Genomic DNA, 72089 nt, shown 5'->3' with positions numbered 1-72089 from the left:
TAACATTTAACCCAACCAGGCAGACGTCTGCCGAAATGTTCACCTTCAACTTCATAACTGAAATATTTGCGCGTCTTGTCTTGATAATATCCAGATCGACCCCATACTGGGTGTAAATGTTTTATTCTAAGGGTTCCCTGACTAGTTCAAGTGCCGAGCACGTACTGCTAGACGACGTAATAATGACCAAACGAATCATGAATAGAGAAAATAATAAAAAAAATATTTTGGGAATTTACAGCTCACGAAACAGTGCTTGTGAAATTTCAAAAAAGTCTGGAATTGGTGTACTGCTTACCTAAGAATCAGATCTCGCAGGGTAGAAAGGATTACAAATGTGGTGAGATCTCTTGGGTGCTCCAGGTAAATATTGTTGTATTCTTTTTTTTTTTGCTACGACGTAGCCACGACAGTTCCCGCTTCCTGTCTATGAGTCTCAGGCACTCTCCACGCTTATAAATCTAGCGACATTGCATTGTGGGTATCCATATCTCGGAATAGGATTTATATATATATATATATATATATCGATTCTGGGTATTGCACAGCAGGTACTAGGCGCGTTTCGAACTCGAGCAAACTCGCCCGGCGTTAGTGCGAACGAGGGTGTGTGACGCATGCCAACGGCATATTCAACAGACTTTTGCCTTCCGGCCATGCTTTCAATTCTAAAAATTTTGACGAACGGATGATTTTGGTCGCTTGGAATCAATAGAAAAGTAATTAACTGTCTAACAAGCGTGTCGCGACTATTTATTTTAGAGTTCGCGAAATGTTTTTTTACGGCATAATTGCAAGGAGGTAGAAACTTTGTTCGCTTTTGCTGCGTTTCATCACAAGCTCTATTAAATTGGCTGTTTCATCTTGGGCCTTTGAAAACCTCTGCATTTTGTTGACCTTTGTCATTGGTTCGTTGCAGCTGGGTTGAGAGCGTAGAGCTATGTTATGTAGATGAGCTGGTTAGGCGCTTATTTGTAAATGCGAGTGGACCGCAATTTCTACGCGCAAATGAGGTTTTTACCCCTTTTTCGTGTGTGTGTGCGAATTTTGGTAACACACACTGCCCTGTCGTGAGTTTTTTACTCTGGTCCCGCTATTAAAGGCATCCGCTCGGAACATGAAAACCTGTGGGTGTGACAGTCTGTAGCTTCTCTTCTTACATCCACCGATCACTCGATGGTTCCATTATATTTAGAGACATCGGTCGACAGCCAAGTCTAATCGCGGGCTATGTCAACGGAACCTAGTATAGTCAATGACCGTGCAGTTGCATGTCGATGCGATTACACTGGGATTGAGCGCAGACACTGATTGGATACAAGTTTTGCATCTGCTTTCAGCTGAACTTCGTGCCCAGTCCATGCAATGAAGAACGAATAGCTGAGCTGGCGTTGCAGTAGAGTGATGACGCGTTTTTATTCATTTCAGTTTGTGCAATACAAAACCATCAAGCCAAGAGGACTTGAAGGTTTCGCAATGCATAAATTGAAATATTAATAAATTTATTAATACATATGATAAATATTGGGGAAAGATATAACAAATGAAACAACAAATCCAGCTTAGTAGACACTAATATAATCTTCAATCGTAACTTTGCAAATTGATGTGTCAGTAATTGCGGTGTCGAGGGAGGGTAGTGATTCCATTCAGTGCCGGTCTTTTTTATGAGAGAGTGAAAGAATCATGTTTTTAGTGCGACAATCAGGACCATTTATTTGATATCTGTGGTCTTACCAGTGGAAAAGTATGATGGCTACGAAAGAAGTTCCATTTGCAGTAACTGATTTTAACTGTCAATGCTCCGAAAGCGAGCTAGTCGCAATACTTTTCTGTGTAGGACAAGGCGAGAAAGTTTTCACTTCTACTTTGTTTTATCCTACGATGAGCTCAAGGCAAAATACACACGCCGCCCAGGTCCAATCATGTTCTACACTAAACTATGGAATGCTTAATGTTGATTAGGTGTGGAAAAATACTGCTCCGAGTCAAAAAGTGCTGTATCATTTTTATAGCTTCGTCACTGCAAAATAGCCTGTAAATCGTGGCTTCCTTTGCAATGTAAAATTAATGAGCCTCTCAGTGCAATTGAATTCGAATCACTATCCGCCCATCCCCATCAGTGTTTCGAGACGCGGGATCCGACACGTGCATTGAAGCGAAGTACTGCGCAATTTCTAAGTGGCTTGTGATTGGATCTGGTGGTATGTAACTTTTGCCTTTAGTCCGTCGTAGGTTGAGAAGAAGTCTGGCCTTCATTGATCATACGCTTAATAAACAAGAGTAATTGGGGAAAAGGAATGTTACGCTTCGATTTTGAGTCGATTATAGGTATTGAGTGAAAAGTTCAAGACTTGGATCCCACACTGAAGACGCGAGAGGGCAGACGAAGCTGTTGGCAGGGTGCCATTACTCTAGGTGGTTTTTGCTATCCTCTGAACTTATTCCACCCTAGCGCCCTCCAGACTGGGCAGACGAGCGTGTCGACTCGTAACACCGAACGTTAGGTTTTTGTACTGAACCATGGTTAAAAGCGCTAAAAAAAGACGTACACAAGATAGAAGACAAACACGGGCGCTACTCACAACTGTATTGGGAAGGGAAGATGGAAGTACATATATATATATATATCTGATACACTTATCGTCCCCCAGGCTACTCATGCGTTAGATACCATGGTTCAATGCAATCAACACCAACTAGCCCAACAATAAGTTATTTTACAGTTACGTTTTTTTTTGTATAAAAACTTGAAAAAAAAAAAAACGTGTTCGCCGTCTCCAAGCAACCAGCCCTCCCTTTTTTCGTGTAAATCTTCAATATGTCTATTTTTGTATGTGTGTGCCTTTCTTATTAGCTAATTTGACCCATCGAACGAACAGGCAGAATCAAATCACGTCTTTAACGAGGGAGAGTACCAGGTTTGTCAATTTGCGGAAGAAAATGTTATCGGGAGGAATATAAAACAATAAAATAAAAAAAATGGACCCTGTAGGGCATTCGAGAGATTTTCATCACATTTGAAAGCAACAAAACAAAATGAAAAGTGTCTGCAGTTCTGAGAAAAAAGAAGCAAGCACATGCCGGAAACAGCGTAAGCATTCTGCGTAAAAGTACTGAGAGTTCATTATATGTTAGTCCTAAACAAGGTGATATCCTCATATTTCCTGGTCAGCGATGCGGAACCTCCATTGAATGAAGCGTGGCTTCAGGGGATAACGAAATTCACCTGGTGCCCTCTTAATGATTTCAAGTACTTCGCAAAGCTAAATTAAAAGTAAGATGATTAAGCTTGGATATACTCGGTGGTTTCCCCTTTTTATACCTTCATATTAAAAAAAAAACTCAATTGCATCAAGCTCACACCAATTGAGACTTTGATAGCAATAGTACTCCCCGATTTTTCCAGTCAAAATCATAGCACCGTCCTAATGACATAAATAAAAATTACGAATGAAGCGCAACATCCAAACCATAAAGTATCTTCTCCTTGAGAGCGCGGCTCTTAGGCGGCCGTTTCTGTGTTTTGCGGTGTCGGCGTCGGCGTCGGCGTAACCGCGATGAAGGATAATTGATGGCACCTGACCTCAACACCAGCTCAGGTTCCCCACTCAACTTAGCGAGGAAAATTAGGTCATGTGACTTGGTGTCGCGTAACCTATGAGCAAATTCAGTTCTCCTATAGATTTAGCGGGAAAATCGGTGTCGTGTGACCTCAACACCAATTCATTTCCCCACTAAATTCAGCAGGGAATTGAAGTGCTGTTGAGGTCACGTGGCATATATTTTCCCGCTAAATATAGCGAAGAAACTGAAGTTGTTCATATGTGACGTGACACCAAGTCATGTGACGTCATTTTCCCCGCTAAATTCAGGGGGAAAACTGAATTGCTGTTGAAGTCACGTGGCGTCAATTTTTCAGCTAAATTTAGCGGGGAAACTGTTGGAGGAAGACAGGAGGGAAGGAGGAGGAAGGAAGAGGAAGAGGAGGAGAGAGGAGTAGGAGGAGAGGAGAAGGAGGAAACAAGTGGAGGAGGAGGAGAAAAGGAGGGGAGCAGGAGAGGGAACGAAGGGGGAGGAGGGACATCCCTCCCTTGCGTATTCACCCGTCTTCCTCCTCAAGAGCTGCGCTCTAATTTAGGGTTATAGAGATTTTAAACATCGTTCATTATTTTAAGATGAAAGATTTTGTAGTAAAGCTAGTACGCCCCAAACCGAAACTTACATTTCCGCATGTCGAACCTTGTTATCTGCGGTAGTTCAATTGCAGTTTCATTCTGAGGTATATTCATAATGCAAAAACTGGAGTATAAAAGGAAACACAAAAACTTAGAAACAAATATCGCGGCTAAAGGCAAAGAGGATGTCGCCGAGCAATACAAAAGCTTAAAAGTTGATTGCGGTGTTCTGGCGAACTATATACTCCGCTTGACCTTAATAGCGCGGCCGACACTACAATCAACCGAAGCCGACCAAGCGTCCCCAGAAGTTGAACGCCACGGCGCTTCTTGTCTTTGTATGTCTGCTGTCACTGGCTCAACCAATCACGCACAAAAACCAAACACATTATCGCGGCGTGTGCGCTAGGCGTGATTGGTATGCGCAACGGAAGTTCGTCTGCTCCTTTGGAAGGGGTTGTGGTGACGTCAGAACGCCGAGCTCTGATTGGTTCTGATTGAAGGATAGTGGGTAGACCACAAAGCAAGCAGCCTTGAGGTCTACCCACTATCCTTCACTCAGAGCCAATCGGAGCTCGGCCTTCTGACGCCATCGCAACCCCAGCTCGGGGAGCAGACAAACTTGCGCTCCGCATAGTCCAGAGGCCTTCAAAATTGTTGGCTAAAGGGGTATCCACACGAAGGAGAAATCCGCTCCTTTCCTCCGCGGATCGCGCATCACGTGAGACATACGTCATTCCTTTTTGACGCCTCGCGGCGCCGTTCTCCCGTTCTCCTCCGTGGCGGAGGCGCGGAGGCTTCGTGCTGTCAGCTTGAAAGCTCCGCAGGTGCACGCGGCGGAGCCGGGGACGGAGTTTCCCGGGGTGTTGACGTCACGACATCCGTCCGCGGAGTTCTCCTTCGTGTGGATACCCCTTAAGGGGCCAGATCGGGGATCTGTCAATGTCTCGAGAAGCAGAAAAAAAGTAAGAAAATGTAAATTAGGAAAAACTATATAAATAATCATACAAATAAGCATAAAAATATCATGTTGAAAGTCAGAGTAATCATTAAGAAAAGAAAATGAGGTACATGAATACAGCTACTTTATAAATTCAATATTTTGCTAATTATGACATTGCGCAATAATTGGAACCCAGAAAACTCACCAGGCATAAATTAAAAGTGCATAGAAACTCTGGAACGTTCCAACAGAGCAGCACTAAAACTAATACTAATGAGAATGATGCAACTGATGCGGACAATATGCAATAAATGAGACAAATACAAGTACACCATGCAGAATACACTCTGGAAGGCGAATAAATTTGAACGTACGTAGTTTCACAGATATGAAACGGGGGACTAAGAATCGTTATATTGGCGAAGGGAAACACCTAACACTAAGCAGCTTTCTGTTGTCGTTTTTTTAAAGATTTTTTTTTACTCTTGTTATTGCGGCTGGTCCGCGTTGCGGCGCTGTTCCTCACGCAAGCGCTTATTTTCGCACTGGTATCAGCGGGCCTGCTGGAAGCGGGCCGGGATTGGTTTGAAGAATCGCGGTCAGTCGCAGGCCGGTCGGAAGACCTCCGCGGGCCGGATTTGGCCCTCGGGCAGGGGTTTAGAGACCCTGACTTAGTCGGTGATAACAACCAAACAAAGGCGATCGATGTCCGCCGTGACAATGCATTTTTGCCGATGCTTTATTCGCCTTCCTAGATGGTGGCGTCGGCTGCGGTCGTCCTGAACTGAAACGGAGGATAAACAGAAACTGGGAACATGGAGAGTGCAATCGGACACGTGGAAAGGAAATTACTTTCCGTACTATATACGGCTTGTATTTTCGGTTTTTACCGGTACCGTAGAAATTATGCGTGCACTTTTATGTTAAACATGCAAAATGAAGGAAACCAAGAGTGCTAAGGCATTCAATATTTTTCATTTTGCCCGTGCTTTGCCAAGGTTAGCGGAAGTTTCATGTAAGAAATATACCCGAGGACCATATTGGTCGCGTCTACACAGGGCGTAACAGTAACTAAACGATCTGAAAGAAAAAGTAACAGTTAGACCTTTCGAAGTATCCCTGACACAAACATCCATGATGTTTGTGTCAGGGATACTTTCCCAAGTCTACGTTCCCAATAGCTATCAAGAGTCTCTGACAGTTTAAGAAATTAAAGGAGTCGCGAGATTGAATAGTCTAATTATCTTTTCACAGTAAATGAGGTTGTGGAAGTAGCAGCAGATCGCCAAAGAACGAACCACGAAAGATGAAACGTGAACGTAAGAAACCAAGTCCTACGTTTCCTCGGCTCTGCGACCCTAGTCATTGTGTTCACGGGCGTCGACCTCATGCTTGTGCACTGCCCATCCGCATTGTCTTCAACGTGAGCAGAGTGTTGTACACGTTCCTCAAAAAGAGGAACAAAATCTCGCTCCTCGTTCTTTGTGATTTTTGGAACGCGTTCCCGTTACAAGTTCCATCTGTGAGAAAGGAGCACGTTTCCATTCCAGTTTAAAAAATAGAACGTATCGTTACATATACGTTACTTTTACATTTTGCTAATTAGCATATCTAGTTAGTTCAAACGAAGTCTATTCATATGCATATATATATATATATATATGTGTGTGTATATATATATGCAAATCCCCTCAAATTGTAACGAACGAATTTGAATGCAGGGATGGAAGAATACCAGAAGAAGAAAACAACCGGAAGCAAGGTTCCCCCCCGTTTTGTTGAGATATTCACATTTAGAAATAATAATAATAATAATCTTTATTTCCATTTAAAGAAATGGTGGAGCGAAAGGGAAAAAGCTTCAACAAGAAGCTTGACTGGCCCTCAGCCCCATCGGCAGCCAGTGAACAAACAGTTTTCGTGCAAAAAAAAAACATTATACAGAAAATTATACATTATCAAATGAGATAACAGAAACAAGACACAGAACACTTAAATATGTAAAAATATATTACGCAACTCTTTAGTAGATATGGTTTCTATATTTCCATTTTCCTTTTCAAAGTTGTTTAGAAGTTTTGGAATTAAACACCGAAGCATTTGCTGCCCATAATTTGACCTGCATGTGGGAACCTTCCAATATTCATTATGGCGGGTCAAGTAAACCGTATTATTTTTTTCTAATCTAACTATCTGGTTTAAAAGAACACTTTCCTTTTTAATTTCATTCTTAATGGTGAGTAAAAGTCTATAATCAGATAGCTTATGAATTTTTAATATTTGCAGATTTCTAAACATATTCTCAGTGTGAGAGTCATAAGGCGCGTTGAAGATGGCTCTTAACATTTTTTTTTTAAGCAGATAAATTTTGTTCAGGTTGGATGCCGTTGTTGTGCCCCAGACAAGGTTACAATAACTGAGGAGTGAGTAAAACAAATCATTGTACATAATTAATTTCACGCGAACTGGTAGAAATTGGCTGTGGCGATACGTTAAACCAACAACACGTGACAATTTGGAAATCAAATAATTTACATGGCTATCCCATGACATATTTTCAGAAAAGAAGACACCTAGTGTTTTAAAATTTTCCACGATCTCTATTGGACTTGAGCTAAATACTATAGGCCTTGGCATAAAAATTTGTTTATTTTTTGGACGAAAGAAAATAGCCTTTGTCTTTGCAGTGTTAATACTTAATCCATTTTCCTTTGCCCACGCCGCCAACCTTGACAAAGTAAAATTAACATCATCCGCAAGTTCATCACTATTTAAAGAGGAAATAAATATACTAGTGTCGTCTGCATAAATTACAAATTTAGCAACAGGGTCTATATTCACAATATCGTTTATATACAGGTTAAAAAGAAGGGGCCCTAAAATACTTCCCTGTGGGACCCCTGAAATAATACGCTTTCTATCAGAGGAATGACCACTAATGTTAATATATTGGAAGCGGTGACTCAAGTATGATTTGAGAAGTGCTAACGGCAACCCTCGAATACCATAGTAATTTAGTTTGCAAAGCAGAATGTTATGATCCACGAAGTCAAAGGCTTTTGTAAAATCTACGAACACGCCAACAACCGTTCTTTTTTCTTCAAAATTTTGTAATATATATTCTTTTTGGGATAAGAGGGCTGATTCCGTGGAACGATTTTTTCTGAAACCAAACTGCGAAGATGAGAGTAAATCGTGCTTATTCGCAAATTGTACGAGACGGGACTGTATTACTTTTTCTAGGCCTTTAGAAAATAAGGGAAGAATTGAAATCGGTCGATAATTGCTGAAATTATTTTTATCTCCTTTCTTGTGAGGGACAGATACCTTCGCCAGTTGCATCGCCGTCAATCTCAGCGTTTCACCATATTCGTGTGTTTGCCGGGTAATTCAGACGAGCCAATTGTACTGTGAGCCAGGAAGGAGGAACTGGTTTAATTTTATTATTTTTTATTAAAGAGTGACCGCACATTGCACTAGCGTTTTAGAGCAACCTAACACGTTTGAATACAATGAAATATCTTGTAGGAACTTGCCACCATTTGTATCTCCATGTTGCTGTCTGCAAAACGCGTAAGTGAAGACGAGGGTGGGGCTTTTGGAAGCTCAGTCTTGAAAACTACCAGTCCTTCGTAGAAGTCGACTTCGTTGTTAACTTTGAAGGTGGATGACAAGGGGAGAGGGGAGAAAGATTCATTTTTGTGTACATTTTAAGTGCCCAATGTTCGAGCTACTACGGCGCGTTTGATGTCGTGTAACCTGGACTCCTGTTGTAACTGCAGGTCTATAGTGGAAGTTCAGTGATAGCTTTAGTCGGTCTAAGATTGTAAGTGGATGAGGATACTTAGAAGGAAAGAATGCAGCTGAATTTGAGACGTCTTTCCTTCCGCAACTTTTTTTTCAACTGAAAGGTTTTTTTTTGTCTTTGTTTTTTGTGGCGCAGTCTGGGGCACTGAAAAAAAAAACACTTAATATCCTCCAGTTCGCCTGATCGCGACTGTTACGAAGCGAAGACCCCACAAAATAAACCCTGAAATGATTTTAAGAAAAGTTAACGAGATCCTGCTCTTCGTAAATATATAGTGTGTATACTTTGCAAAGTTTCCCCCCTCAGAAAAAAAAAAAAAAAGCGCTTCTAGAGGAAAGCAAAGGGACGCCGTTTTTTCTTCTGTTCCCGCAAAAAAACATAGCGAGTTCCCGTTCCAGTTCCACCGATGCAAAATTCAACGGCGTTTTTTTTTTCTTTTTTTCCTAAAAGGAACGCATGAACGCCGTTCCTTGGAACACCATTCCGTAGAACAATGCGGGGGCAGTGATATTTCTTTTACTTAAGTTTCAACACTAAATATGTATAACGTGTATGTGTATAACGTGTATATCTACATATATATGTATAGAAAAATAGTAATAGTAATATATTCCTAGTTTGTCGTCTTCAGCCTAGTCGCATTTGCTATTGAAACTCTAATCAAGTAGAGTTGATGGGCTTTACAATTCTGATCCGTCACTCTGTGTTCACATTGCCTCACTTCTCCCACCACGTCTTTAAGTATGTTTTATTTCGTGAGGCGGTAATTATAAAGCAGCTTGGTGAAGTCTGGCAATCACATTGAACTCAAAACCTCGAGGTACGAGAGCAATCACATTGCCTGTAGTTTTTCAGAACATGGAACATCGCGAAAAAAAACAAATTACCGAATGCGTTAAATGACAATATTGTTTATTTGAACATGTACCAAAGTTGACGATGGCAAGACAACATCTGGTACTCGTCAGTGTTGATTAAATTACAAATAAATATACTTAAACTATAGTACAAAGTTAATTACAGGTTATGCACGTCAAGTAACAGAGAAAAAAAAACGCAGTAAGTACACCGGTTGTAATATATTTGAAGTAAATTACTATAAATACAGTGTGCATTGAAAAAAAAAATATAGGTATTTTTAACACAATCTATTACGATGCCCTTTCATTCGAGTATACAGTGTTTCTTTGCCTGTATTCATTGCCCCAGTGGTAATCGGGGGTGCTTCAGTTGTGTTGGGAAATGCCAGCGAATGTTGGATAAAATGAAGGGATTTCAGCTTTGACAAAGCAGTATATTTTTCATACAAATTTAACTACACCAAATTTCGGGAATGTGCATTGAATTTGGGAGGTGGCTTTTTTCGGATAGTACGAGAAAAATATTTTAAATCAAGTACAAATACATATTCTGAATGTGCTTAAAGTAAAGTACAAGGTTTCTAAACCTACCTGAATTAGAATTTGAAGTGAAATGTACCTAAAATACTTCCCAACACTGGTACTCGTATACTACATACTGCTGTATTATACTATACCAGTATAATAGACAAAATACATGGAATGATATATTTGCCTTGTCATGCAGGCTTAGAACGATTGACCGGACAACCTCAAAAGTCTACGTCATTTATGGCTAACGAGTAATGAACCATCAGCCTTTTTAAGCAGAAATTATAAATCGTCGCCGTATCCGGCATGCGCCTGCTTTGTTGTTCTCACTAACGCTTAGATTTTATATTTGGTTTTGATGTTTTGGAATGGGAACACGTGGCACTTTGTTGACGAAGATCAAGACCGAAATAGTTCTATTTTTCCATCATTTTTCTACACTCTCACGTTCTCGAAAAGTGACGCAGCCGCGTGTCCAGCTAACTGACCAGATGATCAACGAGGCTAAAGGCTGGGTGGTCATATTCGATCAGTCAGACAAGACGTATTGTTTGAAAAGTCTGAATAATTAACAATAAGCCATGTTCAATCAAGACGGAAGGTTCAGTCGACACGATCGTTTGACTGAATGTCTAACGAGCCTGAATATCTAAGCACACAAAAGATACAGTAGCTGGCATCTAATCGCGCTGTCTCGGTTGGATCTTCCATCTTGATGAATATTCATGCCGTGTGTTTGGACATTTGGTCTCTATTGACTAATCCGCCTCGCTGGGTATCTATACCCAGTGGATAATTTGTCGCGATTGAACCTTCCGTCTTTTTGCGCACTGAGAGTCATTAATCAATTATTATTGCCTGACTTATTGAAAGAAAACACAAAAGGAGATCGTGCGGTAAACGATGAAAACAGGCAGGTGTGTTCATTTTCGGCAGAGAGGGTAATAGCGGAAGGAACGCAAACAATACATTAGAATAGTCTTCAAAATATTTTCGTACTCTACCTGCCGCGTGGAAGCATTTCAAAGAAGGAAAAGTACATATAAAATAAAGATTACTTGGAATAATGCAGCAGGCACATGCCGGAAGCTGCCAGGAATTGAACGTTCTGCGCAGAAATACTGATACTTCATCACAAGTGACTTGCACACACGTTGTTGTGCCAATGTTGTTCAAAAACATTACTCAGTTTGAAGGGTTACTTCGCAACCTATTGATTAAAAATCATAAAATTTCAATGAGTTTGGATGACAAGACCGCTGGCGTTTGTATCTCCCGAAACAACAATGTGCGTAATTCATGATCCGGAAGCTTCGACCTCAGAACAGAGTTGGGAAGTACTTTAATTACATTGTACTTAAAACTCCTTTAAGTAGGTTTAGAGAACTTGTACTTTACTTGAAGTACATTCTCCGAGTATGTACTTGTACTTTACTTAAAATATTTTTTTCTGGTACTTTCCGAGGAATGTACAACCTCCGACTTCAAAGTACATTCCCCGAATTTGATATTGTTAAACATGTATCGCAAAACGATGCTTTGTCAATTCTGACGAAATATTGACTCTGACGAAATTAAAGTTATATAAAACAAAAATAATAAAAAATGACAAAAAATAATTTTCTGTTTACCTATTTGTATTAGCACTGAATTCTTTAGGTGTAATTGTTCTGATGTTGTATGCGTAATTCAGCATATCGAAGGCACTGCTGTATATATATGAGAGTGCTCAATCAATGTTGTGTTTCCAGTTTACTCTGTGCTGATCTTTGGTTTTAAAGCGCAGCTTCTAGGCGCCCGTTTCCGGGTTGAGCGGCGTCGCCGTCGGCGTCGGCGTAACCGCACGCGTTGCATTATGAAACGTTACAGTTTCGCCGCTAAATTTAGCGGGAAAACTGAATCGGTGTGGAGGTCACGTAACGTCAATTTTCCCGCTAAATTTTGTGGCGAAAGTTAGCCCGCTAAATTTAGCGTGGAATTTTTGCTAAATTTCCCACTAAATTTAGCGGGAAATTTAGCGAAAATTCCTTGCTGAATGTAAGGGGAGGAGGAGGGAAGCGTACGGAGGGGGAGGAGCGGCATACCCTTCCCTCCCCCTCCTCCTCAAGAGCTGCGCTCTAATTTCGCATTACAACGAATTGTAAACATCTTTCATTTTTTTAAATTTCCCCACAGATTTGCTTTGCTTTTTTTTTTCTAGAAGTTTCCAGTATACTAATGTCACCTCTGTTTACCTGTTGGTGGGCTGAAAATCAGTCAAGCTGCTTATATCTTTTCCCAGCGCCTACAATATGTATTTATGCATGCGGTGAATAAAAATTATATTATACTATGTTATACTCTACTCTCACCAGAAACGCGAGAACACGTTTGTTCTGGAAGCGGCTTTTCCGTATCTTTTCGAACTCTCGCTACATCTCGCTCAGTCAGCGCAAGTGAGGAGGTTAAAGATATTAGCAGAGGACAATCAATCATAATGTAACACCGGAGACTGTGATGAAAAAAATTAAGGAACTTTCAAGTCGAAGAAAAAGACAACAGAAGAAAACGTCTCAATGTTTTGTGACATCCTTCCTGTTGTCTTTTCTTTCAGCTTGAAAGTTCCTTTACTTTTCCGCACCACCGTCTCGGGTGTCACATTATGATTAATTATCATCAACTCGCCTGCACACTCACTCTTTTTTAATTAAGGAGAGGACACTGCTCTACGAGAGGATTGCTTGTGGAAGCTACGGGACTGACCTCATGCTCTCTCCTAATTTGTTTAACCCCCTTGGGTGCAACAAGCCAGTGAGTGCAAGCGGCGCCAAATTCAGAAATCTGAATTTGGCGCCATTTCTGAAAATGACTCTGTGGCCACTTGACTTTATCCAAAATTCGTCGCCATTTCCGAGAATAAGTGATGAAACCCCCAATTACCTCTGGGGCAATGCATACGAGTTAAAAAATCACTTTATAGAGAAATGAAAGGGCACCAGGAAAGGTTATGTTAAAAGTACTTGTACTTTACTTTGAAAGTACGTTCTATTTATAGTACTTTACTTCAAGTACATTGCACCCAGTGTACTTACTACTTTACTTAAAGTACATCAATTCTCATTTACTTTGTACTTTATTTAAAATACCTATTAAATGTACTTTGCCCAACACTGCCTTAAAAGCAAAGACATTGCAATGGCCACTAATATCACGTCCGTGCAATTCATGTACCGAGTTCGATCAAGAAAATGAAGCCAGGTTTTTAGGCTCGCATAAATAAACAACGCATTGCACAAAGCTGAAACTGTAAAAATGACGTAAATTAGATCAAAAGATAAAAGGGGAAGATGAAATTTTTCTATGAGCCGACCTCCAATTATGCCTAATTTTGTTTAAAAAAAGAGATGACATTGTAAATGTCTTTGCCATTTATTTCCGTAAACCTAACTTGAGAGCAACAAATCAGATATTTTTCTTTTACTGACATGTTTGTTTCACTGACGAAATAAATTCCTCAGGCGCCCTCACCTAATGCTTTGTATTGACCAAATTAGGTTTAGGTGGGCGTCGACTCCCAAAGAAGAAATAATATTTCCCATTCATGTTTGATTCAGCTGACGTTATGTTCTCGAACTTACGCCTTCTATCCCTACCACCGTCATCGTATTCTGACGGAGTTTCTGTCGTCTGCAAAGGGCACTTTATTTATGAGGGCCTAAAAGGCGGATTTTACTTTCATGATCAAATCCGATATATCATAGTCGCAAGCAACACGGAATCTTGAAGCTAACTACTCTAAGCGCGTGGCTATCTTCGTTTTTCTAAGTAATGCAAAGTGGGGGCTATAAAGAGGAGTCCAAGTGCGGCCTCGTCTATTAAGCAACTCGGGCCAAATTGGTCAGACCACCTGGGCTCCTCGTGAGACCAAAAAGTGGGCTACTTAGTCAGCGCACCTGCGCACAATCGTACCCAATGACTGGCTTGAAAAAGTGCACACGCGCATGCGGTTTCAAATTTTGCGGATACCCTTCCCTTTAGCGCGTAATATTACGAGTCTAAATAAAAAAAATAGAATTACTTTTTTGTGTTGTACTCTTAGAACTATTCTAAAATTACGACAATTCGTGCATTCGTTACTAGATGATTCTCTAACGAGTACTTCTTATCTGTCAAAGTTTCGGTTTAAGAGGCTTCTATTGCCGACCTTAACTGAACTGCAGTTATTTTACAGCATCCCGCATCTTTTGTAGTAATTCTTTGTTTTAACCCCTTAAAAGCTGTAGAAAAAATGGAAGTCGTTAACGATTATCTGTAATGCGAAATTAGAGACCAGCTCTTGAGGAGTAGGTGGAGAGGAGCGTACGGAGGGGAGAGTATGCCCCTCTACCTCGTCCGTACCCTCCCCTCCTCTTGTTCTCCTACTGTCCCCCTCCCCTTCTCCTCTGCTACTCCTCCTCTCTCCTTTCTTCCTCCTCTTCTCTCTTTCTCCTGCTTCCGACCTCCTCCTCTGCACCCTCCTCTCCCCCTCCTCCGCACTTCCATCCTCTCCTCCTGCTCCTACCATTGTCCTCTCATCCTACTCCTCCTTCCCTCCTCTCCCCCTCCCCACCTCCTCCTCCACTCCTCCTCCTCCCCTACTCCCCCTTCCGTCGGCTTCCTCCCCTCCTCCTCTCTTCCTATTCCTCCCCTCCTCCCCTTCCCTCCTCCTCCGTACCCTCCCCTCCTCCTCCTGCGTACCCTCTCATCATCCTTCTTCATACCCTCACCTCCTCCCAAAGGTTAGCTGGATAATTGACGCCACGTGACCTCAACACCAATTCAATTTTCCCGTTAAATTTAGCAGGGAAAATGGCGTCACATGACTTCGTGTTACGTCACCCATGAACAACTTCAGTTTCTCCGCTCGATTTAGCGGGAAAATGGACGTCACGCGACCTCTACGCCAATTTCATTTCCTGCTAATTTTAGCGGGGCGGTTCAACACCACCCAGGTAGAAGGCCTCCGCAGGCGTCATCGCAGCCAGATCGACCGAGGCATGAGATTGGGCACGAGTGCTGTGTCAGTGTTCGGCTGGTGGTCATGTCCAATCAGCGCGTCGAAGGTCGGGCTCGGGACCAATAGCCGAGTTAGCTGATGACGTTTTATAGAGAAAGAGGAGACCATGCGGAGGCCTTCTGTCTAGGTGGCGTTGTGGCGGTTACGACGACGGCGATGGCGACGCCGCTATACGCGTAAACGGGCGCCTAAGATCTGCGCTCTAAGGGCAAAAATTATATCTCGAAACTCTTGCGAGGGAAATACTGCTCTTGGTGATTTCAAACCTAAATACTCTCGCGCTGTTATCACGTCCTTTGTCCAAATAAACCAGGGGCATAGTTGAACGAGGGAAAAGTGCGCGCCATCTCCATACACGAACTTGGCCGCGGGGTAGACTTAGATCGGCGCTCCAAAGTTTAAAAACGTCCAGAGGTTCATCGCAGCGGCAAGCATGCGCGAGGTGCTTGCCTAACTGAACACTCTTAACTTATACGCTCCGTTACGCTTCCAGTCCGACCGCAGCCAATCGATGTTTCCGAGGCTTGGGCATCTCGACAACATATCGCCGATTACGGGCCGCGATTAACCTCTGCCGAGTTCAACCCCTTCATCTGAGAGCTGGGCGCACGCCATGTCACTAAGGTTCCTAATCACCCCAGTTCAAAAGGGCTAGCCGAACGCTTTGTTCAGTCGCTCAAGAAAGCATTAAGAAAGGGGAAGAGCACAGAAAGCTAAGACGAAACTCTTCAGAAGTTCCTGCTGACGTACAGGAACTCGCCCCACTCTACGACAAAAGAGTTCCGGCTAATCTGATGTTGGGTCGAAGCCTGTGATCTTGGCTAGATATTTTTAAACCGATAATAGAAGGGTGGGTTGAGCATAGCCGATTCATGCAGTGCTAGCAGCGTCGCTCCACGCCCGTTTCATCAAGGTAGGTGATGCTGTTGTGGTTCCTAATTACAGGGGGCTGTGAAGATGGGTTCCGGCCAGTCTTCTACGCTGGGAAGGTGCAAATGTCACGTGACCCCGCAATGTGGCATCGACATCAACATCAGCTGCTGGGAAGGGTTCCCAGCGTCAACCAAGAGCAGCAGGCAGAAGACACCTCGTCGGAGCTTACACCGGCTGCCAGCGGTGAACCTCACACGACTGGCTGTCCGCCATTGTCCCTTCCTCGAGCAACGCCTTCTGCGACTCCTGGTAGTCCGCAAGCGGCAACCGTCGCCGCTTCGCCGCCGCCTGCTTCCAGATACCCCACAAGAACCCGAAGACCGCCGGACCGTTGCTCCACGACAAAGCACTGTTTTAAGCGGCAGGAAATGTTAAGAATATCGGCGCTGTCGATCATAGCATATTATTGTCGCATGCGCTCACGTGGTCCCGGTAGCTTCTAGAAAAGCTGGCGCCCTTGCCCCTCGCACCACATTCCGTTATGTAGTGCTCAAATTGCACCATGCAAAAACGTGTATTTCGTTCATAAGCTGTCGGCCAACTTCATACACAACAATTAGAACCTTAACTGTGTCAGAGACGATCTGTATCTTTTTCCTCCTCACGCGACTCGGGCTATTTAACAACTCACCGGCGCGCTCACTCCTTTGTCTGGTATTCCTGGTATAAAGCATTAAACTCGGATATAAATCATTTATGATTTGAACTATGGGAACACACTAGTTTTCAATCATTTACTGGTCTCAGTAAGCAGGCAACAACTCAGTGCACTGTAAATTTAGTATACTGTCGTGGTCGCCAGAGTATGCCTTTGACGCGTAAGCTTCTTGCGAATGTTTCCTTTTATTATTTGAATTAGTTGCTTTTCAAGAATTGTACGTAAAAGAAACATCCACTTGTAATGTTTAAAACAATTAAAAAAATTTAGAATAATATTTTTAGTTTCTGTTTTATCTTCTTCTGGCCAGTCCCAAAGATTTCAATATCGTTGTTAACCAGCATTTTGCCGGGCGTGTGACAGCAGCTCCTTTAGCAGAATACCCTTTAGCGGAAAGGATAGTTAAAGAAAAGGACCTTTGGGCGTCGTCTGACAGGGGTGTAACTCCTGGCTAGCCCATGTGGTAGAACGTTCCATTGAAAATGGAGAGGTCTCTGGTTCGATACCAGGACTAGGCGGATTTTTTCGGTTGTGCACTAGACAGTTTGCTGTTTATGAAATATTGTGTTTTTCCTTTGCCTCCTTGTTCTTCTTCTCCAGTAATTATTATCACCAGTTTTGTCCATCTCGCTTGCACCTTTGCATTAATTGCATTATCATGAGAATCTTAAAATGCAGGCCGTTCGCTTTCTTTGCTGTTAGACAGTTGCAGCTGATAAGCTCCGTTTGCTCTACTGATGTCTATCTCCTGGCTCACTAGGTAGAGTACTCCATTGGAAATGGAGAGATTCGGGGTTCGATACCAGGACCAAGCGGATTTTTTTGGTCACGCACCAGTTACCTAGCTCTGTTTGAATATTTGTGTTTGTCCTTTGTCTCCCCTATTTCCCTTCTCCGGGGATTATGATCACTATTTTTGCTCAGCTCGCTTGTACCTTTGCATTAACTGCAGTACCATCGGAACAATAGGTACTTTGCAGATGACAACCTAAATGACAGGTGTTGAGAGTAATTAAGTGGTGATTATTTTACAGTTTTTCCACGCAATTGATGCAAAATTTTGGGAGTGTCTCAAGGGTAGGACGCTCCTGAGTGATAATCTTATTTGTAAAAGCGCACAAAAAAATATTGCGTACCTGGTGTCAGGTTCGTCCGGGATGGTGAGAGGAAGGCTCGGGAGAGTAAGACAAATGCATGAGTAAAAAAATATATTCAAGTCAGGACAAAAATATTAGAAAAAAGAAGCAACTTTAGGAAAGCAAAAGAAAACAAACAATTCGACCGTTCAAGCACTTCGGTAGGCAGTATAGTCACCCCTGGGGTCGTAGCTCGGGTCGCTGGTGCCCTTGATTGATCATCCCTTGATCGTTGGTGAAGTAGTGCGTGCCGCGATGTCGGGAGCGGGTTGGTTGTCTCGGGTCCTGGTGCCTTGATCCCGGGACGGAGCCAGGTGCGTTGATTTTCAGCTCGTTGAAGCCGGGACAAAGCCGGTTATGTTGACCACACTGACGCCGGGACGGAGCCGGGTAGCGCACCGTTCGACAGCCGACCGTCGCCGCTCTTGGGTCAGCTTCGAATGCCTCTCGCACCCGCGATACCACTCTTCTTTTTCTTCACTTCTCTTTCTTCCTTTTCTTTTCCCAAATCATGACATCTGGGAAACGAGTGGATAATTTCAACGGTAAATCATAACAAGGACACTCAAAATATCGAGACAGCGAAAGCTTGTCCGTATGTTTACTTAGTGGTAGACAATAATTGTTCGATTTATAAAATCAATTAGATTACCGAGAAAATTAAAAATGTGCGTTGTAAAAACAGCTGTCAGGAAATTTGTTCGTAAACACAACTGTGAAGAGTAATTGAAAAACTTAGTTTCCAGTTGTGATATTTGATGTTACAAAAGAAGCTGACATGGCGAGAAACCTCCTGGCATGTACGCATAACCTGTTTTAGAAGCTGCTTTTAGAACATTGCTTTCCACTTACATTTGAGAGTTCATTGAGGGCATTTTCAGGATTGAAACAAAATCTTGGATTGAATACTCAGCGAAAAAGGGAAGGCACCAGAATAAGGTGGCGGCGCTGGAGAGCAAAAAACACTACGAGTGCTTTAAGGAACACAGACGGAATGTTTCGTACATTACATGGTGCACCGTCGTCTAGATAATCCTGATCCCATCCAACTTTAACGTCGGACAGTAGGATTTGTAAGACATTATCTGAAAGACAGAAAACCTTAATTAGTTGTTCTTCACAAGGTGTCGTGCAGTTAGGTTCAGCTGAGGTAAGATTTAGCTTAAAATGTCACCAATAATTTTTTATTAGCATAAGTAAAATATATTTTACCATATATTTGCTATTTTCATTTATGTCAGCAAACTGTTAACCTTGATAGACTAAACAATCGAAGGCGTCAGTCCATTCACTTTTTACACATAAACGCAGCTGGTCCAGTTCATTCTGAGCACTGGAAACAAGAATGAGCTTTATAAGTTAGTCTAAACCATATAGAAGATACAAAACACGCCAACACGTCGCAGGCACACCCCAACTGCAGGATTTTTGGCGCCAAGTTTCGTTTCCACGGCGAAATTTCGACAAAAAATATCAAATTACTGTTCCGTTTTTCTTGGGGACATACGACTGGATTAATCGTAACACTTCACATGCCACAAGAGACTGTATCTATCACTCCGATTTACCTTTGTGCTTAGCTTAAGGCATAAAACGCTCAAGTTTAACGGGGATTGCTGATTGGACATGAGCTTTGGTTTAGTGATCGGCTAAGACCATGAAATGGTCTAGACGTTGTCGAAAATCTTAAAAAAAAACAGTAAAAAAAAAAAAAAAACGACGTTAAAACGTGCGAGTTGGTTGTTTAGAAGACTAACGTTGCTTTTTTTTTTTGTTCTTTCTTGGAAATTTGGCGTGGCAAGTAAAATTCTAATACATCGTTTAAATACCCCACACCAAAGAATTTGTCCTATCAATTATTTAGCAGAAATAATTATTTTATTGGCCTCTAGAAATACACAAAAGACGGTTGGAGGAATGGAAAGAAAATAGAGTTGAGGGCAGCTGAGTACGGTTTCCAGGATAACAACTTTGAGCATAAAACAAGAACAAAAAAAAAGCCATTAAGCTAGAGTTTATATTTTCATTGCGACAAATTTACGGTTTTATGAAAACTTGCAGTTTCTTGTATGTTTCTTAGAAATACGTCAGAAAGTCAATGAAGCAAAGGCATCTGTGTTCTCAGTATGAAGCGGATGTTCTTATTTATATAATGACACAATACACACAAAAAGGGCCACTAACGAAAATAACGCAAACAGTACAAAATATGTGTTAGCGCGTTGTTCAAACCTTTGCTAAAATTTAAAAAAAAAATATTATTTAAAGATTTGATTTGAAACAATTTGTTATTTGTTTTGTGAATTAGAACTCAAACAAAAGTTGCCTGTTGTGTAACTTGCGGTTTAAAAGCTATGCACTGTGTAACTTGTTAGAGTGACACGCTCAGGAACGTGAAAACGATTCCAGTTTATATTGTTTAAACAAATCTAGCAAAGCCACCTCGCTCAGAGTGTTAAAAAATAATCGCGTGCACTCTCACATTTGGATTCTTAGGGCACGCAGAGTTCGCCTCCTTCACAAAAAAAAGATGCCGACTGAAATAAATAGGCGAGATTAATGATGAAGGGTAGCGGTTACGGAAGACAGGATATCTAACAAAACGTAATGCTCTTGGTCTTAGCAAGCGTGCAATAATTTGCAAATTAATTCTGCACAACGGATGTTATTCCCCAGAGGTCATATTTCAGCTCGCTGTTCGCAGTGTATGCTAGGAACAAGCTCGTATGTATTATCGATCAAGATCAACAATTTTGATCTGAAGACTCTCTAGTGCCCCTTACATAAACCCAAGGGTAGCAAGCCCCATGTACCCTAGTATGGCTCTGCACTCTCCGAACCTGGATGCAGTAGCGATGCGTCAACCGAATTATGCTGGTCATTGTCGTTGTCGATCCTCTCGTACGATGAAGTTCGGCGATGCCTGGTGCACTCAGTACACTTGTACACACTCCTTCCGTTTTGCCTTAGTAGTTTGTACTCGTCTTTACCAACGCAGAAAAATTTGCCATAGAAACGCCTCTCGGACTCTCCAGAACAAAAGAGAAATTGCTGCTTGCCTTAAAAACGATCGGAGTGACCAACACACACGTTCCGTGGCATCGCTTCTCGCGCCATGAGGGGAGTGTAGACCACCTACCTTTACATATAGAACATTAGGCTAAATTTGGTGACCTAAGATGAGCCGGACTCAACCTATTAGAGAGGATCACTTCCTAAAGGAGCGCACGGCGCGCCTTTAAACCTACTGCCTTTGCGCCAAAAAGTCACGAAGACCCCAAAATACACGGTCTTTCTGTAATCTATGTGCACTATATGATTGCTTTACATCAGCTGAGGGTGCTAGATACGTTGTTTTTTGCGTCTCCAAAGCTACAAATTTAGTCCTTTCTATAACATTTTATTGTAACATTCATCACTTCCATATTTTAGGTCCCACGTTTTAGGTCACGTATCTATTAAAAAGTGTTTAAGTAAGGGTGTTAGGTTTTGAATAAGTAATTTTTTACTGGGAGTAGATAATTAGGTGCTAATAGCGATCCGCATGTGAACGCGCCAATTAACCAGGATTGTTGAAGAGCTTTGTCGTTTTTTCACAGTTGGTTCACTATTGCAATTCACAAAGACCGCAGAACATATTTCCCGAAGGCGGTGCACCATGACACAGTATGATCGTCGAGAGTTTATGAACAGTGGAGCGGGGTGAATTCCGAGCATATTACTGCTCCCCAGCCGATGAGACCCTAGAATTAAAAAAAAAAGACGGTTTACATCTTTTAGAGCGCAGCTCTTAGGGGCCCGTTTCCGGCTTGAGCGGCGTCGCCGTCGCCGTCGCCGTCGCCGTCGCCGTCGGCGTAACCGCGCGGTGCATCATGGTCACGAGCCCCCCACCCGGGGTCACGTGACCTCGTGGGGGTCACGTGACCCCCTGAAGTCACGTGACTCTCCTGAGGTCACGTGACCCCCCGACGTCACGTGACCCCCCGAGGTCACGTGACCCCCCGAGGTCACGTGACCCCCGCCGATGTCGCGTGACCCCCCCGGCATCGGCATCGTCACCGGCATCCACATCGTCATCGTCATCATCACTGATGACGTCATCGGCATCCACATCGTCATCGTCATCATCACTGATGACGTCACCGGCATCCACATCGTCATCGTCATCATCACTGATGACGTCACCGGCATCCGCATCGTCATCGTCATCGTCACTGATGACGTCACCGGCATCCACATCGTCATCGTCATCATCACTGATGACGTCACCGGCATCCACATCGTCATCGTCATCATCACTGATGACGTCACCGGCATCCACATCGTCATCGTCATTATCACTGATGACGTCACCGGCATCCACATCGTCATCGTCATCATCACTGATGACGTCACCGGCATCCACATCGTCATTGTCATCATCACTGATAACGTCACCGGCATCCACATCGTCATCGTCATCTTCACTGATGACGTCACCGGCATCCGCATCGTCATCATCATCATCACTGATGACGTTACCGACATCCGCATCGTCATCGTCATCATCACTGATGACGTCATCAGTGACGTCACTGATGTCGTCACCGGCATCCGCATCGTCATCGTCATCATCACCGATGACGTCATCAGCGACGTCACTGATGACGTCACCGACATTCGCATCGTCATCGTCATCATCACTGGTGAAGTCATCAGTGACGTCACTAATGACGTCATCGGTACCCGCATCGTCATCGTCACTGATGACGTCATCAGTGACGTCAGTGATGACATCATCGGCATTGGGGGTCACGTGACCCCCAAGGTCACGTGACCCCCCCCCCCTGGTTAGTTTAACCCCCCCCCCCCCAGTGCCCTTCCCTCCTCCTCAAGAGCTGCGCTCTAATTCGGTGTTACAGGGAGTTGTAAGCGGCTTTCACTTTTTTTTTAAACTGCCAGTGACTTCAGATTAAGTTACTCTCTTTCCCATACAGAAATGCTCATAATATTCCTGACACTTTACCGAAGCATCATGGTAGCGAAGGCAGTTTTGTTGATAGGCTTTTGCTTCTCGATATTGGGTACACTACATTTGCATGTACAAATACTTGCGAGTTAGCAGCTGGCGGCCTACTTACGCTATTGTTCGGAAGTGTTTTATGCATGACCATAGTCTTCTGGACACTTTAAGAACGGCGGTGTTGGGCCCATTATAATCAGAATTCCCGCTTCGTGGTTCGTCCTTCGGCGTTCTAATCCACTGACGCCGGGATGTAACTGCCTGCGAAATGTTCGGGACCACCCGAGCCTTGCGTTTCTTAAGCCCTTTTACAACTGGAGAAACTCAGAAAAGGTTTTTAAACGCTCCCGTCATACATTATTACTGTGGAAAAAAAAGCGTAGATTACTACTTGTTTTTGGACAATTGATTACTCGCGTGCTCGTATTTCTCAGCCGATGTCACAACCCGCGGTTGTTTTTGGGTTCCAGTGTTTCACGGACTTGCGCTTCAAACCGGAAAGAAACAGCGCCAAGTCATATTTTTGTGATGAATAAAATATTTTTGTAAAAGCGTCCGGGTACAATGTTGAGTAGTTTTTGCAGGCCCTTTCTCAAAGAAGCAGTAGAATAAAATTGTATTTTTCTAAAATTTGGGGAATTTTACTTAATTTAACAGAACGCTATTAATACAGTCGTTTAGAATATACAGGCATTATTCACGCAGAGTCAAATAAGGGTACACAAAATTCGGTGTACCGCAATTGTTTATACTCGGCTCCCCTTTATTTTAATTTGCGTAAATGACATTGTAAAAGTACATCGTACACCAGATTTAATTTGATCTGCTTATGACACATATTTGTTTCTCGAACAAGCCAGAAGTAGTTGAGCTTGAAACCAAGCGCATGGCTTGAAAATTTATCATCGTAGCTCAGAGTAAACACAATTAATTATTCACGAAAACAGAAAGCATGTTATATTTCGGCCGCAAAATAAATGCATTCAGCAGGAAATTCAAATTCAATTTCAAAGCGAAATCATCGAACATGTTCTATCACATAATTTCCCAGGTGTTCTGTTTCATGAAACTCAAAATTGATCTTTCCATGGGCAGAGAGTAAGAACAAAGTTCTCACGATCTATCGGGATTATCTATAGACTTAGAAACTTACTGCCTTTCTGGGTAAAAAACCAGCTAAAGTATACATTAGTTAATTCACGTCTTCACTATTGTATGCTTGTCTGGGGAACCACAACAAAAAAAGATATACAAACCCTGCACATACTCTAGATAATGTCCTTGCGCTTAGTCTAAAATGCCCCGTAAAAGAGTCCCTCTGCTCCACTCTTTTCAAAGCACCGAACCATAACTAATGAAAATGTTATAAAGAAGGCGTTATCTTTAACTTTTTTAAAGGAGATCAAAATAAAACTAACTGCCTTTTTTAGTAGGTGTCTTTGGAAATATGATCCATACAATTTTCGGCATAAGAGGTACACAAATGAAAAATACGCCTAAACTGTGGCACAGATTGAATTGAATTCAAGTTTATTTGACATTTGAAATGTCGGGGAGGGAGAAGCTGAAGGTTGCCGAAGCTACATGACGAGGCTCCATTCCCCTTTTTGGCGCTACACCAGTCGCAGCAGCAGTGTAGAAGTTATACATATAAAAATCAAGCTGAAAATATTTTCACAGAGACTGTTTTGACATAAATTAAACACAAACAAAGCACCAACTAAACAGAAACCTGACACAAACTAGGATGATTTGCCTTAAATCAATTCATAAATGAATGCATAAAATAGTAATCATCTGAATCTGGAGAGCATGAAGCAGCGGCCCAATATTTAAGCCGAGTGCGTAAAAATGTACTCTTTTATTTCCTTTTTAAAGCCCCGCAAAGAAGAACAGCAATTTATAAAATCTAATACTTCTGAAAATTTGTTTAAATATTCCGGAATCAAAAAGATCAATTTCTGTGACCCGTAATTTGTGCGAATTCTCTCCTGAAGGAATAACTCATGCCGTAAGTTATATGTCGTGATTTTCTTTGGATATATATCTAGGGACGAGGACCCGCCGTTTTTTATCTCTTTATAAATTAATAAGGCTAATTTGAAGTTATATTGTTGCTGAATTGTAAAAATCTTGTGTTTGGAGAAAGAAAGAGCGGTGTGAGCGCAAAAATCTAAATTGTCTATGCATCGAATCGCTTTCTTTTGTAGGACAAGTAACCTGTTAAAATTCGTAGTTGCTGTTGTACCCCAGATAAGTGGACAATAGTTTAGGTGAGAGTATAACAATGCGTAATATAATTGACGTTTTAACCAACATGGAAGAAGCAATCTAAGCCTGCGTAATATGCCAATAGATTGGCAAAGTTTCGAGCAGAGGCGTTCAACATGGCGCGATCAAGTCAAACTTTCATCAAACCAGACGCCAAGAAATTTATGTGAGCTTACGTTTTCAATAATAGTTCCTTCAAATGTGATACTCATGTTATAACTTACCCGTTTATTTTTTTGGTTTAAAAAGAATATATTTTGTTTTACCAGTGTTAAGCTGAAGTTTATTAGACCGCAACCATAGTGATAAATTGTTTAGCCACTCATTAGACAAAAATTCTAGTTCCATCAAGTTCAAATGAGAAAAAAATGCATTTGTATCGTCTACGTACATGATAATGTCGGGTGTTTGTGGCATATTAAGAATGTCATTTATGTAGAGAAGAAATAACAGGGGACCTAAGATAGATCCCTGAGGTACACCATACTCAATAGTTTCAAGCCTGGACTGCACGCCGTTTATTACCGTATACTGTGAGCGTTCCGTTAGATAACTTCGAATTAGCTCCAACGCCGTACCTCTTAAACCGCAGTTTGGCAATTTTTTTAAAAGAATATCATGCTTGATCGAGTCAAAAGCTTTTCTAAAATCTAAGGAAGTTCCGAGTGTAAAGATTTTGTTTTCAATATTGCTGATTATCTTATCTTTTACTTTCAAGAACGCCATTTCGGTTGATCTGTCCTTTTGAAACCTATATTGTTGGTTTACGATCACAGTATTGGCTGTAAGGATGCTGGTAAGTCTTACATTTACAAGTCTCTCTAATATTTTTGAAAACAATGGTAAAACCGATATTGGTCGACAATTATATAGATTATTTGGTGCTCCCCCTTTATGCAACACGCACACCCTAGCAATTTTCATTCTCTCAGTGATAATGGCTTTGCTTAATACGGCGTTAAAAATGTGAGCGAGAGGCGCTGAAATTAAATTAGACACCGCTTTAGCCGGTTCAGCTTTTATTTCATCCTCGCCAGCTGCGGTACTGTTAGCCAAAGGATTGATCATAGTAAATATTTCCTCCTCACATGTAGATATCTTGCATTATCAAATACGCGGACTTCTAAATGACCACTTAGGTATAATGGCCATTATTCGGGGAGGTATATCTGTGCAAGCTGCAAAGAAAAACATAAATGTGCATCTAATGTCACTGCTAAAGTAAAAAAAGCGGGTTTTCTTTAATGCTCAAGTGCTTTTTTTTTTTTTGCGCCGGGGTTATTTGCAGGCTTATAAAATTTGTGTTTGCTGTACAGATGGCTGGTTGACTAATATCTTCCTGATGTCATTTTTCTGTGCTTTGTTGTTGCGTGTCGCCCCATTATTTCGCTTGATTGTGAAAGCTTAAACAAATTAATATGCGTAGCGATCGTTTCTTGTCACGGCGTGGGGGATATTCAGTGTTGTACACGTTCCTCAAAAGAAGGAACGAAAGCTCGTTCCTCGTTCCTTCTGATTTTTGGAACGCGTTCCCGCTACAAGTTCCATCTGTGAGAAAGGAACTCGTTCCCGTTACAGTTAAAAAATGGAACGTATCGTTACATATACGTTGCATTCACATTTTTCTGATTACCATAATTAGTTAAATCAAGCAAACATTTTTTTTAATCTATCCCATTAAATGGCAACATACGAATTTGAATGCAGTGATGGCAGTGCAACCGGAGAAGAAGACACACGACAGCAGGTTTCTTCTTGTTGATATATTCACACTTAAAGATCTCGGCGTTTTACCATATTCCTGTTTGGGACGGGTGAATCAGACGAGCCAGATGTACTGTTACCCCACATTGCACGAGCTTTTTACAGCAACCTCAGACGTTTCAATCTAAAAAAGTACCTTGTTCTAACTTGACAGCGGTTGCTTCTCGATGTTGGCGTCCGCAAGACGCGCAAGTAAAGAATAGGGTATGGCTTTTGAAGGTCAGTCTTGAAAATTGCAAGTCCTTCTTCATGAAGTGTAGATTCGCTGTTGTGTTTGAAGGTTGGGGACAAGGGGAGAAGTCGAGGTTAATTTTTTGTATCATTTAAGTGACCAAATATTCGGGATACGAGGGTGCGTTCGATGTCAGGTAACCTGTCCTTTTGTTGTAACTGGTATGTTTGTGGAAGTTCAGTGATGGCTGTAGGCTGTAATCGGCCTTAGATTTCTGGGTGTATGAGTATTCGTGGAAGAAAAGAAAGTGGCTAAGTTTGAAACCTCTTTCTTTCTGTGTCTTTTCCTTAGACTAAACGCTTTGCGTTTCGTACCCCACTCTCGGGCACTGCAAAAATAATAAATGTCCACTAACTCTCCTGCACGCGACTGTTACCAAGCGAGGACTACACAAAATAAACCCTAAGTAACCAAAAATTGAACGAGACCCTGCTCTTTGTAAAGATATGGTTTTTATACTTTTAAAGTGGGTGGGCAAGAGTGGGCAAGGCGGCAGCCGAACGATGCAGCCACGGCTCAATTTCTTCGCTTTTTTCGTCCAGGTTCTTGCCTCGTGCATCGACCCGGTCTCGTTCGGTGATGTCGGCAGCGCGGATGATTCCTGCTGCGTCAAGTGCGTCGACACGGTTTCTTTCGGAGATGTCGGCAGCGCGGGTGATTCCTGCTGTGTCAAGTGCCACCAACCAGTACCGATGACAACGTTCGACGATGGTGATTCAGCGGTACAAAACGGAAGCATCGCTCGATTTCTCGAACTTTATCCTCTTCGAGACAACATCTTCGAGACAACATCGACACCAACAGGACCAGCGAGCAACGCCCCTCAGGCTTTTTTCGTCAGTGGGCAAGGCGGCAGCCGAACGATGCAGCCACGGCTCAATTTCTTCGCTTTTTTCGTCCAGGTTAGTAGAAAGCTTTCTACTAAAGAATTGAAAAGTGATTGTTTATGTTTGATTGTGCTGCCTTGCCCAGGCGTGTTGTGCGATTGTATAGCGGGTTGTTTTGACTCGTTTTGTTTTCTTATTCTTCTTTTGAGCGGGGATGTTGAAATGAACCCTGGTCCAACTATCAACGAGCAGTTGGCACAAATCATTGAAAGTCAAAAAGAAAACTCGAAAGAACTAAAGTCAATTCAAGGAAAATTAGACTCGCACATATCGGAAACAGATAAAAGATTGACTTCTATAGAGGGAAAGCTGGAGTCATTTTCGCGTACAGTAGAAAGAATGGATGACTGTGAGCATGCAGTGAACAATCTAAATCATCAGGTTGCAACGATAATGAGCAAAATAGATGATCTCGAAAACCGCAGTCGACGGAATAATTTGATTGTATACGGGGTAAATGAACGTGAAACTGAAACGCCAAATTCTCTCCGGGAATTTGTCTTGTCGGGAATATTTGAGGAAAAGCTGGGCATTAAGGTCAGCAGCCTCGAACGTATCCATCGCTTGGGTAAAAAGACACCAAACAAAACTCGCCCTATAATTTTGCGTTTGTTTGACTTTAACGAAAAAATGGAGCTGCTAAGAAACTCAAGGAAATTTAAGGGAACGAAAATTTCAGTCTCGGAAGATTTTTCGCTTAAAATTCAGAACATCCGGAAACAGTTATGGGCTACAGTTGAAGATAAAAGAAAACCCGAAGATAAAGTATATCTTAAGTATGATAAGTTGGTTATTAATCAGGATGTGTATGTGTGGGATGACGTAAATTGTCGAAGATGTAAGCTAACGGGCTCTGGGATTGATGACGTGAACGACGCACAAGATCATCTTGCTAGCACTTCCCAGTCCGGAAGAGGTAGGGACGGTGACAGGCTGCGCGAACACACACGCGAAAGAGTGGCCAAATCTATTCCGGGCGACCGTGACCGAGTACGTTCAAATGAACAAGCGTATTCCACCCGTGCTCGTAAAAATCAGGCAGCGACATCTTCGAATTCGCAGACACTGTCTGAAGCGTCATAGCTACGTGCAGGAAGTGGTGGCGAACATGTTACTTTCTTTCCATCTGTTTCAGTTACGTTTACTAACATAAGAAGTGTTATGAATAAACGAGATCAGCTTAACTCTGTTGTCAGCTCAACGAACGCAGACCTAATCTTTCTTACGGAAACATGGCTTAGTAAACATGTCTGCAGCTCTGAAATTTTCCAAGGAGATAAAACATATAATGTATATCGTTTTGACAGAGATGGTAGACATGGGGGTGGCACACTCATAGCCGTATCACAGAGCATACCTTCATTTTGCGTAGATGTTCCTTCCAATCTAGAAATTGTTGGGCTTGTATCACTTTAAATAACACAAGAATTTTATTGGGCGTCTGCTACCGCCCCCCAAACAGCGCAGTGACATTTATTGATGATTTACATGACGTTATGAATTCTATTGTTTGTCAGTATCCCAGTTCTCCTATTTTTTTATTAGGAGATTTTAATTTTCCTGATATCATGTGGTCTGACCCACCTTCTTTTCAACGTGTTTCAACTCAGAGTCAACTTTTTTTTGGATCTGTGTGCGTGTTTTAATTTGACACAGCTGGTAATGAAACCTACAAGGTATGTCAATGATACAGCGAACACACTTGATTTAATTCTGTCCACACACCCTGACCTTCTATCTTCCCTTACGTATCTTCCAGGCTTAAGTGATCACTCGTTGTTAAATTTTGATCTCAAAGTTGCTCCCCCAATCAATAGTAAAAAAGTAAAGCTTATTTCTGATTACAATAAAGCCAATTTTGATCTTATTAATGAAAAACTGTGCAGCTATCTGGACACATATCTGCCAGAATTTGATCAGCGAAGCGTGCAGGAAAATTGGAGATTATTTTGTTTAAAAGTAAACGAACTGATTGATGCGCATGTACCCGTCAGGCGTATTCAATCTGATGCTAAAGCACCTTGGTATACTAACACCCTAAAACGTCTTTCCAATAAAAAACAGCGACTTTTTCGTTCAGCTAAACAACGTAACACGATTGATAGGTGGGAAGCATACTTTGCAGCTGAGGTCGAATATTCCCGAGCTATATCTGACGTCAAAGAGAATTTTTTTAAGAACACTTTACCGGGTCTATTGTTGAATGACCCCAAAAAGTTCTGGAAGACTGTTAATATAAATGACGACGGCTTAATTTCTCTTAGCGATGAGTCTGGGGCGTTAATCCCTCCAGCAGAATATCCATCAGTGTTTAATAATGTTTTTTCAAATAGTTTTTCTGTAGCTGATGGAAATGTATCGTATGACGTTCCACGTTGTGAGTTTAGCCCCATGTTTCCAATTTCCATGGAACCTACTGGAATTGTAAAGTTAATTGATTCTTTGAAAGTATCATCGTCATGTGGAAGCGATAATATTAACTCAAAATTTCTAAGACAAACTAAAATGTACTCATCCTTTTTTTTGGCCAAAATTTTCCAGCAATCTCTTGAGTGTGGAACGCTCCCAATAGAATGGAAAACTGCGAAGGTGGTTCCACTGCATAAGTCCGGTAACAAGCATTCTCCATTAAATTATCGACCCATTTCACTAACAAGTATTCCTTGTAAAATAATGGAGCACATTTTGTACTCTCATATTTTCAATTACTTAGAATCCAATTCATTTTTCGCTCCTGCTCAACATGGTTTCCGTCGCTCATTTTCTTGTGAAACGCAGCTGCTTCATTTCACCCATTGTTTGCATGCTATACTGGACAAAAACCATCAGGCTGACTGTATTTTTCTCGATTTTTCTAAAGCATTCGACAAGGTTAATCATAAGTTACTAATGCTTAAACTTTCTTCATTAAGCCTAGATCCTAACTTGTTAACCTGGCTGGAATGCTTTCTAACCAACCGCTCACAATATGTAACTCTAAATGGCGTTAATTCATCCCTGACTGATGCTGTATCGGGCGTACCCCAAGGTTCAGTTTTAGGCCCGCTTCTTTTTCTAATATTCATTAATGATTTACCAAGTTGTGTTTCTTCCTCCATGCATTTATATGCAGATGACTGTGTAATTTATCGGGAAGTTCATGATGATGATGACGTATGCATTTTGCAATCTGATTTAAATAATATTACTCTTTGGTGCAAAAAATGGCGTATGGAATTAAACCCTAACAAATGCAAACTAATGCGCGTTTCCCGGCAAGGCGCACGCCCTTCAAAATATACACTAACCGACATTCAACTTGAATCTGTAAACTCATACCGTTATCTGGGTGTTACTATATCGTCGACATTAACCTGGAAGCCTCATATTGATATAATAATCGCCAACGCTAACCGCATGTTAGGATACTTACGACGAAACTTCAGAACGGCCCCAGTTAACTTAAAACTTCTTCTTTATAACACTCTTGTACGGTGAAAATTGGAATACGCAGCCTCTATTTGGGATCCTAACCACACGTTTCTGCATAAAGCTCTCGAACTAGTTCAAAATAACGCCGTTCGTTTCATTCTGTCTAATTATAATCGAACAGCTAGCATATCATCAATGAAATCCAGTTTATTGTTACCCTCTTTGTCATTGCGCAGAAAGTTTTTTCGACTTTGCCTGTTTCATAAAGTGTATCATCATCAGTCGCTGCGAGACCATTTCTTTACATTGCCTAGCTATTACTCTTCCCGTCTGGACCATCGGAATAAAGTTGGATTAACACGTTGCCAAACAAACACTTTTTTTTATTCATTTATCCCGCATACATCAAACGACTGGAACCACCTTCCAGCAGATATCGCAACTATACCTGATTATTCTCTTTTTCGCCAATCTTTGTCTACATTTCTGTTTGGTGAGCCAACATGAGTCATTTTATTTTTTTTTTCCGTAAAATATATTGCTTGCCGCTTTTGCCAATGGCTGTGTGTTTTTGATATTTCAATTTCTTGTTGTTTGTTTTTTATTGTTTTGTCAGTTTGTTTTATTTTTCTTTGCCCCTCCCCTCTACAATGCTTCGGCGCTTGAGGGTATGTACAATAAATAAATAAATAAAAATAAAAAACTTCCCTCTTAAAAAAAAAAAATTACCCCATCGGTCGAAAAGAAGGAACGCTGTTCCTTTTTACGTTCCAGTAAAAATGTAACGAGTTCCTGTTCCAGTTCCACCGATGAAAAAGGGAACAACGGCATTTCTTCGTTCCTCCTAAAAGGAACGCGTTCCAGGAACGCCGTTCTGTGCAACACTGGGGACAATCTAAATGTACTTTCTTGTTGTTTTTTTCTTTTTATGCAGTGCTTTTTACGGCTTATGATTTTTAGTTGTTGTTTGGTTTGTACTGATCAAGTAGTTCTTCGGCCTCTGTCAGGCATTCCTTTTACTGGGTATGCTGGATGGTCTGGCCGTGAGAGGAGGGGGGGGGGGGGGAGAAGGTCGCCTTGTCAGGCATGCCAATGGCTTTTGTGACGGCCCCGCAGATAATCGTATTCCTTGGCGGTTGTCCCAACACACATTGTTTGATTGATTGAAAATAAGCTGGCAAAATTTGTTTATATTTCCTGATTTTACTCCTGAAACTTATCACACATCTTGCTGTATTGTTCATTATGTTCCTTTCAAGAAAGTTTCTTAAATGATGAGGTTTTGATTCAGAAATAACAAAAAGTCAAAGTACGCGATGGAGGCGAGTTGGTTCATGATACAACTGGAAACAACGCACAACTAACTGAGGCGGGGAAGGTGTAGACGTGCCGTTTACACCTTCTTTGTCTTTGGCATTTCTGGCTGTTTTCAGTTATTCCAAAATGGTGTAATGCGAGCCTGTTTCAAAAATATGGATTCCGTTTTTTCCCAAATAGAAAAACAGTCTGTATATTTATATAATTTTATTTTTTATGATATCTTTATTGTTTTCATCAAAGTAGCAATCCCTTAAAATATAACAAATATAAAATTATTAGCTCCATTCAAAGCTAGGTCCACCATCCTCAGCTTCGTCCTGAGGATTTGTTTTTGACTACTTTTCCTTCTGTGATTTTTGGTCTTTGCTCGTCTTAGTCTTCTTGGCTTTCCTTATGAAGGACTTCTTTTTCTTATTTTTTGGAGCCTGCGGTGCCACAGGTGTTCGGGGGCTCATCAGGATGATCCTCCGGATGGGAAGGTTCTGTGGAACTTGGAACGATGACTTGGTAGCATTTTCCCTCTCTACACACCCCATCATTTTCAGCCAGATACTGTAAGCAAACAAAAACGTCTTTATAAAAAATTTTACAAGACGACCAAAATATAAAATCGTCCTTCTTTAAATTAGTAAGAAAGAATCTTTTGCTTCGCCTTTGATTGAGATGATTAGTAATAGCACAAACTACGAAATAGGTTAGAGTATGATTAGCTGAGCATGACTACCACCCTGTTGAGTTAAAACAAGTAAAGGGTGATTTCAGATAAGATCGACCAAAGGGTGGCTGGTCGACATTTTTAAATCAACTGATGTTTTTATATGACATTGTCTAGTGTCTGGTATAAACGAATCCACACTTAGTTTTGACCAGAAAAAAATTTGGAGACAAGAAAAATCGTAAGGCAGGGAGAGGTGGACAGTTGCAATAACGCGCACTGATGGAGGGGGCAAGTTTGAAAGTGAATAATTAAAACAATAAAATTAGTAGAATTTTCAAACTTTTTACAAACAAATTATGGGTACAACTTGCTTGTAATATAAAGTAATAATATTTATTAAAAATTTATTTAGTTTTCTAAAAATTGCCAAACATGCCTGCTCGAACGACAAATGGCAAACTTTGGAAATCTGTATCTCATGAAATAATTTAATCATTATTATATAACTTGCAGACATTATTTTACTAATATATGGCTATTATTGAAAAAATAAATAAGGTATCTGAGTGACACAATAGTTACAATATATTTGGGCAAACATGGGGAAAAAATCAAACAAAGAAAAATTTTAATGCGAATAAAAAAAAACACCACCTTCGATTTTTTTTAAATTTGGGTACCCTGTTATACTCTATTTCGGCATTCATTTCTATTAAAAACATGTTGCATCATTGCACTGTGAAAGAAGAAACAACTCCCCAAAGTAGGTTTTTTTTTCAAAGCCTACACTTAGCAGTGTCCTATACAAGAAGTGACTCTGAGTTCCAGTTTCATGAAACTTGCACAAATCCTTTATATACATTTATTCAGATGAGGTCATTGATAAAAAGAGCGATCGGTCACACAGTAAAAGGGAGGAGAAACTATATACAGCATTTTACATAAGCGTACAAAGTGGTATCATATTAGAGACTAATGATTTGAGAAAAGATGATGCAGTGTGAAGTTGTACCTTCCGGTATATTTTACATATAGAGTAAAATAAATAACTTTACTTCCACACACAAAAACAAAGATATAATAGTAAGATATTTAGGTTGGCTGTGTATTTACGATTACAAACAATTTCAGGTGACGGATGCCATAGTGCCTAACTGGAGCAGCTTCGATGCTCTCGGTGTATGAATGAATCGTGGCAAGCCGATATATTTTATCCTGCTCGAGGATAACATTTTGGTATTTTTTTATAGTGATCAGATAAAAATTATTAGTAACCACCAACAAAAACAGTAGGTTAAATACCCCGTGAAGAAAAATGTGATAAATAAGATGTCCCTGCATTCAAAATGAGCAGTCCTTGGGAAATCAAATTCGGCACTTTACGCTAAGGTTTTCCTCGCTGTACCCATTTAATAAAGTTGCTTCCAAGCAGATACGACTGTCCGTGCTACATATACGTCACAGGTCCCTTCTGTTGATGACTTGCTGAGCCGCCACGCGTGCCAAGACTGAATGCCAGGGAAGGCGCGCACCGTCAGCCACCCTTCTTTTTTTTGTTCACGATACCGAACAACCTCATTTTCGTCCAGATATACAAGATGCACGCCTTTCAGTTTCTTTGATAGAAGGCTCACCATTGTCCTGGCCGTCTGGATTGCGCTTACTGAACGTTCTCTCAGGTTGTTCAGCGTGGCCTGGTGCTTCACGAGTCCGCCAACTCCGTCACATGCATTTTTCCCATGTCCAGATGCAGAAAATAACCACTGGGCTTGTGGGCAATCGTCCTTTGCAAATTGGTGAAGCTGGTAGCGATTCTTGAAATGACTGGCGGCGCCGTCACTTACGTACGTCACGTACGAGTATACCGCAACGTTGTCTTCAACCCACTCCTTCACTTTTTCTAGAGCCAAGCAAGCGTGAGCGGCGTCGTGACACAGGTCCTCACTGATGATGGCAAAGCTGTTTGTAGATTTTCTTGTCGTCACTACACATGTAAATATCGAAACTTGTTTTTTTTTCCAGTGATATGCTTGCACTGCGTCAGGAAGCACGATGGTCCAGTTTTCAGCAAAGTCAAAATGAAAGACAATGCTCCCGCGTTGCATGCACTGTTTTTCATCGTAGATCGCTTTACCTTGCGTTTGCCGGATATGGTTGTGAAGTACCCAACTTCCAACCGTCACTTGGATGACTTTTAGGAAAGTCTCAGGTTCCAAAGTTTTTTTCACAAGGTCGCTGGACTCCCATGTTGCAAGCACAATCTCTTCATCCTCCGGGATATCAAGTTCCTGGAGTGTAAGAAACTGGCCTTTTGGGCAGTGATCACAGTCTCCTTGAAGCCACAGTTCTGTTGCTGGGTCGCACAGAAATGCCGAGTTCATTTCACCAGTGTTGAATGTTGAGCCTGTAACGTTCTCTAGAGCGGCAATACAAAGATAATAATTGGCGCAGCGCACACAAACGCACACTTCCTGGTATGGAATACATTGGACCCATCTAGGGCGCAACGAATAAAATTTCGTTAGCCCAACGCCGGAATCGGGATGCTTGTCTTTGTATATACGGAAGGCCTCTCGTATTGAGCGTGTCATGAAGCGCTTGGGCACGAACGTTTTCTCTCCGTTGAGCATGACAGAGATGACGTCCTTCTGGTTGGGACTTTGGCGCGAACATTGTAGCTCGTCTTTCGTGAAGTACTCTAGGGCAGCAGACAGGTTCTCAGGGCTCACCTTGCACCTCGTGTAAGGATCCGGCTCATACCACACGCCATGCTTTTCCTTGAGTTTTCGGGATTTACTGATGAGGTACATTGAGGCCTGTGGAATCATCTTTTGAACTTCATTCTTCGTCAGTGTTGACGGCAGGAGTGTAAGCACTTGACAACGTTCCCGGAGAGAGGTGGCGGTTTCAAAGGCCTGCCGAAAGTTGTCCACCCACTCAGTGCATGTGGAGCATGTTGGTTCGGACGACCCCGATGGTGCGTCCCTGTCGTACGCAATACGTAGCCTTGAGCGTATATTCTTGACAGCAACCTGCTCCAGTTCTGTCTGCTTTCTCTTGACATAGGCAGGCCTGTCCCGACTTCTTACGACGCTTGGTTGTCTCAGCGGCGACACATCTGTAGGTAGTATGCTGCGATTTAGATCTTCAATTGCTTCTTCAGCTGGCACAAATATGTCAGGGCACTGCTCTGAGCTTCGCATCGAGATCTACTTAGTGATGTGCATGAAGCAATGGTAGCACAGGTAGTCCGTCGCACTCACTTTGGTGGAACAGTCAGGCGGAAGAATTTGCTTCAACGAGTTTAGGTCCAACTCGCCAACACTTCGAAAATTCCGCTGCTTTGGTATAGTCTTTTTGTGTTTGCAAAAGTAATCTGCACAAAACACTCGTTCGGAGCTCCAGGACGTCTTCATAATGTATACATAAATAATAGAAATTAAACCCCAACTGATGGCACATAATTGCCAAGTGAAAGAACTACTGGGTGCACAAGTGACAAGTCCGAGGCTGAGGAGCTCACTCACTGCAAACGTACATTTGAAAAGAGAGGTCACAACTGAGGCTGTCGGCAAAGCTTGATCCACGTCAAAGGAAGAAACAGGGAAAGTCTCCAGACAAAAAATTGTGGTCAGCGGCATTCGAAAAAGACTTTCCGGAATCGCACTGTCGTCCCTCCACGCGCTGATATGAAAGCACCCGAGCTTCTACCACGTGGTTCATGACACAGCCTGAGCCATGTCGGCGACCGGTTCGCGAGGGGTTGGCGGTGGGGTTACGTTGATGGTCACTCGGATTAGCCCTTGCTGTACTGAGCTACCGCCTGCAGTGCCTTATCGCCGGCTGGTGTCAACAACGAGAACACACACACCCTGTCTACACCAAAACTACAAGCGTTCACCGCACACGCGTCGCCGCCGCTTTTAAGCTTTTGTGAAATTGCTTTCTTTTGCCGCGGAGAACCGCCTTATCTTAACTACGCGCCTGAAATCCTTCCAGGCGGGCGTACACAATATCAAGCGTTTCGAGAAATGCCCGTGGAGTAGAACTATGGGAAAATTCGGAGCCCGCGATGTCGATATCATCGCCGTTGTGTTAGTACGCCGTCGCGTACTGCAGTCCCCCGTTGGGGGAGGGGGGGGGGGGGGGGCGGTCTTACTACGATAACATGGCGACAGCGTTTACACTCTATGTATTTACGCGAGGCTCGAGTATTTGGGGATAATGCTGCCGGTTGGTGCCTGATATTATCGCCCGTGACGCCAGCGAGTGAAATGGCGACAGGCATGACTGCTCAGTAAACAGGCGTCGGCGGCCATGTTTTGCTGGTTGAAGCGAACCCCCTTGTCCTTGACAGCGAGCGGGGAAATGCGAAAAAAAGATTGTATCGGCCGTTTTGCCAGAACTAGCGACGAGTGTCGTCTGCGGTTTCCGGCAACTATTTTGCCATAATCGTGAGCTTAGCGAGGAAATGATTTTTGCTAGCCACAGAACACTACCACGCAGAAAGGGAATGCTTGAACATGTTTTTGTTCGGGATATATATCAGGGATATATATGAGAGAGAGAGAGAGAGATGAAGGTAGAGCGGAAGAGGGAATAGCATATAGTGTCGCAGGAGAATAAAGTAAACAAAGTTCCTAGTGGCCGATGGCTGCATGATCTTTTCTCGGATCACTAGTCCGTAATATGATACCTCTTTGTACACAGTAGTTTCTCCTTAATTTAAGTGTGTGAACGATTTCTTTAGTTATCATTGGCCTCATCTGAATAAAAATATATAAAAGATGTGTGTTGGTTTCATGAAACTAGAACTCAGAGTCAGTTCTTGTATAAAACACTGCTAAGTGTAGGCTTTGAAAAAGGACCCTACTTTGGGGAGTTGTATCTTCTTTCTCAATAAAATGATGCGACATGTTTTTAATGGAAATGAATGCCGAAATAGAGTATAACAGGTTACCTAAATTTAAAAAAAATCGAGGGTGGTGTTTTTTTTTTTTTATTCGCATCGGAATTTTTCTTTGTTTGATTTTTTCCATATTTGACTATATATATCCTAACTATTGTATCACACAGATACCTTAGTTATTTTTTAAATATTAGCTATATATTAGTAGAATAATATCTTCAAATTATATCATAATGATTAAATTATTTCATGAGATACAGACCTCCAAAGTTTGCCATTTGTCGTTCGAGCAGGCATGTTTGTCAATTTTTAGAAAAATAAATAAATTTTAAATAAATATGATTACTTTATATTACAAGCAAGCTATACCCATAGTTTGCGCCTAAAACGTATTAGAGTTCTCCTAATGTTATCGCTTTAGTTATTCACTCTCAAACGGGCCCCTCCATCAGTGCGCGTTAATGCAACTGTCCACCACCTCACGCCTTACGATTTTTTCTGTCCCCAAGTATTTTTTCTAGTCAAAACTAAGTTTGGATTCGTTCATACCAGACACTAGACAATAACATATAAAAACATCAGTTGATTTGAAAATGTCGACTAGCCATCCTTTGGTCGATCTTATCTGAAATCACCCTAAAACGTTTTTCCGGCTTCGTGTATAGTTATTTCGTAGTTATATAAAACCGGTAGGAATAACATGTTTACGTTCCAAAATACCGGTGCTTTCTCTTGTGCTTGCGGTCCCTAAAAGCTCAGCAATGACTCCATCTACGGTCGCTTCTCTTCTTGTATTCTGCTCGGAGATATTGTAGCGTGCGTGATGAACGTAAAAAAGAAGGCGGCCAGATGACCTTGCCTAGTCAGTGTCGCCCTCGCCTTTTCTCGAACATTCTAGGTCGGCGAGTATTAGATGACGAGCATAGTAGATAAAGAGCCGAGCGCCCTATTGCCAATTCATTCCCTGATTTTCTCCCGCGATAGCCAGCTGTTACGCCGATGTTCCGTTGCCTGTTGCTGCTGCCATCGACGCTGGGTGCAGCTTTCTTACGTGTGTTATTTTTTTTCCGTTTCTGGCACTAAACTTTGTTTCACCTTACATCGGGACGCAGCGGACGCTACGGGCTATACTAGCCAATCCAGCTCTGTGGAGGTCGCCCGAGACACGCGTTCCGCGCTTCGCTGTGCTTTTTCTCCAAGATCACGTGATACTCACACGGCCTGGATTGGCTCCGATGGCTCGCAGCATCCGCTGCGTCCGGACGTAAGGTGAAATAGAGTATAGTTCGCCCCCAATGAATCTTTAGTTCTTTCCGTTTTCGCCTGCCTCATTGTTTGGCATTCGTGACATTTCCGGTAGAAGTGCGGGGAGTGAGGGCCTCGCAGCGAAACCCCATTCTACGTCAGGAGGGATCCAAAGCGACGCCAGCGGCAGTCCGAGTCATTTCTGACCACGTGAATTCGCCGGCGCGGTCTGGTGTCCTTGTGCCCGCCGTGACCGATGTCGCCGCCTGCGGGGCAGTGCTTATGGAAGGCAACGTCCAACTGCTTCTCGGAAGAGGAATAGGCTTCGAAAGAGGCGTAACAAAAGTACAAGCTGGACGCACTGTGGTCCCCGTGACGAACTTTCGATAGGAGGTGCAGCATCGCACGATAGGTGCCGCTTTAGGCGACATCGAGGAACACCGGAACGTTGTGGAAATTGCCGCGATCTCCGATGAGCCCTTGTCAGCTCGACTTTAACTCCAAGCTTAGTGCCAGGACGACGACAGCTCAGATACCTCCTCGCCCAATTCAGCGAAAGCTTTGCGACGACGTCGGAAGTGCGCCAAACAACAGTTGCGAAACATCACATCTTTACAAACGAGGATTAGCTCTCTGTGCATCGGCCGCTGTACCGAGACTCCCCAAAGGAAAAAGAGGCCATTCACGAAAAAATACAAGAAATGCTCAACGACGACTTCATCCAGCCTTCAAGCAGCCCGTGGACCTCTCCTGTCGTACTGGTGAAGAAGGAGGAGGTTACGTTTCTATTTAGCCTCTAGACTACTGGCGGCTCAACGCGGTGACGAAGAGAGGCGTGTATCCGCTCCCCCGCAACGACGACACACTAGACCGCTGCGCCACTCCGGATACTTTTCGTCTATGGACCTGAAGAGTGGCAATTGGCAGATCAAAGTCGACAAACGCGACCGAGAGAAGACTGCATTTGTCGTGCATCAATGCTAGATGGACTGTATGAGCTCCAGGTGATGCGCTTCAAACAGTCCATGGTGACGGCAACTTTTCAGCGTGTCGTGGACACCGTACAGGCAGGCTTCAAATGACAGAGCTGTCTCGTTTACCTCGACAACGTCGTGGTATTCTCGGCCAACTTCGACGAGCATTTGCGACGCTTTCGGGTCGTTCTTCAAGCAATCAGTACTGCCGGACTCAACCTCAAACCGACGAAGTGACGGTTCGCCTACGGCAAACTGAAGTTCCTAGGTCACGTTGTGAGCAACGGAGGTGTTCGTCTTGACCCTGAGAAGACCCGCGCCATAGTGGCATTTCCATCGCCCACCGACAAGAAGGCCGTCTGAAGGTTCCTGGGAATATGCGGGTACTACAAGTTCGGGATTTTGCCAAGCTTTTTGCGCCGCTGACGCACCTCACAAGAGTCACCGTGAACTTCGAATGCAGAGAAAAAGAACAACAGGCATTCGACGAGCTAAAGTGACTACTCTAGCCCGCACCAAGGTTTGACATCTTCGACCAATCAGCCGAAACGGAAGTTCACACGGACGCCAGCAATACAAAAATCGGCACGGTGCTGGTTCAACGACAAGATGGTAGAGAGCGCGTGATCGACTACGCTAGTCGGACGTTGTCGAACGCGGAACAAAATTATTCGACGACCGAAAAGGAATTTCTTGCGGTCGTCTGGGCCATCATGAAATTCCGCCCATACCTGTACAGAAGCCAGTTTCGAGTGGTCACAGACCGCCACTCGCCTTGTTGGCTCGAAAACCTGAACGATACATCAGCACCACTCGCACAGTGGAGTCTTCGACTTAAAAAAATCGATGTGAGTGTGGTCAACAAATCCGGCCGCAAGCACAGCGACGCCGATTGTTTATGGAGGGCACCAGTCGAGCTGGCGTCTGAACGCACCGACGAAAGCGACGACGACGACCTTTTTGTCGGCGCGGTGACCGTGACAAGATGACAGCACTTCAACGAGACGGGCCTGAGCTGCGTCCAGTCATCGAGCATTTGGAGGGATGAAGGAGGGCAGTTCCACATGTCTTCGCACGACCCCACTAAACTTCATTGTTCGAGAAAGTGAACTGTACGCAGGAAACTTCAAGTGCCCCAACTCGACGTGGCTGCTGGTTACCTCTGTGAGTCCTCGAGCGGAAGTCTTCGAAGCGTGCCATGGCGATCCGGCGGCGGGCACCTGGGAAACAGCAGTATACTTGCACATATTCGAGAATACTCCCACTGGCCCAAGCTCTCGAAGACTTTCCATCTCTACGTCCGATCGTGCCGCGAATGCCAACGACGCCAGAAACCACCGACGAAGCCGGCAGGACGTCAACAGCCGTTCGCTCTCCCGACTACGTCGTTCCAGCTGATTGGAATCGACTTGCGTGCACCGTTCCCACCATCGACGCAAGGAAACCGGTGGGTAATGGTCGCCACCGATAACCTCACATTGTACGCCATGAAAAACGCGCTACCGTCAGGAACCGCTGTGGAAGCAACCAATTTCTTAGTCGAGGCCATCGATCCTCAGGCACGGTGCCCCCGATGTACTGATTACACTGTGGGTCGTCGTTTTTGGCATAGCTAACTCAGGAGTTTGTCCGGCTCAGCCACACCCGCCATCGTAGAAAAAACGGCGTACCATCCGCAGAATCACGGGCTGGCGGAACGGCTAAACAACACTATCGCCGTCATCACCACCATGTTCCTCGACTTGGAGCACAAGACGTGGGGCAGGGTCTTACTCTAGTTATGTTGGCCTACAACACGGCAGTTCGAGATACTACTGGAGTTACATCTTTCCAGCTGGAACATGATCGGAAAGTAACGACCATGCTGAACGCGGTGTTGTCCCACGAGCCAGCTGATGATTGGAGCAACGAAGCCCAGGTTATATCTCAACGGGCCGAAGAAGTCCGCCAGCTCGCCTAATTTTGGATTCAAGACCAGCACAGTGTCGACGCTGGCGGCTACAACCTTCGTCGTCGGGAGTTTACTTCTAGTCCAGATAGAGAGTGTGGATGTGGACACCTATTCATGGCCGTGGCCTCAGCGAAAAACTGCTGAAACGGTACTTCGAGCCGTAAAAATTACTTCGTTGCCTCGGGAGCCTCAACTAAGAAGCGGTGTCCGACGTAGTGCAAAACTTTTCACGACGCCGTCCATGACCCGAGATGGTTCCCATCGTTATACTCAGGCTGTTTTGCGCTCGGTAGCACTGAGGATTTTTCGTTCTCCAGAGGACGCTTTTAGCTTATCATTACTTTGTTTTTTCTTGTGTTGCATCGTGGCGATGCCCTTTGAAGAGACGAATCAATGCCGCGTGCATGACCGAGAAGATAGACGCTCCTCTACGCTCCTCCATTCATCTAGAAGATTCGCGAATTCGCGTTTACTCTTACCCCGAGCGTAAGAGATAAGGAGGCCAGATGACGTTGCCTAGTCAGTTTCACCCTAGCTCTTTCCCAAATATTCTAGGTCGCTAATATTCTAGATGACGAACATAGTAGAAAAAAAGCCGAGCGCCGTATTGCTGATTCATTCACTGATTCTCCCTCGCGATGGCTGGCTGTTACGCCGACGCACCGTCGCCTGCTACTGCCGTCGTCGACGGTCGCTGCCTGCTGCTTTCTCGACGTGTGTTCATTTTTTTCTGTGTTTCTGGCACAAGTTCGCTCGCCCCCATTAAGTATTTAGTTCTTTCCGCTTTGGCCTGCCTCATCGTCTGTCATTCGTGACAATTTCACCGTCATGCAGGGGCTAATTTAAAAAAAAATTGCTTATTAGACAAACGGCACAAGAAAGCATGCCACATCCGCAATAATTTTTTTTCTTATGGTACAAATTTCAGAGCATGTGTACAATCTGGCAGTAAAACAGTATTTTTTTACGTAGGCATACTTTCTATGAATACTAAGAGGGGCTTGTTCAGAAAACAGTCGGGAACGCATGCCTTTCGAAAGTCAGCCAACGATCACAATTTCGCTAAAAGCAACTCGAAATGTAATCAACTGATAAATAGTGTAACGAGTAACAAGTGATGAGGCGGCGAATAACTGAATTAATTCAACGTTCAATGGGGCGAACTTGTTCCCAAAACAAAAGAGGAGAAGGTTGGCGTCGCAGGTGTCGATGTTGGCTAAACAGCAGGATCGAGCGCTAGGGCGAAACTGACACCGGCTCGCCCCGCGGAGCCTCTTTTATGTACACGCGTGGGCTTTTGGAACATTCGGCGTAGAACATTCGGCGCCTAGAACATTCGAACCTCAAATACGCAACAGGGTTTTTGAATTTACTAGAAGGCGAGAATTACAGAGATAATAAAAATGTAGGTCCGCTGCCTGAATCGAACCATGGCCCTTTCCGTGGGAGCCAAGCACGATAATGGTTAGGCCACGTAAGCGCTGCCTACTTGGTCAACTGCGCGCGCGGTATTATTCCCGCCTTCAAAAAAACGCATCGTCCCGATGCAGCACAAAATGGACACACAGATCCACAACAAAAGGACAGCAGAATCACAAGCCACAGTTCACAGTTCTCTCTTTGACGAGAGTCTAACGTTCTATATATTCGTAATACGGCTTTAGCCGGATGACGTGAACTACCTCGGGTCGGGGCAGGCGTCTTGCAGATGGGCGCGTTTCACCGGGAAAAGCTTCGTACTTAAAATTGCCGAGGCGTCGGATGATGTTGTAGGGTCTGAAATGGCGTTTCATAATCTTCTTCTTGAGACCGCGGCGCCGTAATGGTGTCCACACCCGTACGCAATCTCCGGGTTGAAAGTGGACGTCCCTTTCGACGAAGGTTATGCCGGCGTGCGTCGAGTCGCTGTTGGTCTTGAAGCATGAATATTTCCAGTTGACGAGCTTCCTCCGCGCGTTTAGAGCACCGTCGTTGCCGTTGTCGTTTGGCACGTGAGGCAGCATAGCGTCGAGCATCGTGGTAACCGTTAGGCCGTGTACCAGTTGGAACGGCGTCATTGCTGTGGTCTCTTGAACAGCTGCGTTGTACGCAAACGTAACGTACGGTAACACCTCGTCCCATGTTTTGTGCTCCACGTCGACGTACATGGAAATCATTTCGGCGATCGTCTTGTTGAGCCGCTCTGTTAGTCCGTTGGTTCGCGGATGATAAGTGGTGGTTCGTCGATGGCCGGTGTGAGTGAGCCGAAGAGCCTCTTGAGTCAGCTGGGCCATAAAAGATGACCCTCGATCTGCGATCAGCACTTCAGGTGCGCCGTGTCGAAAGAGAATGGACTCGACGAAAAACTTGTCGATTTCAACTGCTGTTCCAGATGGAAGGATTTTCGTCTCGGCGTATTGTGTAAGATAATCGGTTGCGACGATAATCAACCGGTTTCCTTGCGTCGATGGTGGGAATGAGCCAAGTAAATCCATTCCGACCTGCTGGAAGGGCGTAGTCGGGGTAGATATCGGCTGCAGGAGTCCTGCTGGCTTCGTCGGAGGCTCCTTAAGTCGTTGGCACTCATGGCACTACAGTGTCTACAGATGGACAGTTTTCGGGAGTATCGGCCAATGGCACTTGTCACGAATTCGGGCGAGCGTCCTGCTGCAGCCAAAGTGTCCAGCCGTCGGGTCGTCGTGGCATGCTTGAAAGATTTCTTCTCACAGGCTGGCAAGAACAACCAGCAGCCAGGCAGGGTTGCTGGTTCCGAAGTTCTTTTTGAAGAGCACGCCTCGCCGCAGAACGAAGCTTGACAAGGCTCGTGCCAAGAGTCGCAGAACTGAATTACATTGACCTTCGAGCTGGTGGATCACGGCGAGAAGTTCCGGGTCGTCTCGTTAAAGTGCTTCCATGTCGGTATCTGTAACTGCGCCCAGGAAACGGGCGTCATCGTCGTCGCCAGTGCTGTCGGGAGGAGATTCAACTGGGGCCCTAGACAAACAGTAGGCGTTATTGTGCTTGTGGCCACACTTACGCACAATGGTTACGTCGAATTCTTGCGGTGGAAGACTCCAGCGAGCAAGGCATCCTGACGGGTCCTTGAGGTAGGGGAACAAAATCAGAGAGTGGTAATCTGTGACAACGAGGAATGGAATCCCGTACAGGTATGGGCGGAACTTGGTTAACGCCCAGACGACAGCGAGACATTCCTTGTCGGTCGTTGAGTGATTTTTCTCTGCCTTGTACAGTGCCCGGCTTGCGTAAGCGATCACCCTCTCTGCTCGGTCTTGTCTTTGGACGAGTACCGCACCGAGTCCGGCGTTGCTGGCGTCTGTGTGAACTTCTGTTTCCGGTGATGGATCAAAGTGTCCGAGGATAGGGGGCGACTGGAGTCTTTCCTTCAGTTCGTTGAACGCTTGTTCTTGCTCCTCCGCCCCACTGGGAGTTCACGTCGTCTTTCGTGAGATTGCTGAGCGGTGCAGAAATATTTGCCAAATCGGGAACGAAACGTCTGTAGTAAGCGCACAGCCTAAGAAATTTTCGTACGGCTTTCTTCTCTGATGGCTTCGGAAATTCGGCGACAGTGGATGTGTCTGCAGGGTCAGATCTTACACCCCGAGTACTCACGACATGGCCCACAAATTTGAACTTGCCGTAAGCGAACCGACATTTTGCCGGCTTTAGTTTCAGTCCAGCATTCTGGATAGCCTGTAGCACGGCTCGGAAACGTTTGAGGTGCTCGCCAAAGCCGGTTGCGAATACCACGACATCATAGAAAAAGACGAGACAGCTTTGCCATTTCAAGCCGGAAATAACGGTGTCGATTACGCGCTGGACCATCAGCGGTGTTGTGCACAGTCCAAGCGGCATCACTTTAAATTAGTACACTCCGTCCGACGTGACGAAGGCAGTCTTCTCGCGATCCCGTTCGTCGACCTCGATCTCCCAGTACCCACTCCTCAGGTTTATCGACGGAATGTATCGGGCCTGGCTCAGCCGGTCCAGAGTGTCGTCGATGGGTAGCAGCGGGTAGACGTCCTTTTTTGTTACGGCGTTCAGTCGACGATAGTCTACGCAGGACCGAAGAGTCCCGTCTTTCTTTTTCACCTGGACTACCGGTGAAACCCACGGACTGTTTGAGGGCTGAACGATGTCGTCGTCGAGCATTTCCTGGACCTGCTTCTGGATGACTTCTCTCTCTATCACAGAGACACGGTACGGCGACAGATGAACAGGAAGAGCGTTGTCATCAGTAACAATCCGATGTTTGGCAACCCTTGCTTGGCGCACCCTTGACGGCATGGAGAAGCACTCATTGAACTCGGCGAGAAAGTGACTGAGTTGTCGTTTTAGGGTAAGCAGGATTTGATCGATGTCGAACTGCGAAAGCGGCGTTGTCTTGTGTGGCCACGAAAAGGGGTCTTCCGATATTCCGGCGATTGCTGCTGAGTCCGGGAGTTGCTCGGCGTGACCCACGACGGAGCCTTTCGTAAGGCGCTGAGCCTCCCGTCGAACGTTCGTTACGAGTGCAACAGTGTGTCCGTCTTGGAGCTCCGAGATGCCTCTTGCGACGCCGATCCCTCTTCCTAGGAGCAACTGGAGGCTTCCTTTGAGCAGAACGTCGCCGCAGGAAGCCTCATCGATCCCGACGGGTACGGAAGCACTCGACCGCGGTAGTAAGTTCACATGGTTTGCGCGGACTTGGACCGCGGATGACGTCGCTTTGGGTTCCTCCGGTGGTGGAGCAGTATTTCGTAGCGTTAGCCGGTTTGCTCCGAGGTCGATGACGGCGCCATTCTCGGAGAGAAAGTTAATTCTGAGGATAACGACCCTCGCACAGTCTTGCAGAACGACGAACTTAACAGTGCACGTCTCACCGTGGATCTCGACGTGAGCAGTGCAAATCCCGACTTGTGTGATGAGGTGCCCACCGGCGGTCTGTATTTGCGGGCCATTTCGCGGTGTTGTCACTTCCCGACGGCGTTGGGAGAGCCTCCCACTCAGGACAGAGTAGCCTGCTGCGCTGTCGACGAGAGCCGACACGTCGTGGCCGTCGATAACGACGTTTAAGCTATTCATTACCGTTTCAGGAGCGTCGTTTCGGTCTCTGGTGGCGTTCGAGGGGGGGCTTCCGGCGTTCGCGGAGAATCTTGGCGTCGGTCGTTTTCGGCGACTCCACCTTCAGGGGTTGCCGCGCCTATATTTCCCCGGCGAGGAGCGAGAGGCGACAGGCTTTCACGTCGGGATCGGTGCGCGGGCGAAGCTTGACGTCGCGGCGACGGCGACCAGAACTCTCGGTGGGACGCAGGCTCGGGGGACTGAGGTCGTCGCAGGTACTCGTCGATTTCCCTAGGGTGTTCACCACAAGGGGGCGCGGATGGTTCGGGTGGAACCCGCGCAGCCCGAGTCGTCGGTATGGGCATCTGCGGTAGGTGTGGTCTCCTTCCCCGCAGTGGAAACGCAGAGGGTGTCGTTCATGCGTTGGCCACACGTCGGTCTTCCCGGGTGCGCGGGGCTCCTGGCAGGCGTATTGAAACTGGTGGTCGTGGCGTTGGTCGTGCTGCGGCGCAAGAGGCTGACTTCGGGGTGGCGCGATATAGGCGGGAGGAGGAGGAGGCGGTGACCATCGGGCCACTGCGGCGTAAGTCAACGTGGGTTCTTCAGGGGCTGCCACGACGGCGGCAGCCTCTGGTTGGATGGCTCTCTGGACTTCTTCCCGCACAGCCTCGGCGTTAAAAGCAAAGCTGGTCTGTCACCGGCGGGTAGTAGCTTTCGTAGCTCTTCCCGAACGACGTCACGGATGATCTGCCGAATGCCTGGGATGCTGGAGCCAAGTTCGCAGCTAGACGGCTCGAAGGCAGCAAGGCCGGGTGGTCCCTGGTAGTGACTGGCTCGGGCTTGTAGGGCACGCTCGATGTTCGTGTCCTCGGTGAAAAAATCTTCGACTGTTGTCGGAGGGCTGCGGACAAGGCCGCTGAAGATGTTGTCTCTCACGCCCCGCATGAGGATTCGTAGCTTCTTCTGCTCTGCAGCCCGAGGGTCGGCAAGGGCGCTCAGGCCCAGCACGTGCTCCACGAAGCCTGTGACACTCTCGTTAGGGCCCTGGGTTCTGGTTCGCAGTAGATCCTCGGCTCCCTCTCGGCGGTGGTGGTTCATAAATGTGCCCTTCAGCTCTCCTCGCTCTTGGGAATGTCCCACGATGTCAAAGAGGGCTCATGATTTTCGCACCAATGCTTGGCAGTTCCCTCAAGCAAAAAATTGACGTTGTGCAAGCGGTGCTCGTCGGTCCAGCCATATTGGTGGCAGCTCGTTTGTACTGGTCGATCCAGTTTTCGACGTATTCGTATTGCCCGCCGTGGAATGGAGCAGCCGTCCGCGGTGCGAGGAACAGGTAAACGACGGCGGCAGCGGTCAGGGTCTGCGATGACTGGTCGTGCATCTTTGGCCTCGTTGGCTGCTTGGTATTGGTTGGCAGAAATGGGTATTCCGGGTGTAGGTCTTGGGTACGGCGGCTTAATCGGGTCTCGTTAGTGCCCTCGTTGTGTCTTCATGGGCTTGGTGTCGGACTCGCAATGCGCGCCCCCGGAGGGGTACGCTGCAGGGACACGAGTTACACCGTACCTCCCCCAAAATCTCACGAATGACAAGTGATGAGGCGGCAAATAACTGTATAAACTGAACGTTTAATGGGGCGAACTTGTGCCCAAAACAAAAGGGGAGAAGGTTAGTGTCGCGGGCGTCGATGTCGGCGAAACAGCAGGATCGAGCGATGGGGCGAAACTGACTCTGGCTCTCCCCGCGGAGCCCCTTCTATACACGTGGGGGTTTCTGGAACATTCGGCGTAGAACATTCAACGTCTTGAACATTAGAACCTCGAATACGCAACAGGGTTTTCGAATTTACTCGAATGGGAGAGTTACAGAGATAATAAAAATGTACGTCCGCTGCCTGGAATCGAACCGTGGCCCTTTGTGTGGGAAGCAAGCATGCACAATAACCGTCAGGCCACGGGCGCGCTGCATACTTGGTCAGCTGCGCGCGCGGCAATATAGCTAAATCACCGAAGTGATATATCTATATTGGCAAATGAATTATTGTAATAATTTTAGTATATGCAACTGCTTAGTCTACAAACGTGTTATAAACCGTCACAATGTATAAAATAGAGCAAGTTAGCGTTCATGCTTACAACTTTGGTAACTAGGCTTGAGACGCAATACAGTTCGCCAAACGCATGTTTGGCGAATTGTATTGCCACAAAACCGGTGCTTACATACGTAATCGTATTGGTGACGTGCCTAATATACTCTATTTCTTTAAAAAAGGAGCTTGTGAATAAAATGATGACTAAACTTATTTTATAAAATAAATCCCGTTATGCGATTTTGTCTAGATTAAATAGATAAACCAGGTGCTTGTCTGGATCGTGTCTTTTAAGAGTGTGTCATTTTGACTTCAACCTGGAGAAATATAAACACTTCAGCATTATTTATATTGAAAAGTAAATATTTAAATGTGCATTTAGCGTTTAGCAAGCGCTTTCCCCAAACGAAACGAGAAAACGAATACCCTTGTAACAGGACGAAAACACCTTTAGATTTGTCTAGTAGTTGTCAAGATCTTCGCTTCTTCAGGCCCTACGTTCAGAGATAAAAGCAAGAAAAAGACACCTACGACGGCATCCATGAATGGCGCTCCAAAGTGCAGCAGCTTGGGTTTACTCTTCAGTAATATTTTTTGTTTTGTTTTTGGAACACAAACTTCATTAAAAAACACACAGAAAAAACCCTTATGAACATGTATGTATCTATGGGTGTGATTTCCCTGTAACGTTTTTCAAAGCAACCTTTTGGGCCAAAAAACGCCGAGTTGATACAAGAAAAGAAAAATCATTAGACGCTTCCGCTCCCATGCGGGAGGCAGTACCAGTACATAATAAGCAAAAGTATGATTCTATTCTAACACAAAGCTATTTATCGGACATCTCTGTGTGAGCTTCAGGGACAAGGGCACGGTTTCCGTCACAAGGTGATGAATTCTTGCTGACAAACCAGGATTCCAACTAAAAACGCATCACTCTACGAAAAGCTGCCGTACGTTACACGTTTCGCCGTCCAACAGGAAACCTTCGTCCCAGCCGCCGCCAGCTTGGTTGGGGCAGTAGTAGTTACAGTTCGTATCCTAGAAAACAAACAATTCGTTTCGTATCATATTTTTCCGAAGTCGAAAATTCGCGAGAAAAAAAAAAAGCATATTCATTATTTCAGAAACTATCACATAATAATTATTCTACATTAGACGGGGATTGTACCGTCATTCTAAAAACCCGGAGACGAGAAAGCAAACATAAAAAAAAAGCTCGAACCGCTGAAATAACACGTGCTGCATTCGACGGCTGTGCTTGAGAGTCGGCTGTAGTTGTATCGTTTTTGCTATTTCGTGTACGGGCTTTTTCGTGTATATTGTTTAATTGGTAGCCTAGCGCGCTCCACTCATTTCAGCAGCACCCTCATGCATTTTATGAATGGCAATAAACTACAATCTTTTTAAACGTAATGGTCCACGACGCAACCTTCTTTTTCACTATTTAGCACACAGCCTGTGTAGACTCCTGTGTGAAACGCCGAGGATTTTATTAAAACAAAAACAGGAAAGACAAGGAAAATCAAGATAAAACTGGAAATTACAGTTGACTACTAATGAATAAGAAATCATAAAAGATTATTTGGGATGATTAAGCGATTGATTGTTATATTCTGACACACGTACGCACCAAAACATGGACGAGTAATCCGGTGCTTCGTTTCTGGTTTGTAATTAAAAAAAAAAAAAAAACAGTCATGGGTTTCTATATTTACTATGGAAATAAAACGTTTGGGCGCGGCGTTTGGCTATGGTCATACAAGGGCGATATTCACGACTGTGTGAACATTGTTAGTTTCTTTTTATCTTGAAAGTATAAACATGTAAAAACATTTTTTCGCTCAGCGGCGTGTGTACAAGCATACGTGTGTTACAATTGTATCGTCATGCTTGCGCAAAGTAAGCCACAACCACTCCCAAAATGGTTGAATGTTTCATGTTCCTCCGTTTTATTCCATGCTCATGGACATGGCATAAGGTTTCCATTTTATAAGACGCCTTTGCGTGCCATGTCTCATTGCATTGCGATGTAACTCAAGCGTTGAAGTGGTATAGAGATCACAGATACACAAACGGGGTGTTTGACGAAAGGCGGGTAAATTCGATATCGCGAAAACTACGCATCGCAAGAAAAAAAAAAATAAAGACTTGTGTCCTTTTGGTCCTGGTCCAGGGGCCTATTTAGGAAAATTATTAAAGTCTGGAATAATTAGATTGTTAATTAGTTTTGCGCCATTAACTTTTTAATATTGTGTTTAAGGGCATGGCCTCAATTAGAAAATAGCTCAACATCATCGAAAAGCACTAAATCAATAAATTGCGGAACACTAGAAGGCACGCGCAGCATTTTACGGCTTTCCGAGAAACCGCAGAAATTCGACGGGTTTTTAAGTTTCCGTTTGCTATCGGAGCGCATCTCAGCCCCGGCGGCACCGCGCCCATTGGAGAAATAGTGCAACCAGTCTCTGCTGCGTCGCGCGATGAGAGCGCAGCAGAGGCTGGTTGCACTGATTTTCCATGGGGCGCGGTGCCGTCGGGGCCGAGATGCGCTGCGACTGCAAACCGAAAAAAAAAAGTCGAATTTGTGCGTTTTTTTAGAAAGCCGTAAAATGCTTCGCGTGCCTTTTATCATTCTGCAATTGATTCAGTGTTTTTGATGATACTGACCAATTTTCTAATTAAAGCCACGCACTTAAACTCAAAATTAAAAAAAAAATAATTACGCAAAGATAATTAACAATGCAAATATCCCGGACTAACAATATTTCTAAATAGGCCCCTCGCCCAGGACCGAAACGACACAAGTCCTTTATTGTTGCGACGCGTAGTTTTCGCAATATCGAATTTGTCCACCTTTCGTGAAACACCCTGTTGATGTTTGAATGAACTGAAAGGTGGCACAGGCAAGAGAAGTTGAACGCTAAAATGTCAGCTGCTAACTTCCGCTATGCTGTTTCCCCGTAAAAAAAAAAAAAAGAAGAGAACACCTTATTACTTATTAGTGGTTCGCCTAGAATTAGCGGCGAGATGTTTTGGTGGCGCCCTCCTACGGTTCCCCCTTGTGACGTCATTACCTTGCGAACAACAAGTTCGATGGTGTTTGTAAATAGCATGGTGGAAGCCTGAAATCATTGCACTCTCAAAGCAACACTGCCAACACCGTCGAAATTAAAGTTCTTTCATTCCTCTTAATTCCGTCGATGGTATACCCTTTCCGACGTCATAGTCAGCTTTTGGGCCAATCGTGGAAGGCCGACCACAGCGACGCTTGCGGTCGCGCACGTCGCCATTAGCGCCGCGTCTTTCACAGCATTCACAGTGTAAGGGCCCTAGTGAACTACCAGCTAGAAAACAAAGACAGCGGACGAAGGCATCGTTAGTAGATCCACCGATCAACCCGCCCCAAGCGGAGATACGCTGAAGCTCGACGAGAGTCGCTGCAAAGCGGCAGACGCGTCCGTCTCGGCGTCGCCGCTTTTAGCGTCGCGATCGTTGTAAGACGCTGCACGACGCGCGCTGGCGGCGACGCTAACGCGAGCTAGGGGGCGCTGCGTGAGTCCACTATAGTGGATCCACGCCCACGTCATCACTATAGTGATGACGTTTGGGGACAAAAGCGCTAGCCTTGTCCTCTAGGCAATATTGCCCTGACTTATAAAGCACAAAGTTCAGGACAAGCGAATGAAGAGGAACAATCGACCATTTTCTATTCTCGTCTCCAGCTCGTTGCTCGCCCTCCCGCGGCGGAAACGGGAAGCGCTCTAGTGAGGGTCCCCCGATTTTCCCGCTCAGCGGGAACGGCGGAACTGCGCGCGATCATGGCTCGCGAAATGTCATTTCCGAATGCAAACAACAATTTTCACTGTCCCAACGTAGTGTTGCAGCCGGTATGGGATTGTACCTTACTAGAGAGTTTTAGCATTGCGTATAAAAGTAAACGAAAGCGTTGTGCGTTTGCGTTAGCGTTGCGTTCCCCACGTTGTGCGTGCGCCTCGTTGCCACGCGCCAATCCAAGACTGCTATTTTGGGCTCTGCTCACGCGCTAACTCAAACAGAGCGTTTGCGTTCGCTTGTTTATGCTATACTAAAACTCACAACTGTTTCACCGTCTTGCAACGCCAACGCCAACGCAATGTGCTGCAGTGAGCAGACGTGCAAGCAGGGAGGTGTTCCTTTGAGCTGGAAAGGCTGAGATTGGAAAAACGACGTCGCGTAAAAAGAAAGTAATTGAATGTTATAAAAATATTGATAATTAAGAAAAAAAATCCCTTTTTATTCTTATTCTTTATTTTGGGACATTTGGTCAGGAAGGATTTTGGCGGCGACTTCGTAACTCTTGCCGATTTTCAAAAGTCGCGACTTTGATAGCAAAATATGCTTTACCCACAATTAATGTAATTTACATGGATTTCGCACATTAGCGAGAATGTTTTAATTGATTTTAGACTTTTTCTTATTTTATAACTTGGCAATTAAAAATGCTACATTTGGCACTAGTAATAATAATTAACACACTTCTGATTGTCATACTTGTTCGAGCGTTTGAAATTAGTTCGAAAGCAACGAATTATATTAGAGTTTCAAAAATTGTGTATTAAAATATTTGAATTTTAATATTATTATTAATAAAACAAATCGCGCCAATGTATGCCCCCAATTAACGCCACGATCACAAAAATACGCCATTTAACCGTAATAGTTCTTCCAGAGAGGGATAATTTTTTGTTTTTCTTTTTAGCACATGAAAAACTCTGATATCAGTATTAAGGTAGACGAACAATCAAACACTGGATACAATATAAAGTCCTATACATCACGCGTTGCTACAAAAACACACACACACACTTCAGCTGTCTGACTCGGAGTCCGTCTTTCGGTTGTTGTGGTGAGAACAGCGTTTATTAATTTATATGTTTTGTGGACATAATGTACAAATTTGAATTATTCTCTTATTCTTGTGGTGGGAATAATGTCAAACCAATTAATCATCTACATACCCAAAAAACCATTAAAAGGCGCGCAGTTCATTATTTTTCATGACAATTATCTGAGCGAGAAAAGGCAGCGAGGACGCACAAATATCAGCACAGATTTTTTCAACAACTACAAATATTATCCTGGATCGAACATGTATGCCACAAAATAAAGTTTCCGCGAACAAGTTCTCTAGCTAAATAATTACGATGTGAGACACATCTTGACTTATGAAAGAATCCAAAATTAAGGCCTCTATCGAGAAATTAAATCCAATATAGAGCTTAGTTTCGGTATCGCCCCAGAATTAAAACGTGCCTCCTGGAGTGAGTATAACGCTAAACAGCGTTTTTGTTTTCAGAACAAAGAGGTGACCTGCGCTCATAACAGCCTAGCTTCCTCGCATTACCAGAACTAATTTGTGTCGCTCAGTGAAGCCAGCACGCTAGACAGGCTCAACAGCGGCACGATCTTATACCTAAGAGGTTACTAACCAATCAAATGAGCTGAAGATAGCACTACTTATGTTCGTGTTTCGCAACTATATAAAGTATTACATTATTTTGCCCCCGAATGTTCCCCTTCATCGAAGTACACTCTCACCTGTTGGCGCCTTTTAATATCAGGGCACCTTGTGCTGGCCTCTTGCACAAAGAAGAGGCCGACTGAAATAAAATAAGGAGGTGGTTAAAAAACACACTAGGAAACCAAAACTTGTTTGATTGTATTGAAAGTAAAATCTTATCTTTGAGAGAATAGAATAGAACGAATTATATGTCCTGTCTTCTCTTTTCCGCATATGCTAGGGATGCATATTGGTATTCATCGTGGCATACGCACCGGGTTCTCAAGACATTATTAGGCGCAAACAAAAATAGAAAAAGCCCTTAGCCGTGTCCCTTTTTTGTGTTCGTCTAAGTTTCGGCTACAAGTGTAATGAGCACCATGCGCCGCAACAACCCCACCAACAATCCCTGTTGAACTACGTGCAACCTCGGTTCAATATACCACTAAGCAAAATGAGCAAATCTAGCTCATTTCAGGATTTTAAACAATTTAGCCAACAGAACGACAAGCCTTCATCTAATAAATATTCTTATCGTTAATATTAACGTTGATCTAATTCGAGAAATATGTTGTTCACGTATGATCTAGAAGGTATACCCTAGCTGAGATAAAATGTAAGATGTCATACCAAGCGCGCAAGTGAGAACAGCAGCCCGCATCTCTCGTGCGGCCTCCCTTCGTAACACCACACTCTGTTCTTTAGGTTCGCGGAGCCTGGTGGGGATTAGAATGAATACACTGTTTTATACAAGAGCGTATAGGGGTTGATGCACTAAAAAAAAGGATCTTCTCATTCGTTGCCTTTCCTTTAGAAAAAGAAACGTAAAAGGTGACTAGACAGAACTTTCACTTTATTTTGTCGCAACAACTGCTTTGTCACGTGTAATGCCAGCAGAAATGTCAACGAGACACTGACGCCAAGGTGTGATAATAACGCTCTTACTGCTGAGTCTTAATGTAGCGCCAGTTTTGTAAATAAAAATGTATGTCTTATGGCAGCCTGTGGAGATATTATCCAGCTTAAGCTTAAAGGGAAGATGGGGCACTTCTACATTTGAGAAAAAACGCTTGAATTGCGTTCATTTGGCCTTTAGATTAGCAGATATTAAAATTTTATTTCAATGCGACGCGCCGGAGAGCCATACGAGCAATTTCAAAATAGGACTGAAGCCCCGCCTCCCTAGCCTTGGGCAGCCTAAAGAGCCGTCGATGACGTCACGGACATCGACTGTCTTTCGCGTTTTTCTCGCGTTTAACAACACTTACGCAGCAAATGGTTTGGGTATTCGGGTTCACGGGGTAAAAATACACTAGAATTCACTTCTAACTCATTTTTTCCAAAAAGCTCCGTAGCTTCCCTTTAATGATAATATGAAGCGTTTTTTTTAGCCTCTACCATTTTTACATTATCATTGGAATGACCTCAACACCAACTAAAGGCGGAACATTTAGATGAAGAACAAACAGGCACGAGACTGGAAGGATCAAAGCAAGAAAAAAATGAAAAGAAAACACAGTTAAAAGAAAGACGTGTTCTGAGGTCACTTACCAATGACAGTGACCTAAAAAAAATTCAGTCTTCCGGCCTTGCTATTTCTAGATTTGTTCCCCGCAGGTACCTATGTGGAAGAAGAGAGTGCAAGAGGGGAGGTAAAAAAGAGACCAACCCCGTAATTCGTAGAAAACAGGAAGAAGAAAAATCAGTGTCAAAGCTGGGGAGGTCGACCGACCCAGCATTATGGGCTGTTGGGGGAACTTCGCGTTCCACCCCCAGCCGTATATAAAGATAGTTTGGACAATGGGAGGAGCGAGCCGAGCCAGGGCGTGCACCAGACGCAGACAGGGGTCTTGACACACTCTCTTGGCCAACCAGTAACCGAAAATAATTCACTTACAGTGGTAGCCAGAGACAGTTTTAATAAGGGCGTGAGCATTAAATGTAATACCTCTTCATGACTGAAAATATGGTGCGCATGACGTTCCGATTGTGATCATGTAAATCGATGTAAGAAACGAATGTGCCGCTCGAACCCTGTTTTGCTCCGACGGAGTCTGACCGCTCGGACGGCAGATTCCCGGTCCTCGGCTTCTGGAGTACAGATTACGTCGATCGTTCCGCTAGTCACGCACGCTTTTTATATCTTCTATCTCTTGTATATCTTCCACCATGGTTTGACATGAGCGTGATCAAAACATTGCGTGCACCATATTTTCAGTCACACAGAGCTTCACCGACGGTGTTATTAATTTTTGTTTCTCGTGACCCCCCACCCCCCCAGGCTTTGGTTGGCCACAATGGAATTTGTGAAGACGGCCTAGGACAAGCCCAGCCCGCTTTCGGCCAAGGGCGCCTACTTAATCGCCTCCCATACTTCCCAATGAATGGCCAAACTTTCTCCATGTACGGCTCCGGTCTGGTTCCACCCACGCCACCTCAAAAAGCAAAGCCTGACCCTGACCACCTCCTCCCCCCCCCCCCCCCCCCCCCCCACTCCCCCGGCCATCACTATAGTCCGTTGCAACCTAAGAACGAAGGGTCAGGGTAAGACAGGGCCTGGGAGGAGGAAGCAGACGGAACGCTAAAGAGAGAAGGAGGTTTCCCCATCTCTTCTCCAGCGGTCCGCCCGCTTCCTCCTCCCCGGCCCGTCTTACCCTCGCCCTTCGTTCTTAGGTTGCAACGGACTATAGTGGATCCGTGCCACACCGCCTAGATTGCGTCAGCGTCGCCACTAGCGCGTTTTCGAGCGTATCCCAATTAGGGTGACGCTAGAACGCCCCGACGTCAAGACAGACGTGTCTGCCGCTTGGGGCGGTTCAGGGGTTCACTAACAATGACGTCATGCTCAGGTCTCGTCCTCTAGTTAGTATTATTGACACGATGCGTACGAACAAAATTGATCTTTGCAACACCACAGCCAAGGCACAAACAATGCATTCTGTGTTACGAATGCCTGTGCCACAGATGGCCGGAAAAATAGCAAGTTGTTCGATTAATTCGTGTCAAAAATTCGACCTCAATTTTTTATTAAACGCGATAACATTTTTTAAAGCTAAACTGGTGATGTGGGGCGAGTTGGTTCCTAACTAACAAACACAAAACAAGGCTAGGAAAAACGGAGGCCATGTCATGATGTGAATATTGTTTTAAGGAAAAAGAGGGGAGAGAAGGAGAGGAAGATGCCGTGAACGAGGGCACGAGAAAGTCAGTGCGAAAAAGCCAGTGGCCGACACCCAGGACTGGGCTGCCAGGTCGTACGCAACAACCAACACCGGCTTGACGACACTCGGGCAAGACAGATTCTTTGAATGGAAATCGCCGGCGCGCCAAATCCTTCGAGCGATTCACGACCAAAGGCGAAGCAAGAATGCCCGCACACCGACGCTCCGCCTCCCATCCACACGACGAAATGCCACGGTCCGTCGTAGTGACGACAGCACTGCAACTGGTCTGGGTCTTTGAACTGATCCGGACTTGGTAAATAGGCCCATTTAATGTTTATTATCTACTTTTGGCGTTTAGTTCTTTTCGTCTTTTTATAATACAAATTGCCGATTTCGTAGGTCTTGTCTCTGGATTTTCTTAACATATTTTTTTACGTTTCGAACGTTCTCACTGCAGAGTAATACAAGCGCTGCCTGATAACTGAAAGGTTTTATTAATATTATAAAAATGAAAGTTTCAATTGTCAGTCAGCACTCGTCTTGCGTTTCTCCTGTATTGGTTTCGATAGTTTTTTATAACGGCATTTCCCCGCTCAGTTTGTGGGGAAAATGCTTCTCACCGAAGTTCGGGCTTCTATATTAAGAAAAAAATTAATAAAAAATACATGCGCTCCTTTTATTTACTTCCATTCCTCCCTACTCCACCCTCGACGGGATATATATATATATATATATATATATATATATATATATATATATATATAAACATGGACGGTTCCTGAATTCGAAAAAGGGCGAATATAAATAGCCTACGAAAACATTTACCAACTATTAAAATCAATTTCCCGTCACAGTTCCTGTGCACCTTAGCTTTAAGATTCAGATGAAGCACTCCCTGAATTTATAAGAGGTATGCAAGGTTACGTGTCATTTTAAAACAGTTAAGACGGAACCTTTAGCTTTGTTCGTGTTGAATGTCTTAGGACAATAGAAGGCCGAAATGACGTGTTTCGCGCCGACTTTGCGCATGTTCGCTTACGCCGCAAGGCGAGTCCTCAAAAGGTCGGGGTAGCTGTCAACCCCCGACAACGAAAGCATTCTACCTTCATAGAATTTACTTCTCTGCGTTTTCTGCTTAGCTATAGTCGGTATCCACTGGACGCCATATTTGAGGGGTTTGTTTAAAGGGCATGCTCAGAACGAGCTCACATTTATATGCTGCTAAGACCGGTAATCTTGATGATAGGGAATGCCCGTTGCAAAAGAACTGTGGAAGCCTGTTCTCACTACGCGCTCAGTAGCAGCGACACAGGTGTGGCCGCCAGGGAGAACGTTCTATGAAGCTCGGTATTTACACTCTATATTTCATTTCATTTCATTTATTTTCACCTTAAGGGCCCGGTTAGGGCATTACATAAGGGGGTGTATATACATGTTATACAAACAAGAAAAGGAAGAAACACAAGCTAATTAACACATTCAGGTCAAGCTCATTAATCGTACAGACTGGCAAAAAATACTAATAACAAGAAAAATGAATCCGTAAGTTTGACAGAAATACTTCTGGGTCCACGATGGTGACGATGGAGGATGGTAGGCTGTTGCAGTCGGAGATGGCTTGAGGAAGGAAAGACTGATTGAATGCGTTCGTGGAACCGGAGACACGTTTGATAGTGCAGGAGTTGTTAAGACGAGAAGATGTTCTGTCAGGAGGTGATAACAAAGATTTCTTGTTATCACCTCCTTATTATGGGCTTCTTATTATGAAACCTGGTATTGATAAAGTCTGGACCGGTATGCCAGATTCAGCGTCTTAGATTAGACTGCGCGAAAGGAAGCCTGCAAAGCCTGGGCAGCGCGAGCGCATCAGACTCGGCCTGGTGTGCCAATCCACTTGCTAGCTTCGGCGGTGCTTTCTTTCACAAAGTCTCAGCTAAGACGCTGAATCTAGAAAGTCGGCCCTGGTACTTTGCGAAATATGAAGAAGACTTTTTTGTTACATTCAGAGTTCGATCTGCATATCTCCAGGCTCAAGCTAGTCTCCATCAAAGAAGATAGAGGTAATGTGCAGGGAAGCTCGCGGAAAATTGTCAAATAACAAGTCTCGCGTTAAAAAAAAATGAAATCGGACACTCAGTATTTCGTTTCAAATTAAAAAGGACTATGAAATGATTCACGAGCTTTTTACGAATGAAGACCCCAATTAATCTTCAATTTTCATAGAAAAGCAGGAGCAGGAATCCGTTTTCGTCTTATTGCCCTCAGATTTGCAAAAAAAAAAAAAAACAGCAACAACTCACATCTGTTTTCTTCGACTCTATAGGACTCGGCCACGAAGTGGTGAAATCACGTGACCGTGACTTAAAGTATGCCTTCCAACCGGAAACGGAAGTTTTTCTATCCGAGCGAGGAAGCCGCATTGGTCATGAGGACTGCGATACACGGACGTATGCGCTCGCCAACAATCAATCCGTAGGCGAATATTTCAATTTGTGTTTGTGGCCAATGGGTGCCGTGACGGCGCTTATTATCGCTTCCGAATGACAAGTTCCATTACGTGCTTAAGAAGGACGTGGAAGCTTGGAGTCATTGTACCCGTGCCCAAGCACTTCACGTCAGCGTGATTTCTCATTTCGCTTTTGAGTTGACGTGGAAAGCTAAGTAACTCCTGTGATATAGATGATTTCCAGATCAAACTAATTAAGTATGTATTAGATGTCTTAACACCAGTCTTAACACATATTATGAATGCCTCATTGTATAGTGGTGCATTTCCTACTAAAATGCAGATTGCAAAAGTTATGGTTTTGTTTAAAGGTGGAAACAAAAATAAATTCTCAAATTATAGACATATATCAATATTACCTGTTTTGTAAATGCCTTAAAAATCGTTCATAATAGGTTTCCGTAAAAAATTTGCAATAATTGCTGACTCTCAGTTCGGTTTTCGCAAAGGCCGATCAACGTAAATGGCATTGTTACAACAGAAGGGGCTAATTTTAAAGTCTTTCGCGGATAGAAAGTTAATTTAGGTGTTTTTATAGATTATTCTAAAGCGTTTGACCGTATCAATCATATTACTCTCAAAAAAAAAAAGCTCGAATATTACGGAGTCCGTGGCGTAACACTCGATATTATAAAATCCTATCTTAATCTTCGGCGGCAATGTTTTGTAATAAATGGTCAAAATTCTACCGTTCAGCCTATCAGATCTGGAGTACCACAAGGTAGCACCTTAGGTCCTCTTTTATTTAATTTGTATATAAATGATATCGTTAACATCAGTATGACCCCCTCTTTCAGCATTTATGCTAATGATACTAGCTTATTGTTTTCAGGCACTGATATACAGGAACTGGTGTATGAAACCAACACCACATTACAGAAGTTATATGAATGGAGTATAGTAAACTCGTCAGAAATTAATATGAGCAAAAGTAAGGCGCTCCTTTTCAGACCTAAGAATAGAAATGTTAGCTACAATTTTAATATTGTTCTTGGCCTCTCTCAAATTGAACTCGTTCAAAATGTGAAAACGCTTGGAGTTTATTTTAACAACCACATGTCTTGGAATGATCATATTATCAATATAGCTAAAAAACTTTCAAAAGTGCAGGGCAAATTGTACCAGTTTAAAAATATACTGCCGTGTCGTTTAAAATTGCTTATATATAAAGCTCTTTTTGAACCCATTTTAAATTACTGTAGCTTGGTGTGGAGCACTACAACCCTGTCCAACCTAAATAAATTGCATATTCTTCAGAAAAATACTTTTGGCGCAATACGAAATGTGTCTTTTGACACACACACTCCTCCTCTATTCAGAGAGCTGCATCTAACATGTATTCTTGATTCGTATAATTGTACCCTCCTCACAAGATATAGATCCACCCTTCGATGTAATGAACCATTTTTTACTCGTATTTCAAATTTAACTTCCATTTCCAAAATTCACGACGTTAGGGAAAGGGAGCGCTGGAAAATTCCATTAAATCGCACGAACTATGGGTTTCAAATGTTAAGCTATAATCTTCCGTCTGTCTTAAACATAGTTGAAAACCAAACTTGTCAAACATTGAAAGCCTATACATCTAAATGAAATTCGAGAACTTTGTTTTCACAAATAAAAAGTAAATTGTCTTTGTGAGCTGCAAATACATCCGTTTTATATATTTTGTTTGCTGTACACATCCAGTCACTAGATGCTGTCGTTTTTTGTGCATAAGGCCAAATCCTTCCTCTAGCAGAAAATGCAATGTAGAAATGATTTTTTTTTTATCCCATGTCACTGTTGCTTATTTTTTCCCCTGGTATCTGTTGTTTGCTACCGTATGCCAATTGTAAGGCTACAGAGGCCTTGTCAAGTCAAAACTGTCTTGACTTTTTGCCTCTGCAGCCCACATCACTATCTGATGATGTAAATAAAATTGATTGATTGATTGATTGATTATGGCCCAAGGGACCAGAGCAATGTTCAAATCCGTTTACCAAGGTTCATAAAATTTAACGAAGAAGATTGGCCATATCGGGATTGTCTTTTATAATAAAGTCTTTTAATTATTAAAACTTGATATATATTGTGAAATTGTATGTTCATATGTTGCGCGATTTAGGATTATGTTTCGATCGGTATATCAGTTTATCTGTAACCGTACCAAGGGGGGTAATCGACCTACAGCCTGTAGTATTTTGCCGGGCACCATCAATTTCGCTAGTGAACAGCAGTCGAGAATGTGTTTTTGCGTTACAAATCTTTCTGGATCTCTCAGTTTCGATGGTGAGAAATATATAGCATGACCCACATTGAAGCCGTGATAAGATGTTCTGTATCAAGGGGCTGTAAAGCCCACTATGTGGAGCCAACAGATTCACTGGACCCGAGTTAGAAATTAACACTTGCGGAACTCTTGAATTCCACTCCTGCGTCGCATCGTAATGATGTCTTCGATGTGTAGGCATTGCATCATCCGCTTCTGAGCATGTTCAACTTCTTTCATCATCAGTAACCAGGGGTCCGCCATTAGTACGAATCATATGCCATTCCTCAGATGACGATAATGATCAAAGTGGCCAAACTGAATTTCGGAAATGATCTATTGAGGCATTGACAAAATGACTGAAGCTGCAGATTTTAGGGAGGCATGTTAGAGCTCAAGAACTGTCATATCTCTGGCCTTGCCCTGACCTCATTCTGAAACAACAACCATGAGGCACAATTAATTTCACAATAAAGTACGTCAATATCCTGATGTGGATACGTTACATGAGCGCCCATTCACAAACGCAATAACATAAACAATTTACACTAACCAACGTTACTAGAACCCTCAGTTGTGAAACTCACCGTTGAAACATGGGCCGCTTGCGTCCACCGACACCAAGCTAAATAAAACAACAGCGCCACCCTTTATCAATTGTCTTTACTGTGGTCACCTTGAACATTCAGATGCATGTTTTGCGTAAAATCCAACGGGAAAAATACTCTTTTCGTAGTAACTTTTATTGGAGTATAGTACAAATTGAGGGCGCGTGATGTTGTCTAAAATATTTAGTTGGTAAGGTTTTGCGGCACAATTAATATATTTCTTTTTATACAACCATGCCTGACCGGTGATTTCAGGTAGCGCGGGCCGCCCTAGGGGCATTTTAGTTTCGGTAGTAATTCGCGGCGGGTCCGCTGGGGAGGCGGGGGTGGCGCCCCTGTAACCTCTTCCATCGTATCTGTTTCGGCGCCAAAATGGCCGATGAAAGCCAAAATAGAAGTCATGTGCAGTTCCTCGAGTGGCCGCTGCGGGAGAAATAGCCGCGTTGTGATCGCCATTAGCTCGGTTCTGGAGGACGGGTCGGTGCCACTTTTTCAGAGCAGTCTCAATGACACTGATAAGCATTCGCAGCAGGATCGGATCCACAAATGTCACATTACTATCAAGATATCTACAACAAAGTACTCGCAATGTTTCTTCCGCATGCAAAGAAAGAGAAGTTTCACATTATTCCGAACCGAAATGATTAAACACGGACCGGCCAAAATTTGTTTTTGAAATAGAGTGGAAGATGGAATTATTTCCCCCAGTGATTCTGACCGCCGCCGCCGAGTTTCACGCCACCATGCTTATGAAAGTGCATTTTTTGAGAGCGCAGCTCTTAGGCGCCCGTTTCCGGCATGAGCGGCGTCGCCGTCGCCGTCGGCGTAACCGCGCGTTGCATTATGGGAAACGACCCAAAATGCAACGCTCGGGCCTCACTCGTGACCCGCGCGTTGCATTGTGGGACGTTTCTCATAATAACGTCACGCGTGACATTACGAGGGACGTCATGAGGGTCACGAGTGACGTCACGAGGGTCCCGCGCGTTGCATTATGAGAAACGTCCATGATGTCTCACTCCTGGGCCCCGCGTTGCATTATGGGACGTTTCCCATAATGAAGTTACACGTGACGTCACGCGTGACATCCGGTCACTCGTGAAGGTCACGACGAAGGTCACGACCTTCAGTTATCGAGGCCTTCACGAGTGACGTCACAAGGGGAGGCAAGGAGGGGGGAGGACGAGGGGGAGGAAAAGGGGAGGAGGAGGATGGAGGAGCGGGAGAAGAAGAAAGGGGAGAGGGAGGAGAGGAGGAGGGAGGAGGAGGAGAGGGGAACGAGGAGACCAGAAGGAGGAAAAGGTACGGAGGAGGAGGAGGCGCATACCCTCCTCTCCGTACCCTCCCCTCCTCCTCCTCAAGAGCTGTGCTCGAATTTGGCATTTCAGGGAGTTGTAAGCGTCTTTCTTTTTTTTTCTGCACGTTTCAGATTATATTACGTTGTGAAACATTATTTGGGAGTGTATCAAACAGTCACGCCTCTGGCGGCGTGTTTCAACTGCGTGGGCAACAAACCGATTTTTTTTTATTTTGATCAGAGAAATTGAAGATGACGATTGAAAGGTCGCTCCTCGTGCGTACAAAGCACTGGTCAAAGCGAAGCGCTCGTGCTCAGACCGTGCTAAGCGAGCTTCAAGTTCTTTGTTTTTCTTTGTTAGCAAACACCGGGCGGTGTGTAAAACATGCTCGATCATGCGCCCCCTACAGTTCGATCTCCTAACCAATAGATGTTTGCAGACATGGGCTCCCAACTGGTGCCCCATGCGTGGAAACAGGTGCAGCGTGCGTGTGACGTAGCTTCGGCAGGCTTGCACTTGTACGCGCGTGCACACACGAGCAAGAACATGGCGGGCGGCTAGATCTCTTGTTTACAATCGTCCATAGATAATGATTGTGCATATGCACAAAAATAAGAACATGATGATGATGATGACGATCAGGATGCTGCCACGCGTCACCGAAGACTCCCGTGTCGCCGTTTGCCGGCATCCAGTGCGTTTAATTTCTCGTTATTGCCTTATTTTCTCACCTTCTTTTGTCCCCCCCCCCCCTCCTTTTTTTGTTTCTTCACTTCGTTTCAAGGGAAGCCATTTTCTACGACATTTCAAATCGCATGTCTCTTTTTCTCACTCCATCTCCCTCTCTTTCTTTTTTTTCTTTCGACACGAACAGCAACTGCTAAAACAACAGAAGACAGCCATTTGTGAACTGTAAACAGTAATCTAAAGGTAAAATCTGAATTATAATGAATCACCAAAATATATGTATTTGGTGTTCAACTCTGTAGTGAAATCGTTATTTTTGAGGTGCTTGATTTTAATTTGAACAAATTTAATTTTAAGAAGGAAGAGTTACATGGGTAGCGTTTTCACTTTATTTGCTAATAACATCATTATTTGTTTTATTATTATTATTTTCTCTTTTATTTAGAGTACCTTCGGTCGGTTTGCCTTGAGGAATATCTGACCAGGAGGAATAACACGGACCGCACAGTTTTTATGGAGGAAGCTGCTGACATAAAGGCCATCCAAGTCCTTGAAAAGCAAACTGGGATTCTCGATTTGTGCAGCAGACGTGGTTGCACGTGGTTCCTATACCGTGGATCTGGACGCCAAAAGCAATATTCCTCCGAAAACATCGCAGCTTTGCTTTAAAGATTACAAACCTTTCATCATCGAGGACAAAGTTATTATAAAGGCAAGCAGGGACTCTGAACTGGTCAAACAAAAAGTTGGAGCCGAAGGTTCTCGGAGCGCGCCGATTGGAGGTCGGCGAAAAAAGCGCCAAGTCATCGTCGAGATGGGCCAATCGGTGCCCTCCATTAACTTGGGCCCCAACTTTGTGCTTGACGACTTTAGAGGCTCTGGTTAACTTTACACAGGACTCTAGACCGGAGACGAACGGACTAAGGGACAAACACCCACGCCTCAGCCTCTGGACGTGTTCTTCCCCTTGTCGTCCGTTCGTCTCCGGTTTTGAATCCTGCCTATCGTCGTCCTTTCGAAAACTTATGTCTCCAAGAACAAGAAAAAAAGAGGAAATTTTAGCTTGCTCTACCTAAAACAACATTACTTATAAATGATAGTTGCTATGACTAAACAAATTGCTTATGTTTAGAGATAGAGATTATTGACACTAATAATTATGCAGCCCTCACATACTACTGAAAAGCACGTTATTGGCATAGAGTTATTATGTACGCTAGAGGTGCAACCGGCACTCGTGTGCGGTCTTAGATTGAAGCAGACGGCAACCATTCTGAAATTGACTTCCTGTAATGCATTTCTATGCGAAAGAGTGAGACTTTCCTTGTTGCGCTTGATTATGAGAGCTTATATAGCGAATAATTTGTACGAACTACATAGCTGAGAAAATCTCTCAGTCATGTGAACAAAACTATTGGTCAGTTACGGTGTTTCTTTTGTCAAATTCATGGCATTAAAAAGGTGCTAAAATGGCTTCATACATGTATTGGCGTACACTGCCCGACACTGTTAGCGCGAACACACGTGCGCTTTTCTGCAGGTGGGTTTACTCCTACATGTCAAACCCAAAGAGGGGACCTCCGAAATTAAGAGAGCCGTCAAGAACTAAGCACTAACACTGGCTCAGATAGCTATCTGTGAATGTAGCCGATCAAAATGAAGTGGAAGGCAAGAAATTTGTGCAATTTTCAATAAATAATAATTGTTTTGCTTTTCTGCTCATGTTTTTCTTCTACACAGGCTTATATATGAGCAGGAAAACACATAAATAATGCTATGTGAAACTGGAAGCGAATAGTGCTTTTGGGCGAATATTTTTCACTCGAATATCCGAATATTAAATAATTTTTCCATGCATTTTACTACCGTTGTACCACGCTTAATCAAAAAATCAGCTGAGCTCATGGAGGTTGTTTTCAACGTTCCACTTGTCCATTTCTAAGCTCAGTTAGTTTCAATATAACTATATCTATTAACCATGGCCTCAAAACGTCCAATGCCTAGATTGGGAGGGCATGCAAATTACAGATTTGGCATAAAATTAAAACTGAAAACGTATCCTACTTGAGGGAATTTATAAATATGCTTACAATACAATAAATCCCGATACAATACAAATTATTGGTGTTTTGTGACAATAGTACGACATGTCTTATACTCCCGTGCTTATTGTATTTTGCGACAACGTCGGTTGCAAGATACAAAGATCAAAGTGGACAGATTTGAGAATATCTTTGCACATATCTCGATGTGCGCACATGAATATTTATCGACACTAACTAATCCGAATAATAATGAATTTAATGATTTTCTTTGATTAAATTAGGAATCACTTCAAGAAACTAGCGAGTTTTGTGTTTTCACTATCGAGTTTTGCAGTCTCGGGCACTGATAATATGAGTGGCTAAAACGATGAAGCACAAACTATCTGCCCGTGCCGCCCGTCCAGCATTCGTCCCCACGACAAGCCTTGTCGGGTAATCCTACCTACAATCCGTGACGGGGCACGGTGTTCTTTCACCCCCCAACAAGATAAACTTCGTGAATGAACTGCCTTGACAGGAGAGCAGATCGAACCACCAGAACGGCGTCGACTGAGCGCATTCGCTCAAAACACATTCCGAAACCAAACACACTCGAGGCGCCACGCGAATGAAAACACAAAGCGTGCACAAAACGAAAGAAACAAAACAGAAGAAGCTGCGAATCTTTTCTGGAGCAGAGGCTCTGCCTGGAGTCACAGGCGTCACCGCGTACCGCATGACAAGGTCGCGTGCCATGCAAGTTCTGTAAAAAGTGATCGTTTTTTGCTCTCGACTCGCGGACTCGGGCAGTTGCACCTGCGTGCGTACGTAAGTTTTGCGACTGCGCGCAAAACTGTAGTTTACGTATTCCCTCGATGGCTTTGGTCTATTATTCGGAGATATGCGCGTTATAATAGAACCTGAAAAGAGCTGTTGGCATGTGTTGGGTTGCCAGTGTTCGTACGTGAATCGCGAGCAGCGGTTCAATGACATTTGATGTCAGCACATAATTGTGTCCGGTTTCTCACGGCAATAAATGTTCGTAGCACATCGTAATTTCAACTTAAAACTATGCCGAGTATTCAATTTGAACATTTTGTGAGCAAAGAGCAGAAAATGTTTTCCCCAAATGTTCCGGAGCTTCATGGCACCGGAAGCTATGATATATCGGTTTATACGTTAACTTATTCATTTAGTAAAAAGTGCTATCAGTCTCGTGCGAAACCTTGATAGGAGTGGGCATGTTGTTTACAGTTTTCATACATAAGACAGAAAGCAAACGCAACCCACACTTCAACGAAAAATAAACTGAGAATTAATAACATTGTCTTCTCAGACGTGTTGGCCACATTGACGAAAAATACAGCATATCGAGCAAAATATCACTCAGCAATTATCTACAATAACACAAACGCTAAGGAAAATCCATGCCCCGTGTCGTCTTAATTCATACGTAGTATTTAAAATGGGAACTGGTTTTGAATGACAAGAAGTGGGTTCAAGTGCCTTTGACGCGAAAATGAACCCCGCTGTCTTTTACTTACTCTAATAATGTTGAACCACTCGTGAATGCTTAATAAAATTTTATATCTGGGTGCTTTATATCTACGTCTAATTTAACCTAGAACGCTCATGTAAGCTTTATCCCTCGGTAAGCTATGCGGAAACTAGTTTCTCAAATGCAACCTTTGTCGCTGCACGGAGGCATAGTTAGAGGTTTATAGAACTATAATTAAAATAATGTTGTAATTCGCAGACGTTTGTGATCCCCATCCCAAGTGGTCTTCCGAAGTTCTCGAGGCTATAGAAAAATAATAAAAGAAAACGTTACGGTTTGCGTACAGCCGCTACAGTTGGTGGGCCATCGGGACACGACCTATGAGGCGCGGAACACGAGGCGAGAGGTGCGGCCGCTCTCGGGACCGGCGGTCACTCAGTCGCTGGTAGAGCTCGGAAGTAAAGGCGTGTTTGTTTCGAATGCTCGCCTTGTTCGTCCTTCTTGCAAGTGAGAAGTACTCAGCAGTGTTGCGGAGTTGCCACTCCGGAGTTGGAATGATTCCGGAATCATTCCGCATTTTCGCGACCCCGGAATGGAATGGGAATGGAATGGCGGCAACATTCAGGGGAATGGAATTAGATGCATTTTGCCCGGAATGGAATGGAAATGGAATGGGTCAGGTTCTTTATATTTTATTTATTTATTTATTTATTTAGTTATTTATTTATTTTTTACGTTCAGCTATACCGAGCCAGTCAGGGAGTCGGTTGTTCAGAAATAAAATGCGCAGGAAACTGCGAACCCGCGTAAGGACCTAGCAGACTTATGCGCAAAAGAAAAACATGCAATAAAAAAAAAAAAAAGTTTCAAAGCAAAGAACAGAGGGGGGATGGGGGGGGGGGGGGGGGAGGCGGCGGTGGCGCCTTTCACCAGTGAAAGCAGAGGAACAGAACCTGCATAGATTACGCGTTGGTGTCTTCGCGCCTTGGTAAGAGCCTAGTTGGTGTTTCCATCGACGAGGAAGGCGAACACAGCGTCGGCAGCGACCACAATTGCCTGCGACTGGACTTCAGTAAAAACATATGGACAAAGGCGAAAACCCGTCCTCAGTACAAGAGACGAACACATCTGGCTCAGAAGGAGGTGGAAAGGGTCACGAAGAAATTTGAAAGAAGCAACATAAGGATACAAGCGTCTGGTTACAGACAGTACATCACAGAGCTCAAGCGTCTCATCAAGCAACATGCATCCAGGCAGCCCAGTGGACGGAGAGTGAGGAAGAGGTGGTGGGACACAGAGGTTAAAGAAGCTATACTGGCTAGACAGAAAGCCAACAGGGAACATCGACAATCGCTCCGAACTGAATCTGGGAGTGAGCTTGCTAGAAGATGGACCATGTACCACGACTGCAAGTGCTATGCTAAACGACTAACCCAAGAGAAGATGAGACAGCGGATCTGGAGACCGTCCGAGATATTAGATCTAGCGGAAGGGACGCAGCGAGAAAGTTCTGGAAGTACCTTGGATCGCTGGAGGGAAAGGACCAAGATGTTACCATAATTGACGAGAGCACGGGGAATCCGCCAGAAGACCTTGGAACCCACCTTACCAAGTACCTGACGGAGACGTTTGCTCCTGAGGAGGTGTCCACACCACAAGGCCGACTTGCCCCGGATCAATCGGACTCCAACCAAGAGGGGGACATCGGCCGAGTGGTGGTTGTGCGTGCACTGGCACGCTTGAAAGGGGCTACTTCCCAGGGATTGGACGGGGTCCCGGCGAGCGTTCTCAAGTCCTTGGGAAAAGATGCAGTGGAGCAGCTGGCGGATATTTTTGGAGCAATCTTAAGGGGAGAGGAACCTGTGCCCCAAGACTGGAGGGTCGGCCGCGTGGTTCTGATCCCGAAGAGAGGGGGCGACAAACAGTTCCTCAAGGATTATCGGCCCCTGACCGTGACCTCTACGGTATACCGCACCTTCGCCCACATTATCAAGGAACATATGGCAGCATGGGCTGAAGAGAACGAACTGCTCACCGAACTTCAGGGCGGATTTCGGAGGGGTCGAAGGTTGGAAGACAACCTGTTCACCCTCACGCAGTGTATTGAAATTGCCCGAAAACAGGAAAGAAGACTGCTGTGCTGCTTTCTAGATGTGGCAAAAGCATATGACAGTGTGCCGCACGCTCAACTCGTGCGACGTTTGGAGGAGCTCCACCTTCCTCATCGGTGGCTATCTGTCATACGGCGCCTATACTCACGCAATGCAGTAATGACGCAACTGAAGGGAGTCGACTCAGAGCAAGTCATAGTGACGAGGGGTCTCCGACAGGGGTGCCCACTCTCCCCGCTTCTTTATATCCTGTATGTGTCAGGGTTGGAGGAACGCCTGATCCAGTCGGAGGTGGGTTTTTCCCTGACACACATGGAAGGAGGCGCAGAGGTGAGGTGGATGCTGCCGGGCCTCACCTATGCGGACGATATTGTATTGACGGCGGAGACGGTGGAGGACCTGCAGCGTTTAATATGTATATGTGAGACGGAGGCGGCTACGTTGGGCCTTCGTTTCAACGCCAAAAAGTCGGCAGTCCTTCAATTAGCCGGGTCCGATGAGGCTAAATTAAACAGTCTGGTGCTGAACGGCGAGCAAGCACAGGTACAGGAGTCGTACAAATACCTGGGAG

General features: G+C 44.1%; 1 pseudogene; it reads right to left on the bottom strand.

Moving 5' to 3' along the window:
* Window positions 1–33304: 33304 nt before the first annotated feature.
* LOC120842781 lies at window positions 33305–56032 on the bottom strand (annotated as a pseudogene).
* Between the last annotated feature and the right edge of the window lie 16057 nt (window positions 56033–72089).

Source organism: Ixodes scapularis, unplaced genomic scaffold (genome assembly GCF_016920785.2).
Source record: "Ixodes scapularis isolate PalLabHiFi unplaced genomic scaffold, ASM1692078v2 PGA_scaffold1__304_contigs__length_218370807, whole genome shotgun sequence".
Taxonomy (NCBI): Eukaryota; Metazoa; Arthropoda; class Arachnida; order Ixodida; family Ixodidae; genus Ixodes; species Ixodes scapularis.
Note: the sequence above shows the minus strand (reverse complement) of the source record. Positions and strands in the feature narration are given on the sequence as shown.